Genomic DNA, 72,089 nt, shown 5'->3' with positions numbered 1-72,089 from the left:
CTTCAAAATCTATTCTCTTACTTTATTTCCCAAAAAGCCTCTTCTGGATCCTTTTCAGAAGCCTTACTCATACTCTTCCCCAAACCCAGGAAACTATCAGCCCATCCCTCTTATCAATGTTGAAAGCAAAATCTTTGTGAAAATTCTAGCCAATAGGATTGAATTCTCTCTTCCTTCCCTAATAAAACCAGATCAAGTGGGCTATGTAAAAGGGTGAAACATCTCGTCCAATGCCAGACTACTTTTGAATGCTATCCACCTATCGGCCAAAAATAAAAAAAAGATAACAAGGGCTCTGCTGCCATAGCACTAGATGCAGAAAAAGCCTTCGATTGGGTCAATTTACCTTTCCCTAAATCTTCAATATGTATTAATGGTCTAACCTCCCCATTCTTTTCCCTTAGCAGAGGCACCAGACAGGGCTGCCCCTTTTCACCTATCTTATGCATCCTCTCATTAGAACCATTATTGGAACTAATCAGATCTAACAAAAATATCCCAGGTGTATCGGGTGGTACATCTCATATAAAAATAGCTGCATATGCAGATGACATCCTCATTCTCATTAAGAACCCTAAAATACACCTCCCACATTTACTTAACGTACTATCATATTTTAGTTCAGTATCAGGTTACAAACTTACCAAGGATAAATCAGAAATCATGCCCCTCAATCCCTATTGTCTTAAACATGACATTGACCCCTTTGGTTTTAAATGGTGTAGCTCCGCTATTAAGTATCTAGGTTTACGTTTTGCTTCTACTATCCAGGACACCTTAAAACTTAATACACAATCTTTATTAGACAGATTAAAAGAATTAACATCAAGATGGTCCCCCCCGTTATCTTTCGTGGTAGGGACGACTTGATATGATCAAGATGATGCTGTCACCAATAATTTTATACTATCTACAACTCTTATGTGTTCCGATATCTCCTTCCTTTTTTAAATGTATTTATTCTATCCTACTAAATTTCCTTTGGTGGAGGAAAAAAGCAAAAGAATTGCTTTGATCAAATTGAAGGCACCCTGTGACAAGAGAGGGGTTAGGGTTCCTGATTTTAAGGCATACCACAGTGCCTTTCTCTTGAAACAATCTAGATGTTGGTTTGCTTGTCCCAAGTTATCAGATGTTCCCACATGGTGTACCATAGAGAAACAGTTGGTGGTTCCTATAGAAATAACTGATCTTATTTATGTATTTAATCATTCTTCATCAGTCATATCAGACCCAATCCGAGCCACAATATCTGCCCTCCAATTCTTTCTACTTCGTCATACAAAATTTCCTAAAAAATGCCTCTCCCCTTATTAGGGCATAACAGTAATATCCTAATTAATAATTGAGCCCTAAACAGAACATCCTGGTTGAAAAAGGGTATTAGATGTATACAACAAATCATAGATAGGTCCTCTATTCTATCTTTTCAACAACTAAAACATCAATTTTCCATCCCCAATAAAGAATTCAATTTCTGCAATAAATTAGTCAACTCTTGCTTTGATGCACTTCATAGTTCTTCCAATGACATATTAACTCCTGATTCCCTTAGACTTATACAGCTTACAATGTTGTCAGACATCAAGGCTTCAAAATTCTATAACATTCTTATTGCATCCTTAAAGTTATGTACGATTCGCTATAAATGGGAAAATGATCTTGGTCACATTTGAGATGATCACGCATGGTCTGCCCTTTTCTCCAGAATTAAACATATCTCTACATCAGTGAATATATCTCAACCTTTCTTCTTCTTTATACAAAGAGCATTCATCACACCTGCTAAATTATCTTCATCTAAGTTAGGTAGTGATGATAAATGTTGGACATGTGGAGCTGCCTCTGCCTCATACGAGCATATATTTTTTAAGTCTCCATATACTTTCAAGTTCTGGCAACATGTATGGAAATACCTTAACTAAATTTCTTTCACAGATATCCCACTTTCCTTCATAAACATTGTCTTGGGAAGCCTTGCAATAACCACCCACTTACCATCTGGAGCTATCAAAATCTACGATCTCTTTATCAATCTGGCTCTGTAGACCATAACTGTCAATTGGAAAGACTCTCGTTCCTTGTGTATCAGAAGCTGGTGGAATAACATATGTCTCACGCAAAAGATGGAACTGTGTATGGCAAACAATCAAAATTCTATACTTAAGTTCAATGCTAAATGGTCTTCTTTCATCCGCTACCTGGATCACTTTAATGTAACCACACATGGAATGTGACATTCTCATATCTCTTACACTCCTTGGATGCTCCTGGTATTGTTATATCTTTATTTAACTCCTGATACCTTATTGAATATTGTTATTATATGCTAAAGTGCCATATCATCTTTACTTAGCTCCCCATGAATCCCCTTCCCCCTTCTTTCTCTTGTTTGTTCTATGTTTGTCTCGTGTTTGTCTCCCCCCCACTTAATTTATTGTTATGCAGAAACCTTTCAATAAGTTGTTCACAATATGTAGTTATATATTTCACTTTTTGTGTAATTATAATGCTACATTGTTTAAGTAATTTATTAGTATAATAAGCTTACAGAGCATTCTTTCACTTGTTCTTTAGAATTGTTCTTTTTCTAACTATCGCCTGTTAACAGTTTAACCAATGGATTACTGGATAATGTCTCTAAAATAGTGACTTTATTATTGTTTTACATATTTCAATAAAAATTATACATAGGGATCTGAATGTCTATCCAATAGGCATGGGTTATTATGCTTAGTGAAATATGTCTCTGTAAGGCACATAATATCTAACTGGAGCTCAGGTACGGGATCTAGGTCCTGTTCATTCTTGCCATGGAGCAAGCATTTACTAAGTAGTACTGAGTAACGTAGGTGTATCACTTTGTTTATCATTTGTGAAAGTTCAAGAATGTGGCATATTCATTAATAGGTGTTTCTTTAATAATGAGGATTTTGTATCATATGTCAAAGGGATTTTGCAATTCATTAGGGTGATTAGAGGGTCTTTAAGAGACTTGCCCAGGTTATGTGTAATAACCGACATGTCCTTCGCAAAGATAAGCACTGACAAGCTTGCCTCTAGCACACCCCAAGCGTGTGCCGCCACTCTGGTGGGATCGATGGTCACCTAATTGCAGTGAAAACAATTCAGGTTACTGGATGGCCCAATATGCTTGCCGGAGTGGTCATTTACATGGTGGCCACCACCTTAGACTATCAAAATGTTCAAGGGGCTACTGGAGTCAAGGCATACTCTGAGATTTACAAGGGAAACAAAAGTAAAAGGAGTCCAGGTAGACCCTGAAACCTATAGGTGGTTGTGGGGGCTGGAGTGGTGGACCAAAGTAAAGGACCACAGGAAGGCATAATATGAGGAGGGGTGAAATTGCCATTCATTTGTGGTGTTTGGGCAGGTGCCTAGGCTCATTTTCCTGTTTATGGAATGTTTTAGGTCAATCAAACTAGTGACTCCATGTCATCTGAACACCACTGGGGTTTCTTTTAAAAATCATTTTTTTCTAGAAAGATAATCCAGTTGAAACAGAATAATACAACTCCCATAATGCATTGATCTGTTACACAAAGGCCCAAGACTGGAAACTTGTGCTCAGATTATATGAAATCACCATGCCAAACTATGCTCGTTTCTGGGAGGCAAGATTAGGTTCAGTAAGTATAGAAAAAAGCAATATTTGTACAAGGTATGTGTGTTGCTGCTCTTTATGTTTTAGCAAAGAGGCCAGGACTTGGAAAAATTGAAGAATTGAAGGCTGAGGGGATTGCGCTTAGGGAAATTTCTTAATTTGTGTGGTGGTGGTGGTGGTGGTGGTGGTGTGTGTGTGTGTGTCTCTGTCTGTCTGTGCCTGTTTGTGTTTTAGTTACCTTGAAAAAATGAATGTGCAAAGGCAGAAAACAATTATAGCAACAATTAATGACAAAGCCAACAGTGGGGTCGATACATCAACAATGGGCCTCATTACGAGTTTAGAGGTAGCCATGCCGTTTTTACTGGCATGGCTACCCCCAAACTCGGGTCCCGATCCCGAAAAATGGGAATTATTGAGCCATTCCGACCTTTGCAGGCACGGTAATTCCCATTCGCGGGACCTGGACCCGGTACTTCCCCATTCCCATTGAGCCCCCATAGGGCTCAATGGGAATGGGAAGGATGGTAACAACGGTCACGTTAATAACAGGACCATTGCTAACATCCTGTTCTGCTAGTGGGTGCCGCTCTGCACGTCTGGTCTGACCAGGCGCACAGAGCAGCCCCGCGAGTAGAACTCGGAATGTTGCGGTGAGGTAACAACAGCGCCGGTACCACTACCGGCGCCGTTGTTGCCACACTGCGACACTCATAACGAGGCCCAATGTCTTTGGACTCTGGACAGGTCCAGAAGGTACCCTACTGGACTTTATAGGATATCTCAATCTCACTGATTCAAGGATACAGATCACCATGGAACTAGGAAACCCTGCAAGCAATTTTCTAGACGTTAGAGTGACTGCCTTAGACACAGGGTTTGACACAAACATTTACTGCAAGCCCACTGACAGAAACAATCTTCTGCACAGACTCAGTTTCCATCCACCTAACTTAATCAGGAATCTACCCTACAGCCAGCTTCCCAGGGTCAAGAGAATTGTTAGTGATGATGAAACCAGCAAGATTGAGCTAGACTGAATGATTAAAAAATGTGAACAAAGGGGATACTCTCCGCGCGGACTGGACCTGATTGAAACAAAGGTAGTTAACATTGACATAAACATCATTCCCTCTAAAAAGAACATTACAAATTCTCCTGATCTAGTATTCATCTCTAAATATTTTATTCAGAGCAACAGGATCATAGAAATTGTTAGAATTCACTGGAATGTAATTACCATGGATAATAGATTGAATCATGTATTCACTGTTCCTCCCACATCCACATACAAATGAAGTCACAATCTCAGGAACATGCTGGTACATACGAACAGTACAGAGAAACCGATTTATCGTAAGTCTGACAAACTAAAGAAGGTTGGCACCTACCCATGTCTTCATTGCTTCCATTGCAATAATGTCATCAAGGGCAACGTTGCCTTTCACCCCAGGACTGGCGCCAAGATTTACCTCAGATACTTTGGCACTTTCGATACAGCACAGATGATCTACTCTATCAAATGCCCTTGCAGAATCTATTATGTTGGACCATCAAAGAGACCTGCAAATCTCAGATGGAATGTACACTGATCCAATATTCCAACAAAAAATCTGAACTGGTCAGTGACTGGGCATTTCTCGGAACAACGTCATCAGCTTATGCAAATCCATTTCCAAATTCTTGAAGTGGTAGCCCTGGAACCACTGGTAGACCATAACAATATCCTGAACTGCAGGGAGGCCTTCTAGATTGACAGTTTGGATGCTGTTACCCCAGGTGGCATAAGCAAAGAGCGCAACCTCTTGTGTTTATTATAATTCACCAAGACTCTATCTCAGATATATCTTCTGAGAATTCTTTAGAGCACTGTATCAGACTTTGTATTTGTTTTTTTTTATATTAGTTTCTTTCCTCTTATAGGCCCTTTTTGCTGTCCACACTACTTACCTTTAACATTTTTACAGTTTTTTTGACCTCTCGCGTGTGTTGTCTATATCCATGAAATCTATTTATTTATTGATCTTCAGCCTTATTATTTAACTTACTATTCTTTCTCTTGTTAGTTAGTGCCATTTTATACACATTTCACCCTGTTATGTACCTCTCAACATATCTTCATCCTTTCACGTATCTTCTCTTCTTAAAGTTTTACGGTCATCATGTATTCCCAATTAATATCCAGCTATAGCATCATTTATGAACATTATTTAAATTTTTTTAAATTTTGTACATTACATTTTCAGGTTTGGCTTTAAAATCAAGAGGAAGTTTAGATTCTTTTTTCCATATCCCTCAGTTGGAATCAACATTGCAAAGTTTTGCGAGTGATGCAATAATGTAATTCTGTGACGTCATTCTGTTGAAGCCACTCGCCTGATTGACAGTCATCTCCCAGTTGAAATACAAGCTCTGTCTTGCTAGTGTGATGAATACTATGGACTCCTCACTAAAACCCTACCTAAAGTCTCCTCTCAGGTGGCCAGGGAAAGGCAGACACTTCCTGATCCTGACCTTGGCGGTGGCGTTCTGCGGGAGGCTCTCCTGAGAGGAGAAAAGGCCCAGGGAGATGAGAGGACTCCATGGGGTGAGACGCAATATTTGTCTTCCACTAGGGAGGATATTTCACAAATTCCAAAGTATGTAATGGCTTGTTATAATAATCTGTCTGTTCCGCAAGTTGAAGATCTTAATATGAGTAAAACCAATCTAAAATCCCTTGGCATCAAACGTAATATAAACCATTTTAAAACCTGGCAAACTTATAAAGTTAAAAGTTCCCCGAACTCCCAAGGGGACAGTGAAAGGAAGTCTGTGAATAATAACGGTTTAAACTATCAGAAACATTATTCCTCTTTTCAATCAAATATGATGACTGATCCTTATGATATTTCTGTAAAGGAAAACACAGGGAACAAAAATAAGTTTAAGAATGAACAAGAAGTGAGAAAAACTACTTTTGTCGCTAGGGGTATCAAGTCCCATGATTGCCAAAGTACTGGAACGATGAAGAGAGCTGAAGAGGAACCATGCTGCAGGAGTAGTCCACTAATTAATGTCAATGACCCACACCTAAAGGAGACTGGGAGGCTTAAAAAGTCCCTTCAAGTGCAGGCATTAGAAGGAGAAGAGCAGAGTGAACGAGAGGAGTCGTGCAGACCATGTGAGCAGCCGAGGTCAGAACTGGAGGAAAGAGAAGAAGCCGTGACCACTGTGAAGCCAAAGACAGCGGCTGGTCCTGACACGGTCTATGCCTCCAGTTGTCCTAATTTCAGAGGTCTTGCAGCGGGAAGCGTGTGAAAGGGACGCTTGCCCATTGAACACTTATTGTGCAGAGGCTGCTCAGCGGGGAGCGAAAGCAGCGAGGGTCGTTTTCCCTCTCGAGAGGTCTCTGGTGGCTGCCATGCACCGGAGACTCTCAGGAGCAAAGGAAGCTCTAGTAACGAGTAGCGCGGGAGAAGGTAGGCCAGGAGAGACTGCTCACCAGGTCACGAGGAGACACAGCAGCAGAAGACCTGCAAACGCTGAGAGGATTGGAAGCATGCCACTTACCCAGTGAGTTCACAAGTTGAGTGCTCCGAGACTGCTTGCGTGTTCTGGGCAGGTGCTTTCACTCGCACATGAGTTCAAAAAGGTGTTAACAGTAATTTTAATACCGAACAATTAGAAAGCAGTGGAACTCCTATTTGTTAAAGACTAATTACTGTAAAGCTAAGAGTGTGAGTTTATGGAGAGTTCAACAACCCTATGGGGCAACATTGCTAAAAGCTAATTCTTACCCCCATTTCCCAAGCCAAGAGAAACCAAAAACTGAACAATTCCAGTCCAGCCAAAGGTGAAAGGGGAGTAATGGATGGCTCAAGGGTTGAGACAGTTGTTAAAAATAGTCTCGGGAGGATAGCTCAGGGGCAACACGCTCACCTTGGAAGCAAGATGACGTGGAGCAACACAGATTCGATCCCCGGGTCCGCTCTTAGAAACCTCCTGGTATTAGGCGCACTATATATAATGAATTATAAATAAATTACCAATTGTAATTCATACTTCGTGAAACATGTAACAACAGCTGATATAAACACACATTTCCAAATCCAAGATAGAAGCAGAATAAGACTCTGACCTTATCAGTATTTGGTTATTTGTGCAGTAGGGAAATGAGAGTGGTAAAAAGGCTGCCCTTCTAGAAAAAGTTATTCAGAAGGAGAGAAGCATAATTTGCATAGATATATTAAAGAGCACCAATGTGGATCTTGATTTCCCTGATGAGTTGCTAAAAAATGTAATGTTGCCAAATGACGACCATTGTGAAGCTGTTGTAAAGCTGTTTAAGTTGGAGGTTACCTCTGAAGCACATTCTATTTTGTGAAATGCTGTTCGGGCAGGGGAGTATACCCAGATGGCAAGACTTTGAAGTATTTATTCATTTATTGGACATTTTTATGGCGCCTATGCACTTAAACAAGCATTTCAGAGCAATCCAACGAGGAAGTAAGTTAGCAATACAGAAAATTACATTTATAATAGGCATTGGAGCATTCAGAATGGGCAAGTGCTATTTGGAGGTACAACAAAGAACAAAGAGGATTACAAACTGGTCACAACATATGACATCAATTATTGTACATGCCCGATGGTCGTTTCGACAATGCAAGAGCTATGCATAAAAAAAGAGAGGGGAGGAGGGAGGGTAGGTTAAGACGAACAAGGACCTGAGTCCCTCAGACAAACCTGACAGCATTTCTGACAGAGATAAGAGCATCAGAAGTGTAGTAGGTGAGGAAGTGGGGAGGGGTGGTACGGAGCGAAACACTAGGAGTAACGAAGTGGGTGCAAATGTAGAGAGGAAGTAGATGTAAAAAGCACACCCTCAAAAATGATTTTGATAGAGCACAGTGCAATGCAAAATGGATGCAGTGATGTAAAAGGCACACAACCACCTAGATTCGAAATTACAGAGGCACAATGCAATGCAAAAGAGTGCAGTGATGGAAAAGGCACACAACCATCTAGATTCAAATTTAAACAGACACAATGCAATGCAAAAGGGTGCAGTGATGGAAAAGGCACAAAACCACCTAGAATCGAATATAAACAGAAACAATGCAATTCAAAAAGGATGAAGTGATGTAAAAGGCACACAACCACCTAGAATTGAATTTAAACAGATTTTGATAGAGCACGGTGCAATGCAAAATGGATGCAGTAATGTAAAAGGCACACAACCACCTAGAACCGAATTTAAACAGACACAATGCAATGCAAAAGGGTGCAGTGATGGAAAAGCCACAAAACCACCTAGAATCGAATATAAACAGACACAATGCAATTCAAAAAGGATGCAAAAGTGATGTAAAAAGCACACCCACACAAAACAAATTTAAAGAACACAAATGCAGTGAAAGGAGTAGAGAAGGAAGACAAGATAGAGTTGCAGAGTGCAAATGACACCACTTAAAGGTTCAGGTATAAGAGGAGAAGGCAGTAGAAAATTCAGGCAGCACTCACGTGATCCAGTATGGTACAAGGAGGACCAGAAGCCATGCTCATACAGGAACAGGGAGTACCATGTGGCTGCTTCATGTTTTTGAAGGAGCACGAAGGTTGGGGGCGAGGGAAGGCCTTGCTGTGACAGGTCCAGACAGGAGTCTTTGATGGGGGCCTTAGGTGAGTGGGCCTGACATGGGAGTAAACCAGGCAGCTTTGATGAAGTGCTGTAAAGTGGTCCTAACAGATAATGTATGGTATTTGTTGTGCTAAGGAAAGAACTGTATGAATCTGTTGCAGAGTGTAATGCTTTTGAAATGTAACATTTTTGACTTAAACATGGAGTCTGTGTGAAATGCATTCTGGGTGAGCCCAGAACAGCAATGGACATTTTTCTTCCTCAGTGAGATCTACATTTTAATGTGAAGCCTGGACACTGTTTGTATTCTTCCATTAGAAAACACATTTTTCTCACATATGCTAGTTTGCAGTACTTCAAGGATTGTTTTGAATAGAGATGCCAGCAACCTTTGATAACATGGTAGTGCCAATGTAGTCTTTCGTGCTCCCATGAGAAAGGGAAGTGTATACCTCTTGCTGTTTCGATGTGGTATTTTGGCCGAATGGCCATGGAGGTTAGCAACAGATGGACTTGGAAAGTCAGAGCTTTCTGGAAAAATACCCTCCTGCATTTGTGGGTGGTATAAATTAGAGAGCATCAGATTTGGCAGATGGAAGAAGCTTCGGGAAAGGGTCGATGCACCACTTTATGTTGCCCGTTAAGCACAAATTAAAGTACTCCAAACCTTACACAACTTAAAGAGGAAACCAAGGATCACTCCTACAAAGGAGCGCTTCTCAATGCCAGGTCATTAGTTGCCCATGCCCTTGATATAGCTGACCTAATCACTGAGGCAATTTTGGACTTTATTGCAATAACCGAGACCTGGCTACACAAGGCAGCAGGCCCTTCACTTATGTTAGCCATCCCTGACGGCTACAATATATGTAGGCAAGACCGAGAGGGCACCCGCGGAGGTGGAATTGCCATCATTTCCAAATCGAATCTATCGCTAAGGCTAACCCCTACCCAAACCTTACAATCTTGTGAAGCCCTCACTGCCAAACTCCTTATAAACAACACTCAATCCCAAACCATTCACCTAATTTATAGACCTCCAGGCCCGCTTGGGACCTTTGAAGAGAATCTGCACAAGTTATTAACCAACAATGCTAAAACCACTTTACAACTGTTGGTACTAGGGGATTTTAACTTAGGATTTACTGACCAAGCGGACGCGCACACCTCGACCATTGCCCACACTATTAACTCCCTAGGATTCTCCCAAAAAGTTGACAATCCCACCCATACGAAAGGCAGAATATTAGACTGGGTCGCTGACTCAAACTGCACTGCAGCTATCTCGTCATTACCATGGACTGACCACTCACTAGTGTCCTTCAACCTCCTAACCTCTCGACCATCCCCTACAGTCATTCCCATGGCACCATCATGCCCGACGAGAAACAAGAAGAATATGACAAGAGACAACGTCATACCTGCCATCCTTCCAACATTAAAAGCAATGCCCGACAACTTAGACCTTAGTATATTAGTTCATGAGTACAATAAAATCATGACTGATACCATGGACAAAATTGCCCCACTTAAAATGTGTACACGTAAACCTAAATCCCACTTAAATAAATGGTTTACACCTGAACTTAAGGCCCTACGCCTCACCAAGAGAAAATGTGAATCTAATTGGAAACTATGCCCAACTGCTGAGAATATGGCTAACCTAACATCTATCTCCCGCCAATACAAAAATGAAATTTGCCTGGCAATGAGGAATTCATACAACGATCGTACTGCCAACTCTAATTCAAGCATGAAGGAACTCTTCTCCATACTGAAGGAACTTGAATCACCCATTGGCATACCAGACACCTGCACTAAGGACCAGACCTGGTGCACAGATATCCAACATACTCTAACTAATAAAATAAACACACTCCAAAATAAAATTCAACTGAAAAAAGACTTGCTCAACCTTTCTAATCTGCCTAAGCCACCACCTAATGCCACCCACAATCCCGTCTAGCAAATTCTCCTTCACCAAAACCACCACACTAGAGGTAGAGAAAATCATCCTCACCCTCAAACCATCTAACTGCAAAGGTGACATCTGCCCAGCACAGTTAATAAAAGACGCTGCCAGAGATTTATCACCTTTTATCTCCAAACTTGTCAATGCATCCTTCTCCACAGGCATCATCCCTGCTAACTTAAAACAATTTTGGGTGCTCCCGTTGCTCAAAAAGCAAACACTAGACCCTCTTATCCCCACTAATTACCACCCAATTACTACAGTTCCATTTCTTTTGAAGATCCTGGACAAAGTGGCCTATACACAGATTCAAAAACACCTTGAATTGCATAAGCTACTAGGAACTAGACAATCTGGCTTCCGCCCACTACATGGAACGGAAACAGCCCTCATCGATTTAAAGACCCAAATAGACGAACTGAGAGATCAAGGCAAGACAGCTCTCCTCCTCCTACTAGAACTCTCAGCTGCCTTCGACCTTGTGGACCACAAGGTCCTCTGCAGACATCTAGATTCTGCCGCTCACTTCTCCACCCAAGCCATCAGATGGATAGAATCCTTTCTGAGTGAGAGAACTATGAGAGTTTTTTCCCCATCGGCAGCAGCAGACCCTATACCCATCACATGTGGAGTCCCTCAGGGATCATGCGTTTCCCCGACTTTATACAATATTTTCACCAAACCTCTGTTCGATGATCTGGACAATCTATGTCAGTCTAGAAATCTAATTTTAGACCGCAAGCGCATTTTTGTGGCCGTGGGCCAACCGTCCCATGCACGATACGACAGAATATAGGTTTTCGAGTTTTCTAATGAACAGCCATTTTGATGTAACAAGAATCGCCATTTTGTTTTCTAACCATTGCTCATTGCTTTCTGTTCCTATTGCTTCGCAGTATATTTTCCGCTTACACTGCTTGACTGTGGAACATTGTTGTCTGTATATGAAAAGGACAAGGCCACAGGGCCGAGAGGATAACAAGAGTTTGGCTGAAACACAAACGTAGGCAGCGCCAGGAAGAATGCCCGGCTCCCTCCCTAATGTAGCCTTGAAGCAGAGCCACAGGGCATTGAATCATTTCACAGCTGCCAGCCAGTCTCGTTATATGGTAGAATATGTTAGAATAATACCGCTAAAGGCTTGAATTATGCTTTTCTAAGGGCCCCCCTTTCCGAGCCCGCTAGAGCATGTCGGCTCCCAGGACGTGAAAAGCACCTGATAGATAGCAAGGTCCGGAATGCAACCCCCTCTGTATGTAGTTTGCTTCCAAGAACTGAAGCGCCATGTTCTATTCAATAACCGAAAGATGCCTACGCACTCACAAATTGCAAATTGTTACTAGAAAAGATGTTTGAAGGTGTCATAGTGGTCGGAGATGTCCATCATCACACCAAGTTCAAAGAAACCCAATGAAGAGGGGTGTTAACCATGTCATAGCTGATTGTTTGATGTGCATTTTGTATATATGTAACTGATGTACGTAATTCGCTCTCTTGCGTCCCTCGAGGTCTAGAGATACACGTCACGGGGCGTGAGACCGAGTTGGCCAACTGAGACTTTTGCTTTGCAATAAAACCATAGCTTTGAGAATACAACCTCGAGTCTGGCGTCTCTATCGTGTGTGGTGACCTGCCTTGTTTCCATAGACGTCAGGGTCCCCTAGGGGCCCCTTTCGAGATGGTGCCCGAATAGGGACCCTCCCCCACTTGTTCCTTCGCGTAACGTTGTAATTGAGAAAGGCAGAGAACGGCGAGGACGGGACGATCGAGCCGGGATCAAGAGGTGTTCGGGGCGCCCTGTAAAAGTGATGAGAGACTCCTTTGCAGATCTGCACACATCTGATCCCTGATCGACGTGCCTGGCTAGAGAACAAGGAGGCGAGGGTCCCGAAACGAAGCGGAAGCCAGGAAACTTAGACACGACGTCCTTTTGTGCGTCAGTATACAGACGACTTGATTTATCAGGTGAGTCATTCCCCGATTCAAAGCATCCTGATATTGGTTGAGAGTTGACTTTGCAAAATCAAACGCCCTAGGTAAGGTTGATTAACCAAGGGGAAGGTTGAAACATGCCTGGGGTATTGTCCACCTTAGCAGGGTTTTTCCACTGCGGTAGACAATCTTTGGAAAATGGCCAAATTGTACCACCTGGGGGAACGCCGGCGTATGAGATGTATGTGAAGTATGGAGTGGGTGCGATAATATTCTGTGAGACTTGGCATAGGCAAACCAGAAAGCAACAAGACCATCAGTGGCCAATTAATGGCAGTTTTGAGATGGCGAGGATAGATAACTTGGAAAGGGTGTTGATAAGAAAGAAAGCGCGTCCTGCGGCATTTGAAACTAATAAAGACTGGAGAAAGGAAGCAATGCTCCAATTTAAAAGCAAAGCATGCGCGCAGGCATAAATAAAAAGGTGAGGTAGCCCAAGAAAAAGAAGAGGAGGAGTGGACTGAGAGTCTAAGAAGGGCAGGCAGGCGTGACCAGTTGAATATAGAAAAGATATACCCACAACCAGAATTACACATGACAGATGAATTGATAGAAAATATATTGACCCATACAAAACAAGGCCCAAGATCAAAAGTAAGACCAGATACATCAGTAACTATTGCCGAGACCCCGCCCGTAGCTCAAGCTCCCCCTCCGGTAGCTCAAGCCCTCCCACAGCCACAGACCGCGCACGTAACACTTCCTACTAGCCAACCAGGCCCACAACAGACACTCGCTGTTCCCATTGTCCCATCCGCACCTCCCGCCTTAGACACAGACTCTGTACCGTCCGTTTCTCCCGGGGTTGAAGTTGAAACCACGGGGCAGGAGGTGGGACTGACCAACGGCAGTGCACGAGGGTAACCCGCAGCGCAATCAGCAAGGAAAGAAAGGTGGAATTGCAGCAACAGGCAGAGATGTATGTAGACGGGAATGATGGGACGGCAACATTGGCTTCGATATATGACTTTCGTAGAAGCAACGAAAGACAGGTAGTGTTGGAATGCATGGGTGAATATTTGGTGGAGAGATGGAAACAGCTAATTGGGAAATTACCACCGCACCGATTGTTAGATTTGAATACATTAGCACGCTGTAGGGAGAGGGATGAAGAAGTAAGAGAACAAGTGTATAGACTTCATGAGTTTAGAGATGAATTAGATAATGATTATGTCGAAATGTTTACTGCACCTGCCAAAATGTTTACTACACCTACGTACAGGAGTAGGGATATCGGGAGACCTGGGAAGGGGAAAAAGGGGTCGCATAATAGAAGGCAGCAGTTACCATCGCCGGGGCAGAAGGAGATGGTGAACAAATTGTCGTTGCTAAAACAGGTGGGGGCAGACTTGAAGGAATGTCTAATTAGAACACAGGTATTAATGCAGCAAGTAGTAGGACATAATAGAGGGCGAGGGAACGCACAAGTAAGGAATATTTTGAATATGCATGGGGGAACAGTGGGGCCGAATCAGTGTGCATATTGTAAAGAGGAAGGACTTTGGCGAGCGGAATGCCCGCATCTACAGAACAGAAATGGGTCTGGTCAGAGGAGACAGCATAGAGGACACCCAGGAGCGAATGGACCGAATAGGAATAGTATGCAGCAGCATCATAATAATGGAGGTAATCAAAACCAAGGCCAAAACCAAAATGCCCCAAACCAGAGTCAGGGACAGCAAAATCAACAATATGGAAATCAGAGTGGGGGAAATAGAGGGAAGAGTGGAAATGTTTTCGATACACAGCCAAACACGTATTACAGTAATAGTAATGATTACACATCGGACGATGTGTTATTTCCCCATTATTACAGCCCATGACAGGGGTCGAAACCTGTGTCTATTCCCTTGAATCAGAGAGGACCCTACGTAGAAATGAGAGTCGGGAATGAGGGACACCGCTTTCTTGTAGATACAGGAGCACAGAAGTGTTCAATAGACCATCACTTGGTTCCGAATATACCACTGTCAGGGCAAAAGAATATTTCCATAGGGTTCGCAGGTACACCAGTCATAAACCCAGTGTCCAACCAGTCCCAGTTACCATAGGACCATTCACCGAACATTGTCCTTTCCTTCTAACAGAAAATTGTGGAGAAAATTTGTTGGGATTGAATTTGTTGAAAAAACTAAGTTCTGTTATACATTGCACGGCAGACAGAGTGTTTCTAACGATATGGCCACACAATGCCCCTGTGTCAGAATTCATGTCCGAGCGTTACCAGGGGAACTAAGTAAAGTATCAACCTGTATATGGGCAATGCATGACAACGATGTGGGATGTTTAAAGATAGAGCCAGTAAAGATTATTTTAAAAGAAGGTGTTACCCTACCGCGAATACCCCAATACAAAATTTCGGTTGAAGGTGAGAAAGGATTGAGGAGTATTGTTACCGATTTGGTGAAATCGGGGGTAACGGAGGAAATCACAGGCAGTACATGTAACAGCCCGATCCTTCCGGTTTATAAAAAAGGAGGTAATGAGGTACCATACCGTTTCATAATTGATATACGCGCATTAAATAAGGTAGTACATCCGCAATTTCCTTTAGTGCCAGACAATATTGACAATGATACCTGTTTCAGCAGAATATTTTAATGTAATAGATTTGAAGAACGCATTTTTTAGTATTCCAGTCGACAAGGACAGTAGTTACTTGTTCGCGTTCACATTAGGAGGACGATCATTTACATTTACACGGATTCCGCAAGGTTACACAGAAAGTCCAAGTATTTACAGTAGAGCATTAAAAGAGCAGCTAGACATGCTGGAATTACCCGTGGGTTGTGTACTTTTGCAATACATAGACAATTTTTGCTAGCTGCAGACACAGAGGAGATTTGTAAAGAAAGCACTGTATTACTACTGTCACACCTAGCGGCACATGACCATAAGGCTAGTTTGAAGAAATTTCAGTATAATCGAAAGTAGGTAGTTTACTTGGGCTACCTACTTTCGAAAGGAGGGAGAAGACTAACGCCAGAACGCATAGAAAGTATTTCTTGTATGCCTATTCCAAAGACACAAAAAGGAGTCAGAGCCATAATAGGCATGGCTTCATATTGCCGCAAAAGGATTGGTAATTTTGCGTTGATTGTGAAACCATTAGTGAATTTGACTAGAAAAGATGCGGTGATGCCTTTGCAGTGGGATGAGGAATCACAAAGAGCATTTGATGGATTGAAAACTGCATTATGCTCGGCTCCAGTTTTGGGTACACCGAACTATAAGAACATTTTCAGACTATTTGTGTGTGAAAGTGAAGGATGTGCAGTGGCGGTTTTGACACAGGAACAAGGTGGAAGAAATAGGCCGTACGGCTATTTTTCATCTGTGCTGGACCCTGTAGCGCGCGCACTACCACGATGTTTGCGATCTGTCGCGGCGGCTGCTGCGTCAGTGAAACAAACGGAAGGGATGGTATTGGGGCACACTTTAATTCTGATGGTGCCACATGCCATAGATGTTCTATTAAATAGGACACAGACGCAACACCTCACCTCTGCTAGATTGACAAGATATGAGATTATCTTGTTCCCGCCCCATATCCAAATTATGAGGTGTAACGCTTTGAATCCTGCAGAATTAATGCCATTAACCATAAATGAAATTGGGAAGAATGAATCACCCCCCCCCCCCCACGATTGCTTAATGGTCACTGAGGAAGAAACTAAGGGGAGAGTTGATTTAAGTGATATTCCACAGAAAGAGCCGGATGGAGAGTTATTTTGTGACGGCTCATGTTTTAAATTACCAGGTGGCACGACAACTGCCGCATACGCTATCACTACCCTAGAGAGTGTTGTAGAAAGTAAAAGAATCCCCTATAATTCAGCACAAGCCGCGGAAATAATAGCAGTAACCAGAGCCTGCGAGATTTCAGAAAATTTGAATGTGAATATATATACTGATAGTCAGTACACGTTTGGAGTGGTTCATAACTTTGGATGACTGGGCTGAGAGAGGGTTTCTGACATCCCATGGTGCCAGAATTCAACATGGCCCTTTGATTGTACGATTGCTGTCTGCACTCACGTTTCCAAAGCGCCTAGCAATAGTGAAATGCGAGGCACATAAAGAAGTAACATGCAAAATAAGAGAGGGAAACACGTTTGCAGACAGGATTGCGAAACAAACTGCCACTGATTTGAATACCAAGATGATGACGGTTCAGACAGAGGAAGTACCCTGTATGATAGAAGATGGAGTTGCGACTGTCAAAGAAATGCAGGCCGAGGCTACGGCCAATGAAATACAGGGATGGGCAGAGGGATCTGCTGAGTTGGATTTGGAGGGTTGTTGGGTGGACAAGGGAACTAGAAACTGGATGTTGCCAAATTCATATGTGACTGCAATGGTCACAATGGCCCACAGCCCTACACACATCTGTGCCAAGAAAATGATACAGCACCTTTCTACACTATGACAGAATGCAAACATAAAAAAGAATGCAGAAAGGTTGGTGCAGAACTGTATCACGTGTTTACAACACAATGTAGGAAAGGGAACAGTGACACCAACAGGAAGTTTTGGCCCGCCCTCCATGCCGTTTGAGGTAGTTCATTTTGATTTCATAGAGAGGGAAAGGTCCCAAAACTTAAAATACGTCTTGGTGGTAATCTGTGCATTCAGTAAGTGGGTGGAGGCATATCCTTGAAAAGACTGCACAGCAATGCCTATGGCAAAAGTAATGTTGAAGGAGTATTTTTCCAGATTTGGCTTGCCCCGTGTCCTATGGTCCGATAATGGACCACATTTTGTGGGTGCAGTGGTTTTACAGATATGTGCAGGTCTCCAGATTGATAAGAGATTCCACAGTTCAAGGCATCCGAGTTCTGCCGGTCTTGTGGAGAGGCACAACGGGATACTTAAATCAAAGATTAGCAAGATTTGTGCGGGAAGCATGTTGAGTTGGGTGGATGCATTACCAATAGCACTATTATGCATGTGTACGTCTGTACAGGCTAAAACTGGGCTCTCCCGATACAAGATCATAATGGGGAGGCCGACAAATGTATTGTGCGCACCTCAGCCAAAACGACTCAGTGAGATAGAACATCCTGTGCTTAGTACTTATTGTGGCCTTTTAATGCAGAAATTGCGTTTGATTCATCAGCAGGTGCAGGAGGCATTACCTGTGCGGTATACCGGTCCGGGGCACGCGCTGGCACCAGGAGACTGGATGCTGCTAAAAAACTTTGAAAGAAAGTCATCATTACCACCCAGGTGGCACGGGCCCTATCAAGTACCTTTGGCGACGCAGACGGCAATCCGGGTGGATGGAAGGAAGTTGTGGATCCATGCCACCCATGCCAAGAAGATTCCAACTGCGCTGAAAGTCTTGCCTGACACCGATGACCGGAAAGAGACAGCGGTCGCAGAAACGAAAGAAACTGTTGCCAGTGTGCAGCCACCTGATCTGCCAAAATGCGAAGTGAAACCCGAAACAAAGCCTAAGACGATTGCCAAAGAGGGGAAAGGGCAAAGAGTGCCCCAACGTTGCCCAGCGGAATCGGCATCACTGCTGACCGATGTGAAATCTGCCTTGCAGATACCAGCAAAACCAAATCGTGTACCCCTTTGGCCCCCAACAGCACTTGCCAGCACGCCAAAGACTGAATCTGCATCATTGGCGCGGCGCACACCAGCACCTGCAGAAGCGCTGCAGGCTGACTTCAAGCCTGAAACTGAAAGTGCACCGGCACTGTTCACGGATCATACGATACCAGGAGCAAGGCGATACAACCTGTGGCCTCGGAAGACAAAGTGATCTGCATTCTTTTTCTTTTGGTGTTCAGCTCATGGACGGAGAAGGAACCAGGGGTGTAGAGGAGAGAAGCGTGAGAATTGTGCAAGTCGGACAATTCAAGACTCGCGGCTCCTCGGTGCGATCATAAAAGTACATGTGTCCGGAACCAGAGCAGACAAAGCTGGGCGCACATGATACTGAGGCGAAAACTGATCAAAGGTCCTCTGAGCAGTATAAGAAGGGACAAGTGATCTCGCCTAAGAACAAATAATCGAATCCAGGCTAAAAAAAAGGGACAGGCAAAACTGAACTGGGAGAATTCCATTCAATTTATAGACATCAGAGCAAGCGTGACGAAGAGAGATATCCACAACGAACTGTGAGAAGGAAGAAGAAGGACGACGAGAAACATGCCGGGACCGGTTCCAGCCTCCTCCTGCACCACCACTGCTGAAAATTAGTCAGTTATAAAGACTATAAGTTTAAGAAAAACGCATGGTAAAACAAATTGTATGCTGACACTAACGATTATAATGTGCTTTATGAGCATGGTAGCACCAATATCGACAGCCCTAATATTATGGTGGGTAGAAACAATACACCCATTAGAAATGTTTTTACCGATAATGAATATATCCACTACTGAAAGCCCGGTTCAGGTGATCTCTTATACCCTACCCCCAATGGAAGAAAGACACAATGAAGGTTTTGGGAATAATACATTATTATTAATCATGAACATGACACATGCAATCCTGAAGAAAACAAACTGCTGGGTATGTGCCCATTTACCACAGCATGCCGGAAAAGGAATAGGGTGGTATGTGCAGCCATTACCATTAAGTTCTGCATGTAGTGCATCTTTAGGTGCAAAGTTCTATGGGAAGTGGAATGTGAGTAATACGGGTCAATTAGACAGAACCAACATGAATGAGTTTGAGGAGATAATAATGAAGTCTGTGGGTTGTTCCATTTTCCATAAAGCACAAGTAATAGCCACAGAGCCCACGAGGAAAAGCACACGAAAGATAACACGACAAAATAGACGAGATAGATTGTCCCTGCCAGAAAAAACATCTGTAATGATGTTTCATGTAAGAACAGAAGGGAACAAAGATGCGATTCCCACATTTTACACAGTGAATTATAGCCCAAGAACTGTCCCATTTTGCCTGAAAAAGAAAGGATCTTTTTCGGTCGGAACATATACTGGTTGTATGAATACGGTGGTACTAAAATGGGAAATAGAACCAGTATACGTAGGTGATCCAGTTTATTTTATATGTGGAGAGAAAGCATACCCTTGGTTGCCCAGAAACTGGGGAGGTACATGTTATCTTAGGCTATTGTTCCCAGGAGTGTTCCTCTTGGAAACAGCAGCCATGGCCAAATTATCCAGAACTAGAGTCAAGAGGACTGACAAAGATGTTTTAATAGCAACTGATGTAGCGAAATCATTCATTCCATTCTTAGGACAGATAGTGAACTCCTATAATATAAGGCAATTGTCCAGAATCCTAAAGAATACAATAAACACAACAACAGATATATTATTTAACATGACGTTGGAAGAAAAGAGGAATCAGGTTAATGACGCTGCAAAATAGAATGGCTCTCGATGTGATCCTGGTTGATCGTGGGGGAATTTGCAAAATAGTGGGATCAGCATGTTGCGTTTATGTCGATGACTATTCCCCCATGATCTTTGAAGCAATAAAGAAAATGCATGTTCTAAGCTCTGAACTCCCCACGGGAGAAGGGAGCTGGGAAATAGGATCTTGGTTTTGGGGAATACTACGATCTTGGGGATGGAAGCTGATCTCAGTACTAGTAGTGGTGTTCGGAATATTCCTAACGTGTTGTTGTTGTATACATTGTTTACCCATAGTTTGTGCAGAGGTAACTGAGGGATGTACGGAAGGATGCATGCAAATGATAACAAAGAAAAAACAACCTCATGATCGAACTAGCCCAGACCCAAATGAGATGAGAGTAATGAAAGAGTTGATGGCAATATATATTAATGAAAGCAATGATGACCACGATAGCATGCGAGACTCAGACATAAGTATTTCAGATTCATCATCACTAGAGGAGGTTTCAATAAATAGATGAGACGTTTGGCATACGGCCAAAGGAGGGTTTGTCAGTCTAGAAATCTAATTTGAGACCGCAAACGCATTTTTGTGGCCGTGGGCCAACCGTCTTATGCACGATATGACAGAATATAGGTTTTCGAGTTTTCTAATGAACAGCCATTTTGATGTAACAAGAATCGCCATTGTGTTTTCAAACCATTGCTCATTGCTTTCTGTTCCTATTGCTTCGCAGTATATTTTCCGCTTACACTGCTCGACTGTGGAACATTGTTGTCTGTATGTGAAAAGGACAAGGCCACATGGCCGAGAGGATAACAAGAGTTTCGCTGAAAGACAAATTTAGGCAGCGCCAGGAGGAATGCCCGGTTCCTTCCCTAATGTAGCCTTGAAGAAGAGCCGCAGGGCATTGAATCATTTCACAGCTGCCAGCCAGTCTCGTTATATGGTAGAATATGTTAGAATAATACCGCTAAAGGCTTGAATTATGCTTTTCTAACGGCCCCCCTTTCCAAGCCCGCTAGAGCATGTCGGCTCCCAGGACATGAATAGCACCTGATAGATAGCAAGGTCCGGAATGCAACCCCCTCTGTATGTAGTTCGCTTCCAAGAACAGAAGCGCCATGTTTTATTCAATAACCGAAAGATGCCTACGCACTCACAAATTGCAAATTGTTACTAGAATAGATGTTTGAAGGTGTGATAGTTGTCGGAGATGTCCATCATCACACCAAGTTCAAAGAAACCCAATGAAGAGGGGTGTTAACCATGTCATAGCTGATTGTTTGATATGCATTTTGTATATATGTAACTGATGTACGTAATTCGCTCTCTTGCGTCCCTCGAGGTCTAGAGATACACGTCGCGGGGGCGTGAGACCAAGTTGGCCAACTGAGACTTTTGCTTTGCAATAAAACCCTAGCTTTGGGAATACAACCTCGTGTCTGGCGTCTCTACCGTGTGTGGTGACCCGCCTTGTTTCCATAGACGTCAGGGTCCCCTAGGGGCCCCTTTCATCTAGGTATCACCTACACTAACTATGCAGATGATACACAGATTCTCTTCCCGCTTTCTGGGGATCATAGCAGGGACAGGGAGTTGGTGAATAGAGTGTATCTTATCATTCAGGCATGGATGGCTGCCCATGGCCTCTGCCTGTATGATGATAAGACAGAGTTGATTATTCTGGGCACACAAGCCAACATCAACACATTGGGCCCGGACTACTCAGCTTTCAGTATAGATGGAAATGTTATCAAAGTGTTGAGGGAAGTAAAAACACTTGGTTTCTACCTTGATTCTACCATGTCCTTCACCAAACAGGTCAACTCCCTAGCCTCCACCACTGCCTACACCTGTAAATTGATAAGAGCAGGCAAGCCCTTCCTATCCAATACTAGTTGTCTGATCCTGGCGAGAGCCTTAATACTTTCCCGACTCGACTATTGTAATGCCCTCTATAGTGGTGCCAACAAAGTCACTACCCAAAGACTCCAAACGTTACAAAACAATGCTCTCAGAGCTGCACTTGGCATAAAGAAGAGGGAGCATATCTCCTCTATTAGGTGGCAACACAAATGGCTCTCCACTGAAAACAAAATCCATCTAAAAATTATCTCCTTGACCCATAAGGCTCTTAATAATGCTGCTCCTAGTTACCTGACAGACAAAATAAAAAGAAAAACATCTAATAGACCTATGAGACTTGCCAACTCCAACTGCCTGGTAGTACCCAGATTTAGATTGGCAGTAGATTGCCAAGATCTGTGGCACTAGCTTCCCTGAGAAAGCTGCTAACTTGTGGAACGCTCTGCCACCCAACCTAAGAGTAGACCAACCTTTCTCACACTTCAGAAGGAATTGCATTAAACACATTAATGCTAACAATGCTTAGACACCTGTAAATGACCCCTGCGCACGCTTAGCCCCACTCAATGTACGTAGTTGTTATTAGCTACCCCCTTTATGTTTATAACTTGTAACATTGTATGTATACTCCTGTACATTATATAGTTTCCCCTGGTAATCTCTCTAAATAGATTGTATGTATGCAATTGTACATTCATGTAATATTGTAATATTGTAAATTTTTCATGTAACATTGTAAGTCTCGCATATACTTGCTGCTGCGCCCGGTAACCTATGGGTCTGGAGCACATTATAGATAAATAAACAAACAAATCTCTCTGTTCGCCTGGTTTGGAGTTTCCCAGCGTAGTTCTGGCAGATATAAGAGGGTGTCTGGCTGGCGCTTTAAGCGTGAAATATAATTAACCTTTTTTATATTAACCTTTTTATGTAGTTTATTGATAATAAATGGCCATAACAAGCCATTTGATATTTTAGCTGAAAGTGTGTTGTATGAAAAATTGTCTTTCAAGGTGTAAATGTTTTACTCGCTTCACTGTGCATTGGGCTTGTGAAAAAGAATTACAAGGAGTTCCATTTCATCAGATTTATTCAGTTGTGGCAAACCATCCTGACAAAGACAATTATTGTTGCTTATGTGAAGAAGATAATTCTCATTCTTGCTCAAAGAGGAGAAATAACATTCTATTTTCTTTGGTATGCCATTGAAGTGTCAGAACTTTCTGTTATCAAGTTGAAGTTACAAAGAACTGTGTTGACACTTCCGATTCATGGAATAAATGTGCGCCGAAAATCCCGGCGCAGAGGGGCCAATACGTGCGCTGCGCCGAAAATTAGCGAAAAGCGCAGGGAAACCAGCGCACGTCGATTCATGGAAGTCCGTGCGCAAGAAAAGCAGAGGACGTGCGCTGAAAAAGCGCGCGGCGCAGGCCGGCGCACAGGTCAACCAACGTCGTGCGCCACGGCCACTGCGCTATCACTCCGAGCGCAGCGCACAGCTCTAAAGTAGGCGGAACACAGGGCGGGACACTCGGAATGGGGAATAAAATGGGGCACAACACTCGGAATGGGGAAGAATGTGGGCGGCACGGGGAAAGTTTAGGAGGCAAGTGCGCGGAACGCCCACACGCTCGCATACAACACGTATTCATGGAATAGAATAGGGCAAAAAAGCGCACGCTCAAAGCAGCGCACAGGCACAAACACGACCGCCACAAGAAAGCAGGCGGTAGCGTCTCTGCGCCTGCAAGAAATGTGCGCTAAAAGGTGCGCCAACAAATAGCACCTATATACAGACATGATCAATGTCCAATACTGTGGCCCTCCAGGACAAATGACGTACAAAGGGGTACCCACAAACACAGACACGCGCTGAGAGAAAAAATAAACGTGTGCGTGTATACCGGGGTGCGCGGGAAGTTGCACACGCGATATGGCCGGGTACGTGGATTTCAGGGGTGCGCGGGAAGTTCCACACGCGATTAGTCAGGGTACGTGGATTGCAGGGGTGCGCGGGAAGTTCCACACGCGATATGGCCGGGTACGTGGATTTCAGGGGTGCGCGGGAAGTTCCACACGCGATTAGTCAGGGTACGTGGATTGCAGGGGTGCGCGGGAATTTCCACACGCGATATGGCCGGGTACGTGTATTTCAGGGGTGCGCGGGAAGTTCCACACGCGATTAGTCAGGGTACGTGGATTGCAGGGGTGCGCGGGAAGTTCCACATGCGATATGGCCGGGTACGTGGATTTCAGGGGTGCGCGGGAAGTTCCACACGCGATTAGTCAGGGTACGTGGATTGCAGGGGTGCGCGGGAAGTTCCACACGCGATATGGCCGGGTACGTGGATTTCAGGGGTGCGCGGGAAGTTCCACACGCGAATTGGCTGTGTGCTCCCAGGCATTACCTGTACACCCTCCACGGCCCCTGCAGGCAGCACACACCACAGGGAACTACCCTGCACACCTGCTCATGTCTCCCACCACCCCCACCCCCCATCCACCAGGGACACCCTCCACCAGGCCCCCACCCATGTCTCCCACCACCCCCACCCCCCATCCACCAGGGACACCCTCCACCAGGCCCCCACCCATGTCTCCCACCACCCCCACCCCCAGCACTGTGGGGAACCTGCCAGCAGGCCCCCACCCATGTCCAACCCATGTCTCCCACCACCCCCACCCCCCATCCACCAGGGGCACCCTCCACCAGGCCCCCACCCATGTCTCCCACCACCCCCACCCCCCATCCACCAGGGACACCCTCCACCAGGCCCCCACCCATGTCTCCCACCACCCCCACCCCCCATCCACCAGGGACACCCTCCACCAGGCCCCCACCCATGTCTCCCACCACCCCCACCCCCCATCCACCAGGGACACCCTCCACCAGGCCCCCACCCATGTCTCCCACCACCCCCACCCCCCACCCCCCAGGGACACCCTCCACCAGGCCCCCACCCATGTCTCCCACCACCCCCACCCCCCACCCCCCAGGGGCACCCTCCACCAGGCCCCCACCCATGTCTCCCACCACCCCCACCCCCAGCACTGTGGGGAACCTGCCAGCAGGCCCCCACCCATGTCCAACCCATGTCTCCCACCACCCCCACCCCCCATCCACCAGGGGCACCCTCCACCAGGCCCCCACCCATGTCTCCCACCACCCCCACCCCCCATCCACCAGGGGCACCCTCCACCAGGCCCCCACCCATGTCTCCCACCACCCCCACCCCCCATCCACCAGGGACACCCTCCACCAGGCCCCCACCCATGTCTCCCACCACCCCCACCCCCCATCCACCAGGGACACCCTCCACCAGGCCCCCACCCATGTCTCCCACCACCCCCACCCCCAGCACTGTGGGGAACCTGCCAGCAGGCCCCCACCCATGTCCAACCCATGTCTCCCACCACCCCCACCCCCCATCCACCAGGGGCACCCTCCACCAGGCCCCCACCCATGTCTCCCACCACCCCCACCCCCCATCCACCAGGGACACCCTCCACCAGGCCCCCACCCATGTCTCCCACCACCCCCACCCCCCATCCACCAGGGACACCCTCCACCAGGCCCCCACCCATGTCTCCCACCACCCCCACCCCCCATCCACCAGGGACACCCTCCACCAGGCCCCCACCCATGTCTCCCACCACCCCCACCCCCCACCCCCCAGGGACACCCTCCACCAGGCCCCCACCCATGTCTCCCACCACCCCCACCCCCCACCCCCCAGGGGCACCCTCCACCAGGCCCCCACCCATGTCTCCCACCACCCCCACCCCCAGCACTGTGGGGAACCTGCCAGCAGGCCCCCACCCATGTCCAACCCATGTCTCCCACCACCCCCACCCCCCATCCACCAGGGGCACCCTCCACCAGGCCCCTACCCATGTCTCCCACCACCCCCCACCCCCCAGGGGCACCCTCCACCAGGCCCCCACCCATGTCTCCCACCACCCCCACCCCCCATCCACCAGGGACACCCTCCACCAGGCCCCCACCCATGTCTCCCACCACCCCCACCCCCCACCCCCCAGGGGCACCCTCCACCAGGCCCCCACCCATGTCTCCCACCACCCCCACCCCCAGCACTGTGGGGAACCTGCCAGCAGGCCCCCACCCATGTCCAACCCATGTCTCCCACCACCCCCACCCCCCATCCACCAGGGGCACCCTCCACCAGGCCCCCACCCATGTCCCCCTGTCCCCAGGTCCTGACGATACACAATCATGGCAGTAATGGCCAGCATACCCAGCACAAACACCCAGGCAAGGATTGCATGCACCCACATAGTGAATGCAATCACATGACACAACCCCAAAGGCAAGTATGCAAAAGAACACATGTCCGTCACACACACATACACAATGGGTGCAAGTGAATGTCAAAACCCATATCATGACATGTAAGAAACCAAAGAGAAAATAACACAAGTGTAAGATAATATAAAAATGTATTAAAAACAAAAATTAAGTAAACTAATAAAACATACAACTATGTGGCAAAGTAAATAAAAGGTCCATGTCCGAGAACAAAAATGATAAACCAAAAAACAAAGGATTAAAAAATCAATAGAATTTGTCCAAAGCAAAACCATGTAGTAGGAAATCAAAGAAAAACCATTACGTCATGGTGTAAACAATAAGAAAATAAAAAAATGTATCTCCCAAAAAATAACAATATATACAGGAATGTTCCAGGGTCCATGAGCCCAACACCACAAATGAAACCTAATACTAACTAATAAAAAAAATATGTACAAAAAAGTGGCCATTGTCCGAGCGGTCCAAAATAATAAAAATAAATAAAGGAAACCTAGCACTAACTAACTAAAAAACTATATACAAAGGCAGCGGGCTAGTCCTGCGGCTCACTTGGTGATGCTGGCCAGGGCATCCTCGAACTCCATGTCAATGTCCTGGAGGCGGGACTCTGTCCTGGCCCCGAGGTCTCGCAGGGACAACCCCATGTGCTCACCAAAATCCCTGCGAGCCTCCTCGAGGCACTCAGCCCGCCTCAATGCCCGACGCATGGAGATCTCCGCCCTGGCCATGGCGAGCCGCTCCTTTTCCGCCCGCTGCCGCTCCGCACCTATCCGCTGGGCAAACTCCTCCCACACGGAACACACCGCCATGCCAGGGTTGCCCTGCCCTCCGGCCGATGCCTGCCCCTCTGATCTTGATGGCCCTGAGCCATGATGCCTCCCATGTCGAGCCCGCTGCTGCCTCCGACGCCACTGCCTCTGCCAGCACGATGGCATCCAGGCTGATGGTAACCACCGACGCCGTCGTGCACGTGCCCTGCCCGATGATGCCGGCACATCTTCCATCTGCTGGGGTCCACTTGCTGTGTTGTCCACCCCTGCTGGACCTCCGACTCCCAACTGTGGCAGGGATGGGATCCCCACCGAGCTGGCTGCATTGGTCGGGGCAGGTCCACAGGGGGCCATGGTGGCATCTGGGCCGGAAGACGGCAAGGAGAACGACCGGTGGATAGCCTGCACAGAGGAGGAGAGGGCCGTCAGATTGGCCAACACATGCAGGAACCCCCCGAACATGGCCGATCCCAATTGGGCCACGTCGGCACGGTGCACTTCGTGATGACGTGCGTGCTCCTCCCGGGAAGCACGCACGTCATCACGAATCACAGCCGTGCGCATCGCGACCCCAATCAGGACCTGCTCCACGCGGCCAGGGGTTCCCACGGCCGCAGGTGGAGGGGAGTCAGTTGACATGGACATCCCCTCTACCTGCGGACGGGCCTGGGACGGGGCATCCCTGCTGGTGCATGGTGGTGCACTCACAGGGTCAGGGACAGCGACATGCACAGGCACCTCCACGGTGACCTGTGCTGCCTCCTGCCCCTGGCCCTGGACTGCACCACTTGCACCAGCAGGGATGCTCCCACCAGGCCCCATGTGTGCACCAGTGTCGGCCTCCTCCTCCTCTGTGCAAACCACCAACCTGGATGGCTCCTCACCGTCTCCCGCCGTAGCAGGCCCCTGTGGGGGCTCACCCACCCCTTCCGCTGCAGCCGTGGGGGCATCCCCGCCGCCTTGCTCCACAGCGCCGTCTCCGCCCTCTTCTTCACTAGCCGCTGCGTAGAGGGAGACAAAGGACACAAGCATCAGACTACTGTAAAATGGTCCCCTAGACAGGAAGCAATAGCAGATGAGCACCCCTGTCAAAGTACACTTCCATCATGTCCCTCCACAACACATGGGTCAGTCCAGGCAAAACACACACAGTAACAGGCATGGTGCATGCCATGCACATTTCCATGCATGTCCAATTGACTCTTGAAACATTCAATGATATGTAACTCACATGCATCATGGCTCATGCATATCACATGCACACACTTCACCTCAGTCACATCCATCTGGCCCCAAACACAACGAACACAGGCGAAACAAGGGTAAGTTGGGTGCGTCACTGAATCTGTGCATTGTCACACACATGTGTCATGCATCCATGGCATGCACAAGTCACAGACACGCAGGTCAGGCACACAGACATGGCTACCATATATGTACCTGGCATCAGCACCCATCCTTCACCCCCATCCATGTCCAGGTACAGAGACTGGCATGCTCTCATGTCCTAAATCTGCATAGGGCTCCCCATGCGGCATTTCAACACATGCAACAACCATGTGGGTCACACATCACTGGTCGCACATGCATTACCATGATGTCCCTGCACACATACATGCATACATGGCCCATGGCACACATACAGGCAAGTATCATAGAACCAGCACACCGCAACATGCCCTGTCTCACACAGTAATGCTTGCCACTTACCGCTCAACTCCAGACGGGCCTCCCTCTCAAGGACCTGGGCGTGGAGCGCTGGGCGTACGCGTTCCAGGACCCTCTTCTGGATGGAACTCATGCGGCCCCGGCCCCCCTCCACGAGGCGCCGGGCCTTCACAAGGGTCCTGGACCTCAAGTCCTCCCAGCGCTTCTTGATCTTCTGGACGTTGCGGGTTGCCACCCCCTCCGCGTTGATGGCAACCACACAGTCGGCCCAGATCCTCTCCCGTCCTTCCTTGCTGGCGCGGGACGATCCAAAGAGGGCATCATACTGCCCCAGGACATGCTCCACCAGGACACCAACTTCGGTGGCAGTGAAGCTGGTGCCCCTCTGCCCCTCTGGCCTGGGGTTGCCACTGGTGCCAGATGTGGAAGTGCCCGACATGGCAACCCCAGAGGCAGGTGTGGGTGGGCAACTGGGTCCTGGGGCTGGGCTGTGGAGCGATGTAATCCCAGTTGGGAGTCTTCAGTTCCAGCAGGGGTGGACACAGCAACTGGACCCCTGCAGATGGCTGATGTGCAGGCACCAAATGGCAGGGCACGGTGGCAGCAGGCAGGCAGGCAGGCAGCAGCAGATAGCACGTGGGAGGCTGCTCAGCGCACTGGGGGGGCAGTAACTCGGCCTTCTGGGCAGGAGCGTGGTGTTCCGTGTGTTTTCGGGTGGCCAGCTTGATACGGAGTGATTTGGCACGTGAAATTCCTGCACGTCAGCGTGAAATCCGAGGAAAGGCCCTTAGCGCGTAAGTGCGTCAGCACGCATACGCGATTCTATTGGACCAGAGTCCCTCACCGCGTAAGCGCGTCTGACGTGATCCGCACGGGCGTTCCCCACTCAGCACGTGATGACGGAGCACACGTGGAAATACTGCACGTCAGAGTGTCATCGCGTGTAATTGGCCAAAAGTGCGCTTACACGCGATTGGCCTATGTACGTGTATTACATCGCGTGTAATTGGCCAAAAGTGCGCGTACACGTGATTGGCCTATGTACGTGTATTTCATCGCGTGTAATTGGCCAAAAGTGCGCGTACACGCGATTGGCCTATGTACGTGTATTACATCGCGTGTAATTGGCCAAAAGTGCGCGTACACGCGATTGGCCTATGTACGTGTATTTCATCGCGTGTAATTGGCCAAAAGTGCGCGTACACGCCATTGGCCTATGTACGTGTATTTCAGGGGTGCGCGGGCACTTACACACGCAAGTACGTCAGCGCACCTGTATGCCTGCTGCGTGGGAATTTCCACACGCTATTGGAGTGGGAACTAGATTCCAGGGGTGCGAGGGTCACACGCTCGCCTAGAACACGCGCAAGGCATTAATTTGCGCACTTATCAATAAACAAGCCAGATGCCAGGATGAACATACCGTTCCTAGCAGCAGTGGCAGTGGGCTACCAAAGGAGGAGGAGGAGGAGAGTCAGGGCCAGAATATTCACACCCAGAACCAGCCTATTCGGGATGCCTGATGACCAGGTGTATGGGAGGTACAGGTTTCCAGCACACATCATACTGGACCTGGTCAGTGAGTGGGAGGATGACCTCACATCACCCACCCTGTGCTCCCAAGCACTCAGCCCCCTGCAGAAGGTCCTGAATGTACTGCACTTCTTGGCCACTGGATCCTTTCAGCGGACAAGTGCCATAGTGGGTGGTGTGTCACAGGCCACGCAGTCACGCTGCCTACACCAGGTCTTGAACATCATCACTGCACGGCCATCAGTCCGCAGGCACATATATCTCCCCAGGACTCATGCAGAAAGGCGGACGTGCATCCAGGAATTCTATGGTGTGGCTCAATTCCCCAAAGTGCTTGGTGCAATTGACTGCACACATGTGGCTCTACGTCCACCCAGGGCAACAGAGCACATCTATAGAAACCGCAAGCACTGGCATTCCATCAACGTGCAAGTTGTATGCAATGCCAAGGGAATAATCACATCAGTATATGCCAACTATCCCGGGTCCACCCACGACAGCTTCATCTACAGAATGTCTACCCTATGCCGGGACCTAGAGGCTGGCCAGCATGGAGATACATGGCTGCTTGGTGAGCATGAATGCCACTGCACATGCATGCATGTCAGATACTGGGTCATGACACAACACCACTAATGATACCCATCACCACCTCCGCAGGGGACAGTGCCTATCCTATCAGCCCCCACATGATGACCCCAATCCGGAACCCCACCACGCCACCCGAGGTAAGGTACAACACAGCCCACATTGCAACACGGGGCATAGTGGAGCGCACATTCGGAGTGCTGAAGTCACGCTTTCGCTCCCTTGACCGTTCTGGCGGGCAGCTGTTATATGCTCCCCGAATAGTGTGCAGGATCATAGTGGCAGCATGTGTCCTGCACAACGTTGCAACACGCCGGGGCCTGCCCGTGGACATGGTGGTGCCCCCACATCCACAACCACATGCACGCCCGCTGCGCATGGGAGGGGAAAGGGCACGGGGGGAGGCAGCCCGTACGCAACTGGTGGCCAACTTCTTCACCTAGGAATCACAGTGCTGGCTAGTGCACACTGCTCTGGCACATACCATCTGACAATCAATGATGACACTACCTGACAATGTCACAAAATTACTTGACAATAAACTGTCAGATACACATCAGCCTGAGATTGTTAACATGGAAGTGTCACTATGTGTGCACCCCTACCTACACATACACCAGCAATGCATCACAACGAAAAGACACAACTCCATCAATCAAATATGCATTGCCACAGGCGATTCACTACATGACAACATTGCCATGTCACCCATTCCCTTCACAGTCCCGCCACTGAGGACACCATGTCATGGTATGTGAGAGCAAACAAACTGGCCATCACAACATGACACCGGTGTCACAAATAGCAGTGCCCCAAATGGAACATAGCCGCACTTGAACAGCTAACCGCGCTGGAGCCACTACTACACACCTGTGTAAGAGTAATTTCAATCAAATTACACACCAACCCACCCTGAAGCCCACCCAAACAAGACACAATGCATGTAATCAATGGTAGTCTCATTACCTGATTCTGCTGGTATGTCCTCACCGTCCAGATGTACAGTGATGGCGCCACGCAAATGTGTCAGTGCACATCTACCGACATGTAGTCTGACTCCAGAGAGTATGCCCGTGTGAAGAACTGTGTGAAATACCTGCAAAACATGAGCAACATATGTAAGTAGAGGCACATATCAAACCATCATGCATAGTTAGGTGCAACAACAATGTACACTATGAATGTCTACACAGTATTGACTATGGACTGGCCAACAGCTCATGGGAGTCCAATGTCACCGTGTAATTTGCTGTCACTTGGGCACACCCTTTGCAAGCCCATGGAAACGGAAGCAGGAGGGGTGTGGATGTCTGGTACCCAAGCATCGAAACCAAACTCAGGACAAGCCTGCATGTGCCCAGCCACAATACAGTGTATGCCCAGGTACCCACACAAGGCAACACTCTTGGAAAAGAAAAAAAAATTGAGAAAAAATGGCCATGAAAGGGCCGGCGGGGGGGGGGGCACCTATGAGGTCCGAGGACAGGATGCACGCCACAATCCACCTGTGTGGATCATGGGAAACTAAAACACCCCATAGGCTCGTGGCCCACACGGCTACTCTGTTGTGGGAGATGAGTCGCTATCGCTCTGGCCAGACCCTGCAGCTGACTCAGGAGGTGGGGGAGCTGCCTCAGAAGATGGTGTGACAATGGGAGGCAGCCCACGCAAAGCACGAGTTTGCTCCTCCATGGCTGCAAGCAGGCGGGTCTGGTAGTTCTGGTTCTGGGTTATAATCATGCGGAGGTCCCCATGCAGTAACTTCCGGGATGACCTGACCTCCGCACGAGTTGCCTGCATCTTGGCCGAGAGCGTCCGTGTCAGACACTCCAGCTGCTCCTCTGTCCTTCTATGGGATGAAGCCTCAAGCTCTAACAGGGTCGACCTGAGGTGATGGAATTCTTCCCTCAGGCCTTCCCTGTGGCGCTGGGACTCCATGGAAAGTGATTCCCGCAGAGTCGCCAGTGCCGCCCGCCTGTCCATGTTGGACGCCAACATGTCCTCCCTGTGTGCCTGGCAGATGGACTCTGTAGCCTGCTCCAGTCGCTCCATCAGCCTTTCTGGGGGGACAATGGAAGTGGCCACCCTATCCATGGCCTGTGCAATCATCTCGGATGATGCTGCCTGTTGGGTGGCCATACCGTAGATGGATTGCTCCCAAGCGGTATTGCCAGGTGGCATACGGCCACCACGTTGACGGGCACCACACCTGCCTGGGGCAAGGCGGACTGCGCCTTGCTGTGCCGGCAAGGCCTCAGGCTGCAGGACTGCATTCCCTCTCTGATCTGCAGCCCCAGGAACAGGATCAGAGATTGTGTGGTGTGGCCCTGCATCCGTAACCACCGGAGGCTGAGCTGCCGACACTGACATCCCCATTGAGGGCAATGGCCTGGCTGCAGGTGGGTCGGACAGAGGAGATTCTCTCCCAAGAACACTCACCTGCGACTGCACATAGGTGTCATCCTCCGAGTCTACACCTGAATACTGCTCGGGGGAGGAACCCCCAGAGACACCCCTCGACAGCACGACCTGCAGCACTTGTGGGTTTTCACCCACAAACACACCACGTCCCTCACTTGTGGAAGGTCGGCCCGGGTTGCCCTCCTGGGACGGCTCAACCACCACATCCCCAGCATCAACAAGTGCTTCGTCCCCTGCAAAGACATGAAAGAGAAAAATGGAAACAGGCATTAGCACCATGGCATGCAACAAGGGCTGATGAACAACAGAGGCAGTAGTTCTACGACACATGTCCCACATGACTGGGAGACCTCCTATGCATTCACCATCACTGGGTCTGTAGGGGAGGCTCAGGGCATACAATGTACAGATTGGAGAGCAACGCCTGCTCACCATGCTGCCTAGCACTACCATCACACATTGGCCGGTGATTGCCATGTCAAAGGCACATGCCATCACACACATGGCATGTGACATAGCCACCAAGTGAAGAGGGAGAGGAGGGCAACTTATTTGGATTTCAACCACTCTGGTCCTGACATTGCATCATCACATCAATAAGTTAACATGTTGTACATGGATCTGCTAGTCCAAATTGGCCACGATGCACAGTGCCTTATCTACATCAACAAAATGCAGTAAACAATGAGATTCCACCTCCCCATCACCTGTAAAGGATTCATATAGCATTCGTGAAGCACCGGTCCAGAAATGTATGAAGGTACAGCGGAGCACTGAGGGGTGGTGGGGCAGAAGGGGATGCCAGTCAACAATCCTACTGGTGCTGGTGTCATTCATGTCACGCAAGTGCAGGGGTGGGTGGCACAATGAAGTGCAAGGGGAAGTGGCGGCTGGAAGTGCTGTACAAGGTAAGTAGGACTTAACGTCAAGGGCAGATGGTGTTAGGCGCAGACAAGTGCTGGGGGGGGTGGCCTATAGGGGTACAGAGACAATCATGCAGTGCTGTGGGCTCGGAGGGGACAGAGGAGGTACACACTGCATCTGGCTCGGCAAGGTCCTTGCAGATTTCTATGTGTCCTGCAGAGTTGTCACATGCCGCAGATATGTGCCCTTGGATTGGGGATCTCATCTTGGTGAAAAGGGTGAGGCGCTATTGCCTTTGGAGCATGTGGCAGGCCAGTTTGCCAGAGGATGAGCATGATGCAGGACATTCCCTCTCTGCCACCCGGCACCTGTGGTTTGGGTTCACAAGATACGAGTCATGCCAGGACTCTGCATTGGCATGGGGCTTCAGACAGGTGGTCATGACCGTGGCAAAGACATCCAGTGTACCTGACATAGAGTGGAGCATGGAGTGGGCCCTGTCAGGATGGGAGTGAGCCTAAGGGGGAGCTTGATGGGGGGGAGATTTTGGCAGCATAAGCCTCGACTGACACACACTTCATGGGTTGGAATACCAAGAAGGTGTGTGACAGTGGTGAGGGTGGCTTTGCCTGTGGGGTGGTGAGGGTGAGCTGGGAGGAGAGGAGAATGTGATCACTCCAGGAGAGAGGAGTGCAGAGATGGACGGAGAGGGGAAAGTCAGATGAGATCAGAGCATCAAGACTGTGCCCTGCAGAATGAGTAGGGACAGACGGGAGTCTAGAGGGTGAGAGGGAGTTGCTGAGGTCACAGAAAGGTCACGTGGGGGGGTCAACAAGCATGCAGGTGGATGCGTACAGCACCAAGGAAGAGGATTTCTGTGTCTGGGGACATGAGTGAGGAGGAGAGGTGAGGACACTCAGAAAGGAAGTAGTACATTTGACCAGTTTTCCCAGACACAGTACGCACAGTTTGTGAATGTCAAGGTGTGGTAGAGAGAGACGTCACACAAGCCATTCCAGAGTGGAGTAGGTCTAAGTAGGAGTGACAGTGGCAGGAATACCCTCAGGGAAGCCAAGGGCACACCCCCCCTGCACAGTAGTGGCGGGCCAAGGAGAGGGTCTCCTGAACATCAGGTAGGAGTGTGTGAAGGATGCAGACAGAGCTGGCCGTCAGACATGTTTCCATGAGACCAAGGATGTCAAGGTGCATAACCTCATGTAAGTGACAGATATCGGAGGAATGCCTGATGCAGCCGCAGTGAAAGGAGTGTAATTGTGGAGGAGGTTGACAGCCTTGTAGGACTTACGGGGAGTGCTAGAGAATCAGAGGTGCAGCATGTGTAGGAGTTGGAGTGGGAGGCGGAGAAGGATCATGGGAGGGTGCAGGGAGGCAGTGCAGGATTGATGAGGAGAGAGGAGGGGGGACAGCAGGAGAGGAAAGGAAGTTGATGAGATGTGGGTAGCATTTCTCAAGGAGAATGAGGTTGGCCTAAGGGCCTTGGACTGAGATGCTCCCATTACCATGCACATCAATTGTGGCCTCTGAGGATTGGAAGGAGGCCAGGAGTACACCCCAACGGGTCCCACCATTGATGGTGGAAGAGGAGCAAGGAGAGAGGACAGGGACCATGTGAAGGGTCTATGGGACAGGCAAAGGCATGTATGAGCAGATGTCAGTGAGAGTTAGCTTTGAGTAGGCTCAGATGCACTTGTCAGCAATAGGGTGGGTCGCATTGGAGGGCAGGGTGCCCTCATTTGACTGTTAGCAAGCAGGTGTCGTGAGTAGGGCACGATGGTCTGAACTGTAGAAGTCAGGGAAGATAGACCATGAAGAGCAGCATGGAGTGTGAGGGAATGGGGCTCGGAACCAGACGGTACCAAAGCACACAGGTAGGAGGTGGATGTCAAGGCAACATCCACAGTATGACAGCATGTTGGTTGGCATTTATATACAGAGGACGCATTAGCATGTGGTATCATTGCATGTCAGGCATGTGAAGATGAAACTTGATTGGCTGGGGGAAGGAATGGTATGTAAGACATCAGATGAATAGACAGGGGAGTATGAGCAACAATGTAGTGACAAAATGACAATTCAAGGGCAACTTCCATGGTGTAGGGCCATATGTGCACTGTTGCCAGTAGGGATAGTGCTGTGGGCAGATGGTGTTGCACTGAACATACTGGATGAGGCACATGGGTGCCACTATCAACTCTGCCACACACCCCCTTGACAGGCACCCAACATGAATGCTTCACACACACACCATGCACATGGATGATACACACATGCATGTGCACTCACCGGATGATGCCTCGTAATCAGGGAGATCTCCCACACCTTGGAGTTGTCCCTCGGTGACGTAGGATCCAGCTACGGACTCGTGTGGTGTGAGTTCTATTTCCTGTGCTGGGGACCCACCTCCAGTCACCAAGGTTGCGGCATGACTTGAGGCCAGCTTATCCTTTGCCCTGCGCTTAAGGTCATTCCAGCGCTTCTGGCAATCACTAGCTGTGCGCCTCACTACTCCAAGGGCACTTATTCTGTCAGCAATGGTCTGCCAGTGTGCCTGGCGTCTGGCATGTGTGGTCTTGGACCCTGCAACGATGAGCATTTCCCTATCATGATCTGACACATACTGAACAAGTGCATTCAGTTCGGCGTCTGTGAAGCTTGGCTTCCTTGATGGGCCGGACTGTGCAGCCGTGCCTGGGGCATCAGCCTGTGCCGGACGTGCACTCTTCCTCTTGCGCTTGGAAGGGGGTGGGGATCCAGAGTGTCCTACGCCGCTGTGGACACTAGGGGCAGGAGCCGTGGTGGACTCAGTACTGGGTGTGTGGGATTGCACACTCAGCATGGGAGTAGGTGCAGGCATTGGGGGTAGAGGGATGGGGTCAGGCCTGATCTGAGGTGCATGAACTAGGACCGACAGTCTTGGCAGGGTGTATGAGAGGTGGGGTGGATGGAGCCACACCCTGGCTACGGGGGCCAGCAGATGACCTATCTGGCATAGATGCGCGTGCCCTGATGACACCAATGTGCACCGGTGCACGTGCAGTGGACCTGCTGACCTGGATGTCAGCGATGGGATGACCCTCGGACAGGTCTGGTGCCACAATGGGCTGGTCCGACAAGGGCTGATCAGGGTTGGTATCAGCCACATGACCCTCAACTGGGGGGGGGGGCATGGGTGTCCCTGACTGGTCCTCCAGACTGGGGGGGACAGGGGCACCCTGCAAGTCACAACCACGTCCCCTAGTGGATCCTCCACGGCCACCACATGTGGCTCGGCCACCTTTGCCACCCTTACGGCTTGCACGCCTCCCAACCATGGCACTGATGTTATTGTGCGTATGGGAGTCGGTGTGCACAATTGTCCTGGGCAATTGGGTGTCAAAGGGGTTGGGTACCAGATGGTATTCGTACCCTAGTGCAGTGGCAAGGCTATATGACACCCCTGGGGAAAGATGACGGGTCACGCAACGCACAGGCACCCCAAAAAAGTTAAGGAACGTGCACAATACCCCTCCTAGACCACGTGTGCTGATGGAAAACCCTGCACTACGCTGTGGCATCCAGTAACACTAAAATGAACGTATGCGTGTCACACGCAGCCTAGAATGACCTCTGAAGGGGTAGGCTACACACGGGGCAAGCACAGAAGTTAGATACGTGCGTGACTCACCATCTGCCAGGTAAAAGAGCGTGAAAAATGAGCGCGTTTGGTTGGCAACACCCCCGCCAAAAGAAGATGTGTACGCTGTCTGAGGAGACAGGACAACAGTAGAAGGGGACACTGTTTGAGGGAACAGGCCCAGGTAAACCAGTACAAGAGGAAAAAGAGAAAAAGCTGTCAGAGGTAACAGGGAGTACGAACTGGAAACGCCGTGAAGTAAATCGCGTGTGAAACGACAAGAAGTACAGAATTCACCCACTCGCTCTCCACGAAAAGCACGTGCAAGGAAATGGTGTTCTACACTACCTTATATACAGGCCCACACGTACAGCGTCACTTACGGCGTGTACGTGCTTGGCCCATGTTCACCAATCACACGCTTTGTCACTTCTGCGTGTGGATCCTTTTTCACCAATCACACGCTTTGACACTCCTGCGTGTAGCTGACTTTTCACCAATCACACGCTTTGTCACTCCTGCGTGTAGATCCATTTTCACCAATCACACGCTTTGTCACTCCTGCGTGTAGATCCATTTTCACCAATCACACGCTTTGTCACTCCTGCGTGTAGATCCATTTTCACCAATCACACGCTTTGACACTGCACGTGCAGGTAACTATAGACGCACATATGCTGGTGACGGGTTTTCGCGCGATTCGCTGAGTGTGGGATTTTCACGTGCAAAATCACTCCCTATCAGGCTGTCCACGCGTTCAAACACGAAAGACCACGCTCCTGGCCAGGAGGCCAAATTACAGTCCCCCAGAGCCCTGAGCACGCTCCCACCTGGCATCTGCTGCTGCCTGACTGCCTGCTGGCCACGTGCCCCACAGTGCTGGTGGGTGGGGGTGGTGGGAGACATGGGTGGGGGCCTGGTGGAGGGTGCCCCTGGTGGATGGGGGGTGGGGGTGGTGGGAGACATGGGTGGGGGCCTGCTGGCAGGTGCCCCTGCACTGCTGGGGGGTGGGGGGGGTGGGAGACATGGGTGGGGGCCTGGTGGAGGGTGCCCCTGGTGGATGGGGGTGCAGGGGGACATGATCAGGTGTGCAGGGTAGTCCCCTGTTTTGTGGGCTGCCTGCAGGGGCCGTGGAGGGTGTACAGGGTACACCTGTGAGGGCCCACCCAGCCTATTCGCGTGCGATAATTCCCGCGTACCCCTGTAATACACGTTCCCTGGCCTATCGCGTGTTCTACTTCACGCGTACCCCTGTAATACACGTTCCCTGGCCAATCGCGTGTTGAACTTCCCGCTACCCCTGTAATACACGCACCCTGGCTGTTCGCGTGTGATTATTCCCGCGTACCCCTGTAATACACGTTCCCTGGCCTATCGCGTGTTCTACTTCACGCGTACCCCTGTAATACACGTACCCTGGCCAATCGCGTGTTGAACTTCCCGCTACCCCTGTAATACACGCACCCTGGCTGTTCGCGTGTGATGATTCCTGCGTACCCCTGTAATACACGTTCCTTGGCCTATCGCGTGTTCTACTTCACGCGTACCCCTGTAATACACGTAGCCTGGCCAATCGCGTGTTGAACTTCCTGCTACCCCTGTAATACACGCACCCTGGCTGTTCGCGTGTGATAATTCCCGCGTACCCCTGTAATACACGTTCCCTGGCCTATCGCGTGTTCTACTTCACGCGTACCCCTGTAATACACGTAGCCTGGCCAATCGCGTGTTGAACTTCCCGCTACCCCTGTAATACACGCACCCTGGCTGTTCGCGTGTGATAATTCCCGCGTACCCCTGTAATACACGTTCCCTGGCCTATCGCGTGTTCTACTTCACGCGTACCCCTGTAATACACGTTCCCTGGCCTATCGCGTGTTCTACTTCACGCGTACCCCTGTAATACGCGTTCCCTGGCTGTTCGCGTGTGATAATTCCCGCGTACCCCTGTAATTCACGTTCCCTGCCTAGTCGCGTGTAGAACTTCCCGCGTACTCCTGATTTGAAGATTGCCCGCTTTGCTTTCCTTGTTTGCCTGCCCTGTGAAGTGGTCCAGGGTTAGCGCAGCCCTTAGCGATGATTTAGCGATTTTGATGGCTTTTCCTTGCGCGAGGGCGTTCTTGGGGGCGTTACTGGCGCTGCTGCAGGCTCGCTGCGATTCTCTGCGCCACGGCTGGTTTGGGAGCATGAAATCCATGAATACGCTGTGCGCGGAAATCAGTTTTAGCGCACGTGCCTGGCGCAGACTATCGCAGGCGCACGCTGTGCGCCAGCCGCGTGCGCTACTTGTGCGCTGGATTCTATGAATTACCCTATTTATTGCAAACCCGAATATCCTTATTTCTTTTGAAGTGTGTAGCAAAATCATGCTTGAATCTGGTGAAGGGGAATTCACCCAGATCATAAGAATGTTGTCTTATTAAGAATTCAACTGTTATATTAATTTATGTTGCTTATGATGTCAGAGTGGGTTCGGAATCAGTTGATACAAACTGGGGATCTATCAATGTGGTACCTGCAATTTTTGCAAATTCTCCCACAAAAATTTTCACGGGCCATGGAGGACTACAGTTAGAAATTACAGACTTTATAAACTGTAAAACCAAATTTGTTGTATATGGCATAGTATGCGTTTGCAAAAAGGTATATATCGAAAGTACCATCAGAGAACTTCGAGTTAGAATTCGGGAACACCTATCACATCTGAAAAATCAGGACATAAAACTCCCTCTGGCTGTACACTGGCAAAGATACCACCAACAGGACAACAAGCAAGAACCATTTGCAAATTACTGTGTCTTAAATTTGGTGTCAACAAAGAACACAAACTTAATGTATTTCTGTAATGAACCTTCTGATATCATATTCACAATCAGGCAAACTTGTAACAAATTTCAAACATTACATGACTTTCTGTACCGATAGAGTATTCAGTATCGAATCAGGAGCTGGGTTTTTAGACTTAATCCAACAATACATTAGTGATCAAGCGTCAACAGATGCTGCAAATCATTGTTTCTGTGTTTTGAAATAATTGGAGGGTGCAGGGAACACCCCCTTCGGGACCGCTCCCCATTCATATTTCCATAGCAGAAATATATTGATCAGCATATTGGTGCTCACCAATGCTGCCGCTGAGGCCATTGCTAGGATAAGTCCTTAACACACTTTTAGACACACATGTGCATTATAACTAGTTTACTGACTATTAATAGTCCTCTTTAGGTTATGCATACAATCAAAGAATATAATCATGCACTTATGTTATTCAATTATATAGCAGTATAAATAACTTCCTTTTCATGATTTACGCTGCCGTCAGCATCCTCAAACAAACATTAAAATATGCAATAGCAGGCAGAATTAACACTACACAAGCTATTTTCACGCTGGTGTTTACAATAATCGTCATGTGTCAATGTCACGTGACTATCTGATGCATATATTTAATTAAACATAATGTTAAATAACTTGTTTTTTATAATTTACGCTGCCTTCAGCGTCTTCAAACATTAAAATATGCGATAGCAGGAAATATTAACATTAGCTATGCTCACGCTGTTGTTTACAATAAATAGTCACGTGACTAGTCAAGTGACTTTACGATCCGTATTTCTGGAGCGTCCAAACAGCTTTCCAATTCCAGCTTTGGTTGAGGAGTGCCATGACCCTCATTTACGCCATGACCTCTTCCCATCTAAAATATTAAGGTGAGTGTTCCTAGTCAGACTGCTTTATTTAGTAACATGTAGGTCTAAATGAATTCATAGTAACACAGGCACTGAGTAGGTCTCATGCTTTGTCTATTTTAGCTTTCAATTATCTGGATGAATTCCATTAGTATACATCAAAATGCAACCTTGGGGAAACGTGACAGAAACTAATCATTAGATGCAATACGCCCGGTTAAAGCCTTGCTGCATGATTTAAGGGTAAGCAGCTGAAGGGAACCGTGTAGGTCTAGTTACAGAAACAACACTAGCTTTGTAGAATTAACCACAAGGTTGATCGTAATTGTATACACATTTGTTGCAGCCATTATCTTTCTTGCCATAAACAGCTGATTTCTATAATGGACGAAGAGAAAAGACGTGACTAACTTAAAGTGGCTCTAAACAACTCACCAAATAGGAATATGCAAACACGTTGATTTGGGTAAGCTGTGAAAGCAAAAAGAGAATATCGAGGCTGAGTACCCCAAAAGGAAATACATCAAACGCGGGTTTACAAAGATACACAGATCTTTATTCAAATTAACTGAACCGTTTTCAAAGGAACAAAGTATCAGATAGCTATCTGGCCCTCAGTACATCACAACGAATACCAGCCCGTTCGATGTGAGAAGTGAGTGCGCTGTACATCAGAATATTCGCTCTTTTATACGATTCTTAACATGCTGTCCAGTCCCTCTATACGTTAATAATTCCCAATCTAGGGTTCGTGCCGAATTCACCTCTGACTCGCCCAGCTATATGCATACGGATCACCTTCAGTTTACATGTTCAACAAATCACAATGTCAACAGTATATTATCGGATTAAGGTAATCCTCGATCTACAGGTCAACAAAGGACAAGGTCTTATTACATGACCCTAACATTTGGCCTACGGGCAGTTTAGGCATTAACTTGCACTTAGGGGTCAAGACGGCCATGTTACAAACAGAAGAACACTGTCCACCATTTAAGAACACAGGGTAACTTTGGAGTGAGAATCAAAATGGTGGATGAACCTAAAATGGCGGCTAAATTGACCTAAGGTCAGAACCTTGCAACACGGATTTCTTCGCAGAGCGACTGGGCTTAGGCCAATATATACAGTAAAGGAGGAATGATATAATATCCCGTTCAACAAACCCTCCTTTTGGCCTAAGCCAAGCGCTAAACTACTTCTAGTCACTTCACGAGTAACCCATACATCCTGAATCACTATCGGAGATATCAATTGCCATGAGGTCAGATACTAAAATTTCTTTCAGCACAAATTCATTGGAGCTCTTATCTGGAGCGTATACCTTGTGTCCTAATGAACCCATCGTCTGTGCACAACATCCTCCTACCATCAAACACATATCAGGGAGAGATTGCATACAGCAACAAAGAAACAGAATACCTAAAATAGTCAGCAAGACCGAAATTAGTTTCCATCCCCAAGATCGCAAGAAGTCCCAGAACCAAGCGCTAAGATCCCAGACTCCCTCGGGAACATGCACTACTGAACTAAGGACATGCAGATTCTGTATTGCCTTAAAGATAGTTGGGGAAGAATCTGGTACGAAAACACAGCAAGATGACCCCACTAATTTACATACCCCACCACGTTCAGCCAGGATGACATCTAATGCCCTCCAGTTCTGAAGTGCTACTAACCTTATCGCTTTCTGTTCTAGAGTCATATTATAGAGTATATCAGTGGTCCGGTTGATGGCCCTCTCCAGCACTCTCGCTAGTCTCCTGATATCTTCAGAGTTCATTATTTGTCCCCAAAATGGCACAAAGGATTTAGCTATATCACCCAGAACTTGTGCTGAAGTATCGGCATTCTCGTCTCGCCGTGGACGAGCCTTTGAGATTTCTACAGTACTTGCAATGAATACCCCAGGTAACAGAATCCCTAAATAACAAGTTCCCTGCCAATCCCTGGGTAACCATGGAAATGCTACATTACCGCAAACAAAGTAGACAGGTTTGCCTACATACAAAGGTCTGTCCTCACCAGTCAAATTTGCAACGTTGGTGCAACCTTTAAAATCACCCATTAACTGAGTACCATTCCTTTGTATGCAGAAAGAAACTGAATCGGGGCTATGATTAACAGTGTAGGAAGGAGGCGTGGCATCCTTATTGCCTATAGGAGCCATCTTGAAAGAGATCAAAGAATGAAAAGGACGGGACAGTCTATCAGAAGGCCTAATAGGAAGCAACATTAAGCTTACTCCTATTTGCAAAAAGCGAGCATCCCAGGGGCGTCAAACCACTTTTTCAAACTTGTTCAAGTTAGTCCCATCGAAATTCCCTGAGATGCTATTGTTCTATCGGCCAAAGAATAGTGCTCTAAGAGAAGCATAGCATGCAGCTGTCAAAGGTAGAGGATGAATATACCAACCTAGCCCCTTATCTCCGTGTTGCGATAAATTTGAACAGACCCAACAATTAGATTTGTTAAAAATGGCATGTGTAGCATTCATGATGAGTAATAGTGTGTAGTTGTGATAATTCTGTCTGTGCTGAGAGTCTTTATGAGATGGAGTATGCAGATGCACAAAATTAGTAGAAATAGTAGGTACATTTTCAGTAGGCAACAAATTCTCAAACGGATGTACTTCTTCTAAATACCAGAAACCCAAAACAATGAGTATTGCAAAACCAATTAACATTATCACAAGACAGCAATACGTTTTCGGGGGCCCACTCAGTGGATTGTCCATTCTCGCAGCTGGTCACACGTTCTCTTATCAGTCCTGTACGAGCGGAAGCGGTTGCAGGCATTGTAGTCTTCAAACGAAAGCACCAGTGTTATTTGCTGGCGACCTCCAGGCCGAGCGTTTTCTTGGTCCTTCTACAAACCTAGCCAACAGAATCCCCTTCTGTACAAATGATCGGGCCAAAAGAGGCAAGCCCTTTTATGATTTCCCTCGATAGCACAGCCGAACCGTGCAGTAACTCTATTTCCTCGGACGCAGATCGTACCTTGTGCTTCCTGGTACTGAATGATCTGTGAACAATGTGTCATCACTTCCCACTGGAAGCGACAAATCCAAAGCAGGATCAGATGCAAGATCTGGGACAAATTCAAAAGACGAAACTGTTGGAGAATGTGGAGACGAAATGGCTGTTTCCCCAGGCCTCACAGGCTCAGGGAGAGTCTCCAATACACTGTCGATGCTGATTGCTGCTTCGTGATCGTTGGCTACAGGATTGGTGAGGGTTTCTGTGTCTTCTGTAGTGTGTGGCACTGGGTGTGGAATCCTCTTGGTATGCGAAGCGTGGATCCAGTGTTTCCGGCCTGCTATCCGCACCGCAGTCTGTGTGACCAGCAAAACTTGGAAGGGGCCCCCCCAACGTGGTGTGAGGCAAGAAGATCGCTCAAATGATTTGATGAGGACCCACTCTCCCGGTCGTATGCTGTGACCGGCATCCTCGTACCGTACAGGTAAAGCCTCTCGCACCTGGTGATAAATAAAATACAGATTTTTAGTTAACTGGCCACAGTAATCAGAGAGAAGTACATTTTCGACATCTCGTAAAGAGCGAGACTTGGGAACATTCCAAATATTAGCTGGCCTCCCCATAACCACCTCAAAGCGAGAGAGCACAGTCTTAAATTGAGGGGTTGTTCGCATAGATAACAACACGATCGTTAAAGCGTCCGGCCATTTTAGTTTGGTGCCGGCACACGTCTTAGCGAGCTTGTTCTTGATGATGCCGTTGTCTTTTTACTAGTCCAGCACTCTGAGCGTGTCTAGCCGAATGGAACCGTTTATCGATCTGTAATCCCGCGCATATCTACAGCATTACAGCAGCGATAAAATGTGGACCATTGTCTGACCAGATGACTCTCGGTAACCCAAACCTTGGAAAATATTCCTTTAACATAGTCTTTGCCGTGGTCATAGCTGGGGCATCTTTGACAGGGAAAGCCTCAACCCATTTGCTAAAGGCACAGATGACGACTAATACATATTTGAAATTGTTGCAACGCGCCATCTCAATAAAATCAAAATAAATAACCTCAAAGGGAACAGAAGGTGGACCAAAACTACCCCTAGGAGTTGATGTGCCCTTTCCCACAGTATGCTGCGAACAAATCATACATCACTGAACGAAGCGTTCAGCTACTTTAGGGATTTTGTCATTTACCCATACTTTTTGCAACATTTTAGTGATTTTACGAGCACATATATGAGTGGGACCATGAGCCATAACAACCATCATCATAATATATGCGTCAGGAAGTAACCATTTCCCTTCAACTTTGTCCACCCAACACCCATCATCATCCAGTTTCCCCAAGCCCTCAGCCCATTTCTTAGTCTCTTCTAATGTGGCATCGGCTTAGATATCCCTTACGGAATCAACACCCTCATCCAAAGTACAGGCATTTGTGGCTTCCCTTGAGGTATACATCCCTGAAGAGAGATCAGTGGCAGTCTGTTTGGCTATCTGGTCAGCAAAAGCGTTCCCTTTTCCTACATAATCTACAATCTTCTGATGCGCTGTGCATTTTATGATAGCTGGCTGAGTAGGGAGTGCAAGTGCTGAGAGTAACCGTACTATCAAGGAGCCATGTTGAATTTGTGTACCATGCGAAGTCAAGAAACCTCTTTCTGCCCAAAGTCTACTGAAATTGTGAACCACTCCAAAGGCGTACTGACTGTCAGTATATATGTTTACTGTAAGCCCTTTGGAAAGTTCACAAGCTCGGGTCAGTGCTATAATCTTTGCGGCCTGCGCGGAGTTATGCGTGATTCTCTTGGTTTCCACGACCATGCTCAATGTAGTGATTGCATAAGCGGCTGTGGATGTACCATCCAGAAGTTTGAGCCATCGCAAAACAGCTCCCCTTGTGGATTGTTCAAAGGAGTATCTTTCAGATCGATTCTACCCTTTGTTTCTTGTTCGGTAGTGTAAAGGCAGTCATGTGACTCTTCGTCACTGCAAGCAGTACCTTGTGGGAAAGGTAAAAGTTCAGCCGGATTAAGAACACAACACCTCTTAATTTGTATGTGCGGTGCAAATAAGATCAATTCATATCTCGTTAATCGTGTGGAGGTGAGGTGTTGTGTTTGTGTTCTGTTTAATAGAACATCTACAGAGTGAGGTACCATCAGGGTTAAATCATGGCCTAGGACCATTCCCTTGCTCTGTTTTACAGACGCAGCAGCAGCAGCGACAGCTCGCAAACATCTTGGCAAAGCGCATGCTACAGGATCAAGGGCGGAAGAAAAGTAGCCGCACGGCCTATTCTTCCCTCCATGTTCCTGCGTTAATACAGCCAAAGCACATCCATCACATTCATGCACATACAACACAAAGGCCTTTTCGTAGTTTGGTATGCCCAAAACTGGTGCCAAGCACAATGCAGTCTTGAGCAGATCAAATGCATGCTGGTGTACCAAGTTCCACGGTAATGGCGAAGAAATGCCCTTCTTCATCAAAGCCAACATTGGTTTAATCACTAGTGAGAAATTGGGGATCCACTGCCTACAGTAAGAAGCCATTCCTATCAAGGCTCTAACTTCCATCTGCGTATTTGGGACAGACATGCTAGAAATGAGTTTTATCCATTCAGGCGTCAACCTTCTTCCCTCCTTTGACAGGAGATAGCCTAAATAGGCGACCTCCTGACAACAAAATTGACATTTTTTAAGCAAAGCTTTGTGTCCATGTTTAGCCAAATGAATAGGCAACAACACAGTGCCCTCCTTACTCAGCGCGTGCTCTCTGAGTCAGCAGCTAAGCAAGTCATCAACATATTGAAGTAGTGTACAAGTAGAGGGCAACTCAAGGGTATCGAGCTGCTCTTTCAAAGCCCTACTATAAATAATAGGACTTTCCGTGTAACCTTGCGGTGCACGAGTGAAGGCAAACGAACGTCCCCCTAAGGTGAACGCAAACAGGTATCTACTGTCTTTGTGTATTGGAATACTAAGAAAGCGTTCTTTAGATCCACAACACTAAAATGAGTAGCTGAAGCTGGGATCATAGTTAATATTGTCGTCACATCAGGCACAATCGGAAATTGTGGAGCAACGATCTTATTGATAGCATGTAAATCAATTATGAAATGAAAAGGAATTGCATTATCACCTTTTTTGTACACGGGTAAGATCGACCTATTGCACAAACTACCTGCAATTTCCTCAATCACCCCTCGATGCACAAAATCGCAGACGATGCATTTCAAGACTTGTTCACCATCGACCAAAATCTTATACTGTGGGATACGCGGCAGCTTTACTCCATGTTTCAAGACAATCTTAACAGGTTCGATTTGCAAAACACCGACATCATTGTCATCAATAGCCCACAAACACTCTGGAACATCACTGAATTCCGGCGGCAAACGTCTGGTCAAAAATTGAGAGACAGAAAGTTTCTGTGATGAAATCGTCAAACGCACTCCATCAGAAGAACAATGAATTACCGCATTTAATTCCTTCAACAGATTCAACCCCAACAAATTCTCTCCACAACTCGTATTCAAAAGAAATGGACAGTGGTCCGTAAATGGACCCAAGGTGATCAGTACCGGCGAAAGAAACCGGACAGACAACTGGTGTGCCAGAAAACCCCTACAGAAACATTGGTTTGCCCTGACAGTGGAATGTTTGGAACCCGTGAATGATCAATGGAACACTTCTGTGCCCCTGTATCTATCAAGAATAGATGTTTCCTATTTCCCACTAACATCTCAACGTAGGGACCTTTCTGATTAACGGGAATAGCCGTTGGGTCCAAACCCTGTTTCAGGCAATCCTAGCGAAACAGAATATCGTCAAAAGGAAGTTCTTCAGAGAGGTAAGCAGCAGAAGTATGATCAAAAAAATGTCTATTATCCACACTAGGTGTCTGATTGTCCTGTGAAAAAGGTTGCTGTGAATCCTGTGAAAACTGACCTCTACCAGGACCCCCTACACCTGTGCCACCTCTGGATCGTCTACCCATATTCCCAAATGTGTTTTTGACCTCTGTTGGAGGTCCAGGCATTGTGCACGCCAATGACCCTCTTGTCTGTAATAGGCACACTGGTTAATGTTTACAGGACCCAAGGGCGCATTCCCCTGCGGAACATACTGACCTCTAAATTGTGAATTACCCCCTATAGGGCCTCTAACAATTTGCTGCAATAGAACCTTCATCTTTAAGTCTCCTTTTCTCTTTTCAACTCTTTCTTTCTCATTATTGACACGATTCTCGTAGTACTGAGCCATGTGCAATACTTCTGACTGAGACTTTGCTTGCCAAGCACTCTCGGAGGACATAATATGTGAATGGATGTCAGGCAGCAATCCACGCACAAATGTGTCCATGAATAATCTTCTCCCAGACTCTGTGCCTAAATCTTGTCCACTGAAATCTGAAAATACCTGTTCGAACCAATTGAAGAACTCGGTAGCACCTCAGACTTCCCTTGGGCATAGGCAGTAAGCTTGTCCCAAATAATTATCTTTTCAGGAATTATAGTTTTCAATTTCGTAACTATCCTGTCAGGTAAAGTTAGTGTTACCTGAGGCGGTCTTTCGCCAGCTGGCCTTTCTCCATCGAGTCTAATCATGTTAGTCCATGTATCTCCTAACCCTGGTACATCATCTACAGTTCTAATCTGTTTCCACAAGTCGACGGGCAGGAGTACAGGAAATAACAAATCGATATCACTTAAGGTGAATACCAATGATTGCAAAACTACTACTTCTTTGTAGAACCCTGTCGGATTTTTTCCTAATGTCGGGAATAGATTGCTTGATGATGTTCACTTCCTGTCTCGAGAACAGGATGTGAACGAACTGCGACACATAATGTGCAGGAATATTTTGAGCAACTGCGCCGGTTGCAGGATCAGCGGGAATCTCTACTTTTGGGACAAATGTTGGAGGGGCCTCTCTCATAGACAACTGAGAAGTAGGCAACTCCGAACGCTTACTAAGCAACAGAGCCAAATCGAGCGCTAAAGCAGCTGAAGAAGTGTCAAATGAAAAAGCCCTTTTATAAATACTCAATAATTCTGCGAGACAACAAATCTTTCTTTTTACACACTCATCCTGTAGGTACTCTACCATTACCTGTATCACTTTCCTCTGCATTTCTGGCGTATTCTGACTATACGTGTCATATACTTCTACGGGAGTTATCGACATATCTGAGATCCATCTAATTGCATCTTTTGTACAAATTTGTGTTTCCTCAGTTATCGATTTTCGACAAGGAAGAAACCATTTCTGTACGAACATAATGTCCAAACTATCACCATCTTCATCATCATACCATAACCTTTCCAGCTCCCTTCTATACTCAAGAATCCTCTCAACATGCTCTTGTACTTTCTCTGCAGTATCTCTAGAAAACGCTAAAGTATTCAGATCCCTCAACCCTTGTGGGAGATCTGTATTATTTAGCCTGTTCCACATTACACATAAATGAATTCCTAATCCTTCAATAAAAACGTTTTTCTCAGGAAGATTGTCTATATTAGAAAGTGTGGCGAAAACATTAGCTTGTTCACCCTTCTCCATGCAATGCTTAGCCCACGCAGTTAACTCACGTTTGTTCTCTGGAGAGACAGTATTATGAGTAACAACCCTCGATCCCGCTCCCTGACCTACTACAAGCGGTGTAGAACCACTTGGAAGAGGGAGTGTAGGCAAGTTTTGAACATCAGGGAACAGAAGTGCAATTACTGGTACAGCAGGCGGATGAACAACGATGAGGAGCAACGACTGGAGGAAGAGGAACAGCAGGAGCAACAATAGGAGGAACGCTAGGTGGAGCTGGAGGTATTATGGGAGGAATAACGGCAGGGAGAGGCAAAGCAGCTGGAAGAGGAAAATACAGAGGTGGCGCAGTGGCACCAGGTCTTCGTTCGTTTAAAAGTTTATCGATAAGTTCATCTGAAACATGAAAGTCGTTAGAAGGGTACATTTTCTGGATACCAAGTGAGAAAGCTCTATCCATATTCCTAGCTGACTCAGACTGTTTATTTTGGTCATACAACAACTCTTTTTCGGCGTTTATCATATGACGGCGCACATGCTTTTCTCTACTTTTAAGCCGCTGCAAAGCTTCTTTCTTCCAATTCTGTAATACGTCAAATGCTGCAGGTCTAGCCTTTTTCTTCAATAATATAGATTCTAAGTATTCAATACGAGGGATTTCAAAACTACCATTGATTGGCCACTGAAGTTCGGAAGCATGTCTAGTTTGTCTGTGCCAAATATCATTAAATACTATACTACCAATGCCGTGCTTACAATACATAGTACACGCCGGCGACCCCTCCATTTGTGCCAGTCGGCCATATTCAAAGACTGTCTGTCCTTGTGGAATAATGCCCTGAAGCAGGCAGACAATTTCCCAGGCATATCAGAATTCTGGTGTTACCTGGTCAATAATTGAACTTGCGAGTGCATTGCGCCAAAACAAATTATCAGGATACTTAAGAATCGGGTCACGACTCACCTGATCAATCCTAGGGAGGTCCGATCAGATTTAAAAAAAATTCTAACAAAGGTTACCTCATGTTTCGTGATTTCGGCAAATCTGCCCGCCTCGATATATGGACCCTCGTCAAGATGCCGACTCAGACCACGTGCTTCACCGTCCAGGGATCGGGCCGCGCAGCGCTGCTGAGGTGTCACTTCTCATCCAAGAAAGGTGCCCCCTTTTACACCGTCCGATCCCGGTCCTTTAGCCGTGTCAACCTTCAATGAGCTGGCATCAATCTTGAGGGTCCCTACTTGGGTGCCATCTGTGAAAACAAAAAGAGAATATCGAGGCTGAGTACCCCAAAAGGAAATACACCAAACGCGGGTTTTCAAAGAAACACAGATCTTTATTCAAAGTAACTGAACAGTTTTCAAAGGAACAAAGTATCAGATAGCTATCTGGCCCTCAGTACATCACAACGAATACCAGCCCGTTCGATGTGAGAAGTGAGTGGGCTGCACATCAGAATATTCGCTCTTTTATACAATTCTTAACATGATGTCCAGGCCCTCTGTACGTTAATAATTCCCAATCTAGGGTTTGTGCCGAGTTCACCTCTGACTCTCCCACCTATATGCATACGGATCACCTTCAGTTTACATGTTGAACAAATCACAATGGCAACAGTATATTCTCGGATTTAACATAAGCCTTAGTACATATTTTAATACAATGCGGTTCAACAAGTGTTCACGTTTAGTATTTACACAACATTGTGCTTAATATATGCTCGTGGATCAGTTACGTTGGCACAGGTAATCCTCGATCTACAGGTCAACGAAGGACAAGGTCTTATTACATGACCCTAACATTTGGCCTGCGGGCAGTTTAGGCATTAACTTGCACTTAGGGGTCAAGACGGCCATGTTACAAACAGAAGAACACTGTCCACCATTTTAGAACACGGGGTGACTTTGGAGTGAGAATCAAAATGGCGGATGAACCTAGAATGGCGGCTAAATTGACCTAAGGTCAGAACCTTGCAACGCGGATTTCTTCGCAGAGCGACGGGGCATAGGACAATATACACAGTAAAGGAGGCACAATATAATATCCCGTACAACAAAGCGGCCCCCTGGGGGGAGTTTATTCTTTGCATCCTCCAATCAAATAACTTCAACGTCCTTCTTGAACTATTCATGATCAATTGCCTTTCAAAACTATAAAGCATGTTGCAAACCGTAACATGCTAGCACAACATTATGTCCTTATAGAACATCAAATATATATTGTTAATATGACGTGAAACGTATGTGGATGTGTTGCAAAATAGACTAAATTGCACCTTTTCCCCTTCTCTCTCCCTTTTATCCCCTCACCCCCATCAGAGTGCAATTTTGGACCAAGGCAAGCCCGTTGTCTCAATGAACGTTCTTCTAAATCAATTGCTCATTTGTATTTAGAGATTACATGTCTCAGCTCTCTAACATGAGTGTTACCAATTAGTGGATCGCTGCTTTAATGAATTATCAGCCTTGTGGATAGTCATTACGTTTTCAAAGTTGAGAGTTGTTTTGCCAGCAGCAGTCTAATTTGTTGCAGAAACAACAATGCATTGTGTATCAAAGGTGAATTTACAGTATAATCAATCATTGGATTGATAGCCAAATGAAACATATGTTTTGCAGATGTACAAATAGTACAATTAAGAGTGCAACTGAACAGTGCATTCCCTGAGGAGGACCCGTTCCTGGGTCGAAACACGTGTCAACATATGGCACATTTATAATATAGGCACTCATTCATACAGGCATCTCTCTGTTTTTGCTTTGATTTTCTTTTTCTTATTCATTTCAATAAGAACCAATTGTTGAATTGGTACACACATTTACTTTATTTATTTTCCAAATGTGAGACTATATCACAATACACTGGGTCAGTAGGGAACCAATTGTCTACCTACAAAGTGTTATTCTCTTTTGATTCAATATCACATCTGTATACCACAATAACACTGACAAATAAATTCTGATATTGTTCAGCAACATACCTTATTCAGGAGCCAATATTTGTTGTCCAATTATTCCATAGTGGATCATACCGTGGTCCCACCTTAAACCCTTAAGCAAAGATCAACCATAGGACTTATGGGGTTCAGAGGTTGATAAAGATCTTAATGTTAAACTTAAAGTCCAGCAATCCGGTTATGATAAAACAAATGTTAGCAGATATTCTCTACCAGCTGACCCTGACATTTATTTATCTACTGATTATTATAAAGTGTTGTCCCCACGTCTAAATATCAATGGTTGATTCTTTTAAAGATAATGGGCCTCATTAGGACTCAGGCGTTAAGGGGTTAACAGCACCGTAAAAGGTGTCTGCGCCGTTAAACCCTTAACGGCTTACTACGAGGTCCCTTTGCGGGACCCGACCTTAACGGCTGGTCTAGACCAGCCGTTAAAGTAGGGGCCCGCAAAGGGACTCTCAAGGTACCGTACTTACCGCCTTCCCCATTCCCATTATGCCCTATGGGGCAAAAATGGGAATGGGGAAGGGCCATGGTGGCATGGGGAAGCACCATGGTTTTCTGCCGGAGTCCTAATGAGGGCCAATATCTCCAGAAGATTTCGAGAACCAGGATATTCTGAGAGTCTTGTTCCCAATAAGTTGGGTTGTTTGCAAGGAGGACGTTTTGAGCATCCTGTAAATAGAAATGCTTCACAATTTCTTTGCGCCTTAAAGGATGAGTGGCGTGATGAAAAGGGTGAGAATTCTGAAGCAAGTATAATATCCACACATTCCCACAGAATCAATTGTGAAGGAAAACTTAATGTAATGCTGTGTACCGGTGAAAAGAATAGTTATCCGTCCCGCAGTATCGCAAAGGGAAAACTATCTTGGCTCAGTTAGACATAGAAAGCAGGAGCATGGTGGTACACGCTAATATTCTTCCACCACATTGGAAAAGTATAGATGAAAAGACGGGTGTGTTCAAGGACAGTCAGAAGGACACCCATTAACTAGAATAGATATTACTATTCTAGGAAAAGCCTAATCAGTGTTGGTGGCAGTTATACCTAATCTTCCTACCTCAATGATCTTAGGCAGTGAGATTCTGCATTTTGATGAATGGATCTTTAAAGTAGCACAGGTAAAAGTGAAGTCAGTTAAACAATTTGACCAACAATCAAAGAAATGAAGTTCGTATTGTCCTCAAAATTCTTGAACTCAAGAAGAAGTAGTGATAGAGGATCCAGTTTGGGACTGGAAAACATGTGAATCAACTATGAATGCAGGCAAGGCTAATGGTGGGGTAGAGGAAAAGGAACCTGGACTGGCAGGTCAGGTCTTTAGGGCAAGGGTATGTGATGAATCCTACAGACTCCTCACTAAAACCTTACCTAAATGCTCCTCCAAGGTTGCCAGGGAAAGTCAGATGCTTCCTGATCCGGACCTTGGGGGTGGTTTTCTGCTGGAGGATCACCTGGGAGGAAAAAAGGCCCAGTTAGATGCGAGGACTCCATGGGGTGAGACACAGGGCCTCATTACAAACCAGGCGGTAAGTTCCCTAATTTACCACCATGGTGTAAACTATGTTTACACCATGGTGGATGGCGGATTTACTGCCCCATTCCAAGGTGAGTGGGGGGGGTAAATCCCCATTCCCCATTTACCCTTCCCCATTCCCATTTTTGCCCCATAGGGCATAATGGGAGTGGGGAAGGCGCTAATTACGGCACCGTAAATTACGGTGCCGTAATTAGCACCAATGCGGGTTAGCGTCTTGCATTTTAACGCCTGCTAAAAGCAAGCGTTAAAATGGTAATGAGGCGTTAAGTGTTAACGGCGCCGACGGTGCCGTTAAACCCTTAACGCCTGGGTTGTAATGAGGCCCACAGTATTTTTCTTCCACTAGGGAGGATATTTCACAAATGCCAAATTATGTAATGGCTTGTTGTTATAACAATCTGTCCGTTCCATAAGTTCAACTTCTTAATTTGAGTAAAACCAATCCGAAATCCCTTGGCATTGAACGAAATATAACCCCTTTTAAAACCCGAAAGACTTATAAAGTTACAAGCTCCTCTAACTCACGAAAAGACAGTGAAAGGAAGTTTGTGAATAATGACGGTTTAAACCATCAGAAACCTTCTTCCTCTTTTAAAACAAATATGACTGATCCTTATAATATTTATATAAATAATAATAATATCTTTATTGTGTTCAGCTCGTAAGAACCTTTCACAAAACAAGGTCAAAAGTACATATATAAAATACATATAATCACATATAAAAATACACAAAATTGGTAAATGACAAACAAGCACCAGCTATCACATTCAAAGTGAAGCTCAAAATCAGAGCTTAGAATCAGAAATCCCACATTCAACCTTTGAGCATCTCCTTTGATCTTAGCCACACTTGATAAAGGGCCTAATGCGCAAAGGTAGAATAAGTATTCAAACAATATGGCCAAAATTACTTATTTTCTATTGAGGCACAGTTGTGGACTAATGACCCAAGTTCCTTGATGTAAACTGGACCTAGGCCAGCACAGCTGGTAAAGATGTGCCATGGGGTTTTAAGAATGTCTTTCTTACAGCAAATCCGACAGTATCTCTCATAATTGGGGCGATTAAGTTGTGCTCCCACAATACAGCGGAGTGGTAGCTGGTTTGTATGTAACGATAACAGAAAGCGACATATAGCTGGATGTGGAGATAGCAACATATACAACTGTGGTTTCAGATACTTATAAGTTACCTCAGCTGCCAGTACATAATGCTTCAATGTATACAGGTGCTCAAAATTGGTGTTCCAGTCCCACAGATTACATTTTTTGTTACAGCCGGCGGTAAATCCTCCCAACGAGGATTCTGAGTCAATCCGTGGAGCCCAATCAATGATCTTAAATAGTTCCTAAATAGAAACCTCTTACTCCCTCCCCATCCTTGTCCCACTGTGACCTTCTCCCAACAAACAAAGTATCGGACATTTGGAAGTGGCCCCGGTTTTAATGTACAACATCCCATGCTTCTTTAGGACCCTCCCCCATCAGGAGATGATAACCAATTCCAGATGCAGCTATTCCATTTATATAGATTGCGGTAATTGAAGCATCTTCTGCCAAAAGAAAGCTTCAATTCGATTTAACCACACCCAATTGTACAAGTTCAGAGATTCAAGCCCATACAGGACCACCGGGCAAAAGCATTGATTGTATAGCGCTAAGACCCCTTTCATGGTAAACCCAGCTGTCTGAGTGGCAAATCTATAGATTAAACCCTCCAGTTGTTTGGCCTTCCTGGATTTATCTTAAATTATTAATGAATAATCTGCAGTTGAGGAAAATTCAAGGCCCAAATTAACATCTGTTTGTATATTCAATATTACCTAAGATGGTACTCATCTTCACTCTGTTATTTTTACGGCGGGTAACCAGCATCACTTTTGTTTTATTTAGGTTAATGGTCAGGTTGTTCTCCAAACTGTAGGCCTGCAACTCGTCTATCATGTTTCTCATACCTGAGAAAGTACTGTCAAAGACAACCAAATAAGCTGCATATAAGAGCGAAGATATCTTGGTATCCCCCACTTTAGACAGACAATTAGATTGTGCATGTAGCCTAATCCGGAGATCTGACAAATATAAATTAAATAGCAGGGGAGCTAGTACACATCCTTGCTTGACTCCCCTGCTAAGTTGGATTGATGTTGTAGTTGACCCTTCTTGATTCAGGCACACTTTGGCAGAGGTATTAGTATGGAATAGTGTAAGGATTTCCAGAATCCAACGTGTGGATGTGACATTTATAAACACAACATAGAGACTAGCCTCCGTCCTTGCTCTGACCCTTTGAAAAAGGACATACACCAATCTAATATTATGTGAGGTCAATGATCCCGACCGAAAGCCAGTCTGGTATGGGTACAACACGTTCTTAGTCTCCACCCAGTTCCATAGGCCTTTTAAAACCATGGTGGTTTATGAAGAAAATGCAAGTTCAACACGGTACATCAGCTGTGCGATTAGCACCATAAAAGGGCAGAGGACGCTTTCTGATACCTGTGAAATAAAATGCTTAATAAAACAAATCCATAAATACAGGGGCACAGGTAAGTATAATCAAACAGCGGCAGAACGAAACGCAGTAAATAGGCCTTAAACGCTTGCACGGAAAAAGGGCGCTGTAGCTGTTGATTTAGTGCAGAGTCTGTGATCCCAGGCCAGCGTTGAGAGAAGTACACAGTGGTTGTTATTTTTCGAGGTCACAGATTAGAGCTCACAGGTTCCGACAACAAATAAGCAGTACATGACCATTTTATAATTCAAAATCCTTAATGAAAAACAATTTTCTAATGGAGCCGAAAAGAACCAAAGTGGTTTCAAATTGCCCCGTAGAACATTTCCATGGGAAAAGGGTTAGAGTGTCCCTGATATGCAACATTTGTATAGCAGTATATCTGTGGTTCAAGGATCTGGTGGTGTCATGGTGGAAAGTAATTCTCTTGAAAATCAGGATGAGCCAACCAGGGCAGTTGATTAAAGTTCTGCTGGACGTCTCAAATGTTTCAATGACTTAACTTTGTGCTGTAGGGATTGGGGGTGGATTGTGACGTCACGACTGTGGGAAGGTTTGTGGACCCAATGGGTGAACACAATGTATGTTTTTCTATAAGGGGTCAAAGTGCAAAGTCCAATCAGCTAGGTGTGGGGAGATTTTTTCATGTCTCACGATCACGGTCTACTAACTACAAGGTTTCACCTTTAGGGGCATTTCTTTGACAGCGCCTTTTAATGCAGTTCTGTTCCGCAATCTGTTTGAATTTGCTGTCCCAGCTGCGTATGGGGCCCTGAATAAAACTGCGTTACTTCTTGCACAGGCGTATACTCCTTTTTGACTACTTTTGTAATATTTTGGTGACTTTTACGAGGCGAGCCTTGATATATTTTTGGATGCCCCACTGAGATATCTCTGCCGTTCGACCGAAGCGTGGGAATTCCAGCCGTGCTCCTGGAGGTGTGCAAGACAGCGTCCGTTGGCCAGTAAGAGCTCGAGCAAGGAGAGATCCACAGACGCCACTTCCCAAAGATCCGACTGTTCCGGAGCTGCCTTCACTGTAACGGAAGTGCAGGCCTTTAATGGGAGACTCTGAGGTCGAGAGAAGTGAAGAATCTCCTAAAAGGATACGTGAGTGTACCCATGCACGCAAGTGCTAGGGGTGTGAGGGACTCGTTTCATGGTGTATAGGACATACTCTCATTAGTGGTGGAGGGTGATTGACCGTAGTAGTCTTAGAGGTTAGGTCTGCCATTCGATAGGGGGCAGGTAGATGGTGTCACATCTGTGCTACAGCACAGGGTTGCATTGTAAGTGGTGGACCTTGTTAGACAAGAGTTGCGCATAGTGCAGGCAATCGGTATAGTTGCGCAATTTTATTTTCTTCAGGCAGAATACTCTTTTGGGGTACATGCGTGCATGTGTTTTGTGAGTAGCAGCATTTTTTTATTTGTGTTGTAGAAAGTGGTTGTAATGTTCGTTTTATGTGGTTGTGGAAAAAACGTAAGAGCCAGAACCAAACTAACTTGTAAATAGCGCAAAGCTGCTTAGCGCGAGTAACTGATGAAGTTGAGCAAGAGCAGGAGTAACCATTTTTTCTAACGTCCTAACATAGGGCCTCATTATTAGGATGGTGAGCCTGGTGAGAAGGCCATTTCTGTACTAATACGATGTATAACAAGGCCAGCCTGTGGAGAAGACCATTGTGTGCAAGCATTGAGTGAGAGGTGTGAAAGGGCGGGGCCAGCGGAGAAGGCCAGAGCGAGTAAAGTAGGGCAATCGAGCAAAGTGTTAAGTATAAATATTGAGCGAGTGGGACTGCTTGAAGAGGGAGTGAGAGTTTAAAGGTTTAAAATAATAAGAGGAGGGAAGAGATAGGGAGAGAAGAATATAATGTAAGGCGGAGACAATGCTGTCCTATTTAATGGATGCTCCATTTAATCACATGTGCAGAAAATTGCCCCAATTCGTGATAATATATCAAAGTACAATTTCGAGTGGGTACACGACACAGTGGAAAAGTGTTATAAAGAATGGCCCGGAAAAGGAACATTCGATAAAGACGTTGTAGAAAGTTTGTACTCGTACTTGGCAGCTACACACAAAGGGGCAAAGCTTAAAAAGAGACAGGATATCCTAGGGCTTTGGAAACTGTACAAAGAAAAGGAGAAAGAGACAGAGAAAGGGAAAGAGGAGGCAGAGCAGGGAAGTAGACCACCCTGACCCTACACGATATACCCGTTATTAAAACCAGCTGCAGGTTATACCAATCCTAAATGAGTGTCTCAAGATAAGGAAGGAACACAAAAAGAAAGAGGAGGGTGATACAAGCATTATTAGCAAGGACGATAAAGGGAGGAGAAAATATTTAAAGACATAAAAAAGAGCGCACAGCAGCAACTCGACAGTGTGTTCAAGGAAGCAGAAAAAGCAATGGAAAGGAAAATAGAGGAGAAAGGAAAGGAACACCAGAAAGGAGCCAACAAACAGGGGTGGACAGCAGGACGCATAAAGTTTAAAATAGACAAATGGGGACAGGACTCGGACCATGGTGAAAATGATACGGCAGAAGAAGGGCACACCATATCGGACTGGGAGCCCAGTGGTGACAGCGATCATGGGAATAATGAAATAGACACACACAGTCTGACAGACAGGAGAAGGGAAAGGAGAAGAGATGAGAGAGAAGAGGAGGAAAGAGAAGAATCACTGGGGGACTGGGGAAATAGGCTTTGAAGCAGGAAAACCAGAATAGCAGTAGTGAAAAGACCACAACGTGGCAATAAACGCAGAGCTCACACACAAATGACCTTTTTAGAGAAAACAAGGGGTGAGGTTCATTACATACCATGGCAGACAATGGACTGGGACAATTTGGTTTAAGTTTACCTTCATTAATGGAAGAGGGCGAGCAAGTGGATTTATGTTTTTGAAAAGGAGACAGCGGAAGGCCCAATGTCCATAGGAGATATAAAAAGTTTATTGGCAGTATTGGTCAGGGAGAGAAGTGACAAGATATAGCAACAGGACGGCTACACGGGGGTAAAATTAAGCTCTAATATACACGACGGAGCACCCGTTAACTACTATCCAGCACCTGTTTGGAAGGCTCTAAGGGAGCTGTATCCAGACACGTCAGACATAGGGTCTATATTGGATCATAAAACAAAGCTTGTTGAGGATCCAGCGGAAAACATATGATCCATACAAGAAATGTGAACGCAGGAAAATAAACAGTCATGGAATGAAAAAAATACCTTTGTTTTACCACATTTTAGTGAGGGGTCTCCCCGCAGATATGCAGATCTCTTTAGAAAAGATAGTGGGAAAGGGGTGGCCTGGGATACAGGCAACAGTTGTACACTATTGCAAAAGGAAGCAGGAGAAGGATAAGGAGACAGTCGACAGGGTCGGACTGGGACAAGAAATAGGCACAGACACCCAAGAAAAAGTGGCCCACCCCTTGCCTCAAAAAAGTGGCCCACCCTCACCTCACAACCCTTGACCCCTGATGACATCACCAGAAGTGATGTTATTTGACCCCACCTGAAAGTGACATCCAGGGAAGCGATGAAACACAACCTTTCACCCATTGATAAAACAGGAAGTGGCATCAAATAGCATTGTTCCTAAGCACACTTCTAAAATATGGTTATGATTTCACTAACATGATATACATTTCACACAAGAATGAATCACCATATGTATCATTAATATCTGTGTGTATAGATCCATATTGTCACATTAATGTGAATGCAAGCAGACGTCCAAGGCCAAATGATATGTTATTGTATAGCACTTACACTTAAGCTCTTTTTTATAGAACAAATATGCACACAATATCACCTAACCTGTGTTGGTACTCATTTATCGACCTCAGAAGGACGAAAGGCTGAGATGGCCTTGTTGAGATTCGAACCTGCAGATGACCACTGAGCTATCATATCGACTATAGTAAAATGAGCAATTACTCTATAGTGGATTCCATTAAACTGGTAACTGAGATTTAACAGCAGACCAGTTAAGTTCATCTGCAGGTCTGGTGCAAAGTTGGCTGCATGCTGCAACAGCATGTGAATGATGCATGCATCATAATTTATGATGCACACATCATGCATGCAAATCAATATTCATAGCAAGGTAAAATGTGTTACCTTGTGTTGATGAATTATGCCGTTGCGGGGGCTTTTTGTTTGTTTAAAAAAAAAATCTAACTTTTTTTTCTTCTTTTTTTCAAACCGTCCCAGGTGTGGGCAGAAACCAGCCCCCAGGGACAACACATGATTTCAGCCTGGCCACGGGCCATGTGGCAGATAGGCCAATCCGACCCTGACAGTCGATAATACAACCAAGGCATATAACAAATGAGAAAAAAACTGCCAAAAATACATATGGAGGGAGCAGTACTCACGGGGCCAGTTGTCGTAACACAAGCTCAGCAAGGAGGGCTTCCAGTATCCGCGGTAAGGCAGCCGGAAGGTTACACTCCAGTGTCACCCAACCAGCAGTGGGGGACGGTACAAATGCAGCAGAAACCCACATTCATTAACATGCAGCAGCATCCAGGGGTCCTGCAGACAGGCAGAGGCAATGGGTACATGGGACAACAGCAGACTGGGAGAGGATACTATGCACGTGGTAGCGGAAAGGGATACAGGGGAATGACTCCATGTTTTGCAATACAGTGATTCACGTGCGGGAATTTCGGAGATTTTGCACGAACATGCCCACTCATTGCACAGGCAGGGCATCAACAGCAGACATACATGCAGCAGACTCCTCAACAGGTGCAGGTAATGCCGTAGCAACAATTACAGGTACAGCCCACACAAACACAAGGTATTGCTACCCGGGGACAAGTGCAGGTACAAAGAGGGGAAATGCAGGAACTCAAGGTACAGTGAGCGTACTTCAGGCACCAGTACAGATACAAATCCCAGAAGGGGTAATAATACTGGGACAGAATACCGTGCCCCAATACACATGAGTGTCAGTGGTGGGCGGTAACCCATTTACCTCATCCGTGAACACATTTTCCCGATGGGGGTGCCCACGGGGAGTGCAAGTGTGTCCTGTTCTAGCAGTAACGGAAGACCCTGAGGAGGAACCGGAGGTAGCAGTTCAGATAGGACAGAGGGGATTTTTCTTTCTTATAAATACTGGAGTAATTCGATCATGCATCAAGAAAGAGGGATTTCTATTATCTAATAAACGTTTGGACACAAAAGGCTTTTCAGGGACAATTTTGAAAGTTCCTCTGACAAAAGAGCTACCCTGGACAATTTGCATACACCATATTGTAGCACCTTTGATGTATTCAAAAGACACTACCATCAATATTCTGGGGAGGAACCTATTCAGCAAATTGAACGCCACAATGTCATTCCTCTTAGAAAGGGATGGCGTGCACCACACCGGGAATGTATCCAGCTCGGGTGGCAGTACTGAGCTATGCACACAGCACAATGAGAGGAATACCCACACACATAGAGGTGTTTGTGTACGGGGTACACATGGTTTTGGGATGGTTGCTAGGGATTGAGGGGAAGGTGGTCCGGCTGTCAATTAATTTTTGCTCAGGCCTCAGTTTCCCTCCTCAGTTAGCTCAGGCACACACACTCTGCTGTACTTGGAGGGAGTGGTGGTACGAAAAGACATGATTATACTAGTTGCCACTGTTGAAAACAAAATGGAATAGCATTCAATATTATATATTGACCCCAAACTGACATTGACAGAAGTGACACAGAGTTGTTTGCAACAAAAGATGATGGGCCTCATTACAATGTTGGAGGTAGCCTTGCCAGCAAAACAGGCAAGGCTACCTCCAAACTTGCAAGAAAGTCCGGCACCCGGGAATGGGTAATTACCAGGGTATTCCAGCCCCACCAGACCCGGTAATTGCCCTTTCGCGGGTGCCTGAATCGGATGATCCCCATTCCCATTGAGCCCAACAGGTCTCAATGGGAATGGGGATGCCTGTAGCACCGGCACTGTCCATAACGGTGCCTGTGCAACAGGCGTGCTCTGCTCGCGGGTGCCTTTCATTCCGCCATGTCAGACCTGGTGGAATGAAAGGCACCCGCGAGCACAACTCAGAGTTTGCCAGTCTGGATACAACAGTACCAGTAAGCTTATCGGTACCGTTGTATCCAGACTGGAAAACTTGTAATGAGGCCCATTGAAGAAGAAGAGACAGTGTTTGAACTGAGCATACCTTGCCCAGTACACATAGTAGAAAGTGCAGTGCCCCAGATGACCGAGATAACAACAAAGAAAGCGCAATATTTGCAGGAAGATTTTTAAAAGGTGTGCCCAATAGATTGTGGACAACAGGACCCCATGATGTAGGAATACTTAAAGGGGCCGAGGCAATACACATCTAGCTAAAAGAAGGAGCACTATTGCCACAAGTGAAGCAATACCCACTATTTCAATAAGCAGATGAGGGCATATACAAGACACTGTATACCGTATGGCAGCAAGGCATAATACAGGTGAGCTCATTACCTTGCAACACAGCTATCTATCTGATTAAGAAAGCAAAGGGAGGGGCAAGGTGTTTTATACAGGATTTTCACCCTCTGAATGACATTATTATTGTCCCCAATCCTGCAACAATTTTTTGCAGCGTTCCGGCAGAGGCACACTTTTTCATATTAGTTGACTTAGAAAACGCCCTTTTCTCAATTGCACTACACCCAGAATCCAGGTATCTCACTACCTTTAGTTTTCGCGGGACCCAGTTGGAACATACTACAATGCCTTAGGGGTACTGTGAGGGGCCTAGCATCTTCAACAGAGTAATACAAATGGACTTGAGAAATGTGCAGGTTGCTAGCACAGTCATACAGTACATAGATGACTTATTGGTGTCCAGCCAAACAGAAGAGGAGTGTAGAAGGGACTCAGTGACACTACTGACTTTACTAGCAAGTAAAGGATACAAAGTGGACAGGGAGAAATTGCAATACTGTCAAAAAGAGGTGGTATACTTGGGTCAGATTGTGTTTGCAGATGGGGGAAAAATAACACCAGAAAGAGTAGAAGCCATACACAAGACCCCATGACCAAAAACAGTGAAAGATGTACAACGTTGTTTTGGCTTGTGCAACTATTGCAGAGTCTGCGTTCTTGATTACTCCACATACACCAGGCCACTGTTGCAAGCATTAAAAGAAGCACTGAAAAAAACACACATAAAATGGACAGCTGAAATGGGTGACAGCTTGCATGAGCTAAAACACGGGTTTGCACATGCACCAGTGTTAGCAACTCCCAATTACAAAGAAAGGTTTCTCAAATTCAGATGGAAATATAATGACAGCAGTATTGACACAGAATAAAGGACAGGGAGACAAGCCACCTGCTTATTACAGTGAGTCACAGGATTTCACATGCGAGCAGTCACTTGCTGCTGCTTCTTTCACTATTGAGAAATATTCCACAATAACTATGGGGTGCCCAGTTGTTTTGTATGTGGAACATGCCTTAGTTGCCATAGTGGAGAAAACAAAATCAACAATGACAACTCAGAGGTCTTCAGGGTATAATGTAATACTAGCCAACCCACCAATAGAAGTGGTGAGGTGCGGGACAGTAAACCCAGCAGAGTAAATTGCAGAGAAAATAGAGGAAGGGGATAATGTGCAGGACTGCATGGCATGCATCGACAGGAGCGAAGGTAACCCCCTGGTTAAGGAAGAAGTTATCGAATGGGGGGGACATGATTTTCATTGATGGAAGTGCCAGCACATGTCCCGACCATGGGGCAAAGGCATTCAGGTTGCACAGTGGTGGGGCACAAGGGAGGAGTTGAGAGTGTACTCACAGGCACGGCTGCCAAACCATTACTCTGCACAAGCAGCAGAGCTAGTGGCCTTGATTGAAGCACTACACATGGCAGAGGGCCAAGCAGCAAACCCAGTAGAGTTAGCATTAATAAAGTGCAAAGCCATACAGGAGGGCAAGATTTTATATCACTGGGAAATGAAAGAGCAGACAGAGTAGCAAAAGAAGCACCATATCTGCCAGAGGGGTCATGTGCTGTTCCCTGGCGAAGAAGAAAAAATACCTCTGATAGCAGTATTGAAAGTGAGCAAAGAAGAAGGTGCATTGCCAGACACTTTAATGCAACCCCAATATTGCAGATAATTGAATTGCAGGGAGAAGCATCAGATGCTGAAAAAGAGCTGTGGAAAAGGTGAGGATGTTCTCTGTCCCCAAATGACTTGGTTTGGCAACATGATAGCACAGGAAAGATTGTCATGCTGAAGAAAATGTTACAATTGGCATTGGAACAGCTTCACTATCCTACCTACGTATCGAAAGAGCATGTAGCTGCAGTGATAAGCGAAGAGTGGTTTGTGCCAGATCTTTTTAAATATGTCAATGAGTATGTAAATAACTGAATTACCTGCCAGTAGTTTCTGCCAGGTCACACATTGAGAGTTGTACAGGGAACATTGATGTGACTGGAAGGTCCCTCACGGCACTTGCATATTGATTATATTGATATGCAAGAGAGGTATACTTCTTACAAGTACCTGCTTGTAGTTGTGTGTCCATTCTCACCTTGGCTTGAGGCAGGCCGCTGTACCCACAATGATGCCTGCTTTGTGCCTCCATTTCTTGTGAGGGAGTTGTTCCCGAGGTGGGGGATTCCAGATGAAATTCATTCTGATAATGGTCAGCACTTTGCCAATGGTTTTATAAAGGAAATAACAAAACTCCTGGGGATAAAGCATAAACTCTGTACGGCTTACCATCCTCAAGCCAATGGTTTGGTAGAAAAGATGAATGAAATGCTGAAGATGTGATTTTGGCTAAGCTTACCCAAACGCTTGAGAAATGATGGGTCACTGCTTGCCTCTTGCTTTGTTTACACTGAGAAATACACCTGGAGGAGATCATCACCTGACTCTTTATGAGATTGTTACAGGGCGGAGGATGTATGCGCCTACTCTGCTGTCACATGGGGTGGAATTTCATACCTATCTCAAAGAATTTACCGAGCCCCTTAAATATATCTTGTTGCAGAGGAGGCCTAAAACCAATTTGGAGAATCAGGTGATCCAAATGGATCTTCCCCACAAGCAGCACCTCTTTATCCAGGTGACCACGTCCTCATGCAGGACCACATCAGAAAGTGGAAAGAGGAGCGCTTCACTGGCCCACATACCGTTGTCTATTTAACACCAACTGCTGTCAACCTTGAAGGATACCGAGGATGGGTCCACATAACGGATGTTCGCAGAGACATAAGTACTGTCTCCCAAAGCACAACATAATGGGGAGTATAGCTGATCTTTCTTTCAGTTTTCTTACAGCCATTAGAATTCATAAAAAGCCAGTGAAGTAGGGTGTTGAAGAAGTTTATAATTCAAAATGTATGGCAAAGCCATTTTCAGGTTTCTGGAGCATGATGATGGTAATATGTAATAGTGTAGTATTAATGCTTCTGTTTTATTTAATTTCTAAAGAAAAAAGTGAAACACAAACAAATGAAAAAAGAAAGATGGAAAAAAGAAATATGATGAATGGGGAGCACTTCCACCATGGCACTGAAAAGGAGCATAATTAATTAACGGGAAACATTTGGTATGATAACATGATGCATGTGGGAAGAGAGAGAGTAAATGGCACATGCTATGTCTGCTCTCTCATTCCACATGTAGTTGGAGTGTCCAGGTTTTTCCTGCCCCAAGCTTTGTACTATGGGGAGGCGGGAGGCCCAATGCACCTGTATCTCTGTAGAACTAGAAGTTTATTCCAAGGGAAAAACGTAGCTGTTCACTGGCTGGATGAAGTGGATGAAGGGGAAAATGTGTATGAGGACAATTTCGTAAAATGACCACAAATGCTTCAAAATGAGGAAACCTGGCATAAGGTGGTGGAGTATGTCACTCAGAGTCCTAAACAAGAGGAATTACAAATAAGAGACCATCAAAAATTGTAGTGCACAACTAAGAAGAGCAAAAAGTGTCCCCTGGTGTCACACAAGGCCACTGATGAGGATAGAAGGAGCAGTATGGTAAGGGGACAAAACAGGAGGGGGGAATAATGCAGTGTGCTGAAGGATTGGTAGGCTTTGAGCAAAATGTGGCAGCTAAGGTTAATAACAGCTGCTGAGCAACTTAGGGACAATATGTTCATGCTTTAACTTGGCTACATGAAAAACATCAATCAGTTGACATAAGGAGCTTAACACGATTCCCTTTGTTTTTCAGGTCAAATGGGTCTTTTGTCCTTGGGACGAATTCGGGCTCCGCCAACGTGGAGAAGAAGGCAGCACTGACCCGGGGAACAGCAGCAGTGATGGATTTTTGGTGGGCCTGCGGATCCAAAGCATATGCCCAGCATCCGCCTGACTGGAATGGAGTGCATGCCCTCATCACCTTGCACAGCTCTGCACTTTTGGTGCCACAAAATAGCACTACCATGAAGATTGCACTGCAGGGAAAAATAGTGCAACAAAATGAACAGCACAAAATAATGAGGAGGAGAAAACAAGAAAGAAATTATTCCTCAAGAAAGAGCACAGAACCTGGCCGATATCCCAGATGAGTACAGTTTATTCTACGCGGCGGCCACTTTTTTCAATTCATTGTTGCTTCCAGGAGTACAGGCTGCAGCACATTTGAAATGGTTGCAGCTAACTGGATATGAGTTATTGCAAATGGCCAACTCAACAGAAAAAGGTTTGAACGCAATTAAAGAGGAGATGAGGGCTATGCACTTGGTGGCCCTTCAAAATCGGTTTGTCCTGGACCTTCTAACAGCCATCGAAGGTGGGGTCTGCGCCAAGTTTGGGACACATTGCTGCTCGGCCATTACTGATGGTGACGTCTCAAATGGAATGCTAAATGCAGCCTTTCAAGAGATACAGACAGTCCAGGGAAAGATGACAAGCAAGGTTAATGGAGTGCAAGCAAAAGACTGTCTGATCAGCATGTTCGCATTGGGGACCCACATGGCTCTCCGGATTATTTCGAGTGACTGTCTCGATGTTGGTTCTCATTCTCATCACCTTCTGCATTTTTAAGAACATTTTAAAAGTATATTTTAATAAGCAAAAAGAGCATTTTGTGTTATCCTTGAGTGTTGGCAAACACGGTTTTGAAATGAAGAGTAGGAACAAAATAATGTGGCAAGATGAAGAGGAGGATCCTGATGGATGGGTTTTTACACAGCCTGCAGATGTTGAAAATTATAAGGAGTTCTAGATTTAACGTCTAAAGGATGGGACAGGGTGTGTGGGTGGGGGAAGATCTGAATGGTTGGGAGGAGACTGGTAAAGACATGACACGATTGGAAAATATTTTAGATACATAGGGCCTCATTACACGGAAGGCGGTAAGGGTTAACGGTCACCGGTAATGGTACCAGTGACCGTTAACCCTTACCGCCTTACTACGAGGTCCCTTAGTGGGTTGGTACTTTAACGCCTGCTTTTAGCAGGCGTTAAAAACCAACCCGCTAAGGGACCTTGGTTCTAATTGCGGTACCGTAATTAGCACCTTCCCCATTCCCATTATGCCCTATGGGGCAAAAATGGGAATGGGGAAGGGCAATGGTGGAAGGGGGAATTACCGCCCCGCCAACCTTGGAATAGGCCGGTAATTCCCCTTTCCACCAAGGCGGTGCCGGTATTTTACCGGCATGGACCAAGGTGCTATTAGCACCTTGATCACCGTGTAATGAGGCCCATAAAGGTGAAGTTACTAAAAAGGAATGAGAGGCCCAAAAAGATTTAGTTATTCATCAATTAATAAAAGGTAGGGAATAATGTAATATAAATGCAAGTTCAACGTGGCATGAAGAAACGCACTTATCAGCTGCGAGAGTAGCACAGTATTTGGGCAGGGAGCTCTTTTTGACACCTGTAAAATAAAATGCCTAATAAAACGAATCCATAAATACAAGGGCACAGGTAAGTATGATCAAACTTAGCAGTAGAACGAAATGCGGTGAATAGGCCTTAGAAGCTTGCTTTTGCAGAAAATTTGTGTTAGCATTATGTGTGCGGTAAAGGCCGCTGTAGCTGGTGATTTAGTGCTGAGTCTGCGATCCCAGGACAGCATTGAGAGAAGTACACAGTGGTTGTTATTTTTCCAGGTCACAGATTTGAGCTCACAGTTTCTGCCAACAAATAAGTAATACATCACAATTTTATAATTAAAAATCGTTTATGAAATACTATTTTCTAAAAGTGCTGAAAAGAACCATGGTGGTTTCAAATTGTCCCGTAGAATGTTTTCCCTGGGCAAAGGGTTAGGGTGTCCCCGATATACAACATTTGTATAGCAGTATGTCCATGGTTCAAGACTCTGGTGGTGTCATGATGGAAAGCAATTCTCATGAGAATCAGGATGAGGCGACCAGGGCAGTTGATTAAAGTACTGCTGGTCATCTCAAATGTTTAAATGAGTTAACTTTGTGTTGTGGGAATTGGAGGTGGATTGTGACATCACATGTGTAATTAAGGGTGGTGTGGGAAGATTTGTGGACCCAATGGGTGAACGCAATGTATGTTTTTCTACAAGGGTTCAAAGTGCCAAGTTCAATTAGCTTTGTGTGGGGGGATTTTTTCATGTCGCACGATCACAAATACATATTACTTTGCCTTGTATATAAGTTTTGACTTTAGGGCCATTTCTTTGACAGCCCCTTTTCATGCAGTTCTGTTCGCCAAGTGTTTGTATTTGCTGTCCCAGCTGCATCTGGGCCCCTGAATAAAACTGTGTTACTTCTTGCACTGGCGTAGACTCCCTTTTGACTACTTTTGTAATATTTTGGTGAGGCTTACAAGGTGACCCCCAATACAGTAGCAAACAGTTTGTCCACAGAATCAAGTAAGGAGAGGAGCCTGTAATTGCCAGGTAAATCTCCATCCCCTTTCTTGAATACGAGAATCAGAAAAGAACAGGACCAGGAAGAGGGTAGTCTACGTTCCTGACATACTCTATCAAACAACAGATGTCAAATCAAGGACCATCCATTCTGGTTTAGTTTAGTTTAGTTTAGTTTATTCATTTGTATTGCGCACCAGACCCGAGGGTATGAGGGCGCATGAGCAGCAAGGTGATTCAAAGCTTGGTTACAGGTTGCTTATACTTTACATTAGATAATTACAGTGTGACAATGAAGGAACATGTGTACAGTTTGGCAGGAGATAATGCAGTAAATATATTTAAAGAATTACAAATATTTACAAATTTAGTATTACAAATTTACAGATTTACTTAAAGCATGCAACGCGGAGAGCAGCTGTGTGGTGTTAGAGGTGTTAGTGGTTCGTGTTCTTTAACCAATGGATGTAGTTGCGTCCGAAAAGTGAGTAAGATTGGGGAGTTCTGAGCGATGGTGGTAAGGAGTTCCAGTGTTGAGGTGCTTTCACCTGGAAGCTGTTGCCACCCATTTTGGTGCATTTAAACCTGGGGACAGTGAGCAGATTAGCATTGGAGGTTCTGGTGGGTCTGATGGGGGTGTGTTTGCATATTCTGTCTGCCAGATAGCGTGGGGCAGCATTATTCAGGCATTTGTGGGTGAGCGATGCTACTTTAAGCAGGATTTTGTCTGTTGTGCTGAGCCAGTTATGGGATTTCCTGATATTGGAAATGTGTTCCCTCCTGGGAATATTGAGCGCTGCCCTAAGAGCGTTCTTTTGTAGCGTCTGAATTTTGTTGGTGATTTGCTTGGTGGCTCCTATGTAGAGGGCGTTACAATAGTCCAGTTTGGATAATACCAATGCTCTGGCTAGTGTAGTGCAGCTGTGGGTGGAGAAGAAGGGTTTGGCTACTCTTAGAAGCATACATGTGTAGGCCGTAGAGGATGCCATCGAGCTAACCTGTTTGTGGAAGGTTAGGGAGGAGTCGAGGTATATTCCTAGGGTTTTTACTTCTTTGGAAACCTTGATTAGGTTCCCGTCTATGATGAAGTTGGCATAATTGTGGTCGAGTTTGGTTAGGTTGGAAGTGGAACCAAGGATGATGAGTTCAGTTTTGTCATCATTCAGGCATAGACTGTGCAAAGCCATCCATGCCTGGATGATGAGATGCACCTTGTTCACCAAGGCCAAATCCTGGTTGTAATCTCCCGTCAACGGGATGAGGATCTGTGTATCATCGGTGTAGTTAGTGTAGGTGATACCCAGGCCATCTAGATCATGAAACAGGGGCTTCGTGAACACGTTGTACAGAGTGGGGGAGACGCACGAGCCCTGTGGGACTCCACACATAATGGAGATGGGTTCGGCGGCGGCAGATGAGGAGAAGGCTCGCATGGATCTGTTGTTGAGGAATGACTCAATCCAACTGATGGCTTCTTGTGAAAAGTGGGCAGCTAAGTCTAAATGATTACCTAGGATTTTATGGTCAACTAGGTCAAACGCTGCGGAGAGGTCTAACAAGAGTAGTAATGCAGTTTTCCCATTATCTCTAAGGACGTCTATTTGGGCTTTCAGATCTATCAGGGCGGTTTCAGTTCCATGTTGGGGTCTGAAGCCGGATTGTCTTATTCCTAGAAGGTGGTTTGTTTCAAGATACTTTTGGATTTGTTGGTATGCTGTCTTGTCTAGTATCTTGAGCAGGAATGGGACGGTGGTAATCGGTCTGTAGTTGGTTGGGATGGACGGGTCGAGGGAGGG

Source organism: Ambystoma mexicanum, chromosome 6p (genome assembly GCF_040938575.1).
Source record: "Ambystoma mexicanum isolate Mex_15411 chromosome 6p, UKY_AmexF1_1, whole genome shotgun sequence".
Lineage (NCBI taxonomy): Eukaryota > Metazoa > Chordata > Amphibia > Caudata > Ambystomatidae > Ambystoma > Ambystoma mexicanum.
This window is presented reverse-complemented; position numbering follows the sequence as displayed.